The sequence below is a fragment of the Rana temporaria genome, chromosome 6 (assembly GCF_905171775.1).
Source record: "Rana temporaria chromosome 6, aRanTem1.1, whole genome shotgun sequence".
Lineage (NCBI taxonomy): Eukaryota > Metazoa > Chordata > Amphibia > Anura > Ranidae > Rana > Rana temporaria.
Window position 1 is genome coordinate 35918400 of NC_053494.1, and position 72089 is coordinate 35990488.

The following is a 72089-nucleotide window of genomic DNA, read 5'->3' on the forward strand; positions in this document are numbered from 1 at the left end:
TTTCAGGGTCTCTATAACCACTTAAGACCCGGACCAAAATGCAGCTAAAGGACCTTGCTCCTTTTTGCGATTCGGCACTGCGTCTCTTTAACTGACAATTGCGCGGTCGTGCGACGTGGCTCCCAAACAAAATTGGCGTCCTTTTTTCCCCACAAATAGAGCTTTCTTTTGGTGGTATTTGATCACCTCTGCGGTTTTTATTTTTTGGGCTATAAACAAAAATAGAGCGACAATTTTTAAAAAAATGCAATATTGTTAACTTTTTGCTATCATAAATATCCCCCAAAAATATATATAAAAAAATGTTTTCCTCAGTTTAGGCCGATAAGTATTCTTCTACCTATTTTTGGTAAAAAAAATCGCAATAAGTGTTAATCGGTAAAAATTTATAGCGTTTACAAAATAGGGTATAGTTTTATTGTATTTTTATTAATATTTTTTTTTTACTATTAATGGCGGCGATCAGCGATTTTTTTCGTGACTGTGACATTATGGCGGACACTTCGGACAATTTTGACACATTTTTGGGACCATTGTCATTTTCACAGCAAAAAATACATTTAAAATGCATTGTTTATTGTGAAAATGACAATTGCAGTTTGGGAGTTAACCACAGGGGGCGCTGATGGGGTTATGTGTGACCTGAAGTGTGTTTACAACTGTAGGGGGGTGTGGCTGTAGGTGTGACATCATCGATTGTGTCCCCCTATAAAAGGGAAAATATACATTTGATAAACATTTGCTCAAGTGTCATAAGGCATATAAAATCAATAGCATCTTTTCATTCTACAAGTTCTGTGTTTTTGGGTAAATGTGTTTTTTTTTTACTGTCTTTTACTAACTACTGTAAGCTGTAAATATAAAATTGTAAGAAAAAAGGGAAAAATAGCAAAAATCTTCCAGCCACCGTTGCTAAAAACTGGGCCGGGCCTGGCAGTGAAAGGGTTAAAAGGAATGTAAAGTCTTTTAGGTATATGTGTATATCAAATCAGATTGGTATGAATTTTAATTTTAATAATGCGTGTTAGTTGTTTTAAAGAAAAATAAAAAATAAAAATAAAAGACGCTCTTTGGTGGCTAGTCTACAAATATCCAGATTTGATATAGTAACATAAGTATGAAAGAGCACTTATTGAAAAATGTGAATGTTATAAAAAAAATTAAAATAAAACACAATTAATATAAAATAAATAATATTTGCCCAATAAAAATACACCATTTTAAAGCCATAATAATCACCACATTTGAATTGGTCACTGTCATTAAAAATAAATGCACCAGATAGATTCTCCTGCAGTGAATGATTGGTGAATTAAATATTGGGCCAGATTCACAAAGAGTTACGCTGGCGTATCAGTAGATACGCCGACGTAACTCCGAATCTAAGCCCGTCGTGTGTTTAAATGTATTCTCAAACTGAGATACACTTAAACATGCCTAAGATACGACGGCCTGCGCCGTCGTTTCTTTGGGTGCAATATTTACGCTGGCTGCTAGGTGGCGCTTCCATTGCGGTCGGCGTAGAATATGCAAATGAGTCGTTACGCCGATTCACTAACGTACGCTTGCCCGTCGCAGTAAATTTACGCCGTTTCCGTAAGAGATACGCGGCGTAAAGATAAACATGCCCCCTAGGTGGCGTATTCCAATGTTAAGTATGGCCGTCGTTCACGCGTCGCAATTTGAACATTTTACGTCGTTTGCGTAAGTCGTCCGTGAACTGGGCTGGACGCCATTTACGTTCACGTCGAAACCAATGACGTCCTTGCGACGTCATTTAGCGCAATGCACGTCGGGAAATTTTAGGGATGGCGCATGTGCAGTACGTTCGGCGCGGGAACGCGCCTAATTTAAATGATCCACGCCCCCTACCCGGATCATTTGAATTAGGCGGGCTTGCGCCGGGGGATTTACGCTACGCCGCCGCAACTTTACAGGCAAGTGCTTTGTGAATCAAGCACTTGCCCGTAAAACTTGCGGCGGCGTAACGTAAATGTCATACGTTACGCCGCCGCAGTTTTGCGTGGGTCTACGTGAATCTGGCCCATTCACTGCTTTATAAATATTCCCAGATGCTTTCCCTTTAAAAGGCAAGAGATTGGGAATTCTGAATGGGATTTCATATATTTTTATGAATAGTTTCTTCCTCCTGCATTGAACGTTGGTCAGCACCAGGTTCATTTATTTTGCATCACAGTATACTAAGGGAGCATTTTAAATTTTAAACAACTCATATATATTTCATAGGCGGCAAGCTATACGTTTTTATTTACAAATAAGACTGTTCGATGTCGCTTGTTTACTACCTTTGTGTATTATATTTTTCTGTATGTAAGTTTGTTTCTAGGGAGTTGTGCTTTGGTTGAGAGGTATCAGCTGTTTGTGTAATAAAGGCTTTTGCCATTAAAGTGTTTGTAAAACCTTATGCCGCGTACACTCTTCATGGTCGTGAAAAACGGTCGTGTGTAGGCTCCAGAGCATTTTTTTCGACGAAAAAAATGGCCATTAAAAATGTACCTGCTCTATTTTTTCTCGTCGTTTTTCACGTTGTACGCTTTAACGACGAGGGGGGGGGGGATTACAAGCATGCTCAGAAGCAAGTTATGAGAAGGGAAATTTGCATAATCAGCCCAAAAGGTGGGAATGAAACTTCCCCTTTATAGTGCCGTCGTACGTGTTGTACGTCACTGCGCTTTGCTCGGGCATTTTTTTTCACAATCGTGTGTATGCAAGGCAGGCTTGACAAGAATCACTTAGAGAAAACTGTATTTTTTTCCATGACATGAAAAATAGTCGTGTGTACGCGGCTTTATGCCTAGTGCCGTGTTTTCAATTGGCCGGGGAAACCGGCCGTGTGTATGCTACTTAGCAGGAAAACTGCGGTTTAAAAAATGAGAACATGTTCTCTATTTTTCTCGCTGCGAATCGCAGCATTTTTTCCCTGCAGTTTTTCAAGGTTTTCCTGACCAAAGTACTCCTGGCAGTTTTCCTGTCAGGAAAACCGGCCGTGTGTACAGGGGAAACGGGTTTTCCCCTCGGTTTTCCCGGTGGTCTTTTGACCGTCGGGAAAACTGATCGTGTGGACTAGGCATAACAGACCACATTTACCTACAGGTAAGCCTAGATTAAGGCTTACCTTAAGGTACAAGAAATATCTCCTAAACCTATATGGTTTAGGAGATATTTGCAAAAGACATGCACCGATGTTTATGGCGCATGCATGGTAGACAACAGCGCGCAGGGGCACTGAGCGTTCCACTTCTTACGGCGATCATGCCGTTAGTGGCGGCACCCGCACACGCATGCGTGGGAGTGACGTCAACCCGGCTCCGGCCAATCACAGCGCCAGAGCCGCGGTACCCAGAAGTCACTTCGGGAGACATAGCGGCGACGGAGGAGGCGAACGAGGTCGGCTGCAGGGACTTCAAACTCAGGGAAGTACTTCATAATGAGCTAGTATGCTATGCCTTTGTCTTGCAGGATGTATTATTTATTTATTTTTTCTTGGCTTTACTTCCTCTTTAAAGCGTTTTTAAACCGCAGCTGGTTAAAAAAAAAAAAAAAACTGTAAAGCAATTGCATAATGTGCAGAGTTCTTGGGTGCGCTTGGTACATAGTACAGAGTTTAGGGATGCGCCAGTTGCGGGGTGTGCTATGTACGTAGTGCAGAGTTCAGACGTGTGCTACCTGAACCAGAGATGGTAGAACTTCCACCAAGTTCCACCAGTAAAAAAGCCCTGAGTATCACATTATATATCTCTATCTATTTCCACCTACTGTATACAGTCCATCTAACCACCTTGTGAAGCTATTAAGCCCTGTACACACGATCGGTTTGTCCGATGAAAACAGACGGTTAAAAAAAATAGAACATGTTTTAAATTTTTCATATGGATAAAAAACTGATAGAAAAAAATGATCGTCTGTGTGGAAGTCCACGGTCAAAAATCCACCCATGCTCACAATCAAGTCGACTCATGCTCCGAAGCATTGAACTTCATTTTTCTCAGCACGTCATAGTGTTTTTCGTCACCGCGTACAGGGCTTAAAAGGTATAAGTAACTGCCAAAGCATGGGTGCTCAAAGTGTGGCCCTCCAGCTGTTGTGGAACTACGAGTCCCATGGCTGACAGTTACAAGCATGACTCCCAAAGGCATGATGGAACTTGTAGTTCCACAACAGCTGAAGGGCCACAGGTTGAGCCCCCATGTGCTAAAGAATCTGCTATTCACCTACACTTCGGGTCATTCAATTTGATAACAGGTCTAATATCGTTACAGAGCATAACAATCATATGCATGAAACATAGTAATAACACAAAGTCAAGTAACAGAGATAATAAGCAATATAATCGGATCAATCTCCTCTCTACTTGCATGAATTCTATTATTAGCTAGATTCACAAAGAGTTACGCCGGCGTATCAGTAGATACGGCCTCGTACACACGAGGGGACATGTCCGATGAAAACGGTCCGTGGACCGTTTTCATCGGACATGTCTGCTCTGAGATTTCGGTCTGATGGTTGTACACACCATTAAACCGAAATCCGCACGGACAGGATACGCGGTGACGTGGCCGCGACGATGATGCGGCGACGTGCGCGACCCTGGAAGGTCAATGCTTCCATGCATGCGTCGAATCACTTCGACGCATGCGAGGGCTTTCAGCCGAGCGGACATGTCCGGTAAGTCGTACAGACGACCGAACATGTCCGACGGACAGGCTTCCAGCGGACATGTTTCTTAGCATGCTAAGAAACATTCGTCAGCTGGAAACCTGTCCGATCCGCCGGAAAATTGTCCGGTCGGCCGTACACACGACCGAACATGTCTGCTGAAACTGGTCCACGGACCAGTTTCAGCAGACATGTTCGGTCGTGTGTACGAGGCCTAAGCCGTCGTATGTTTAAGTTTATGCTCAAACTGAGATACACTTAAACCTAGCTAAGATATGACGGCCTGCGCCGTCGTATCTTAGCTGTCTAGTTCCGCCGGCCGCTGGGGGCGTGAACGCTGATTTACGCCTAGAATGCGTAAATTAGCAAGATACGCCGATTCACGAACGTACGCTTGCCCGTCGCAGTAAAGATACGCCGTTTACATAAGGCGTTTTCCGGCGTAAAGTTAGTCGAACAAATAGCTGGCCTAGTCAATGTTAAGTATGGCAGTCGTTCCCGCGTCGAAATTTGAAAATTTTACGTCGTTTGCATAAGTAGTCTGTGAATGGGGCTGGACGTAATTTACGTTCACGTCGAAACCAATACGTCCTTGCGGCGTACTTTGGAGCAATGCACACTGGGATATGTCCACGGACGGCACATGCGCCGTTCGTAAAAAACGTCAATCACGTTGGGTCACGAGTAATTTACATAAAACACGCCCCCCTGTTCCTCATTTGAATTAGGTGCGCTTACGCCGGCCCATTCACGCTACGCCGCCGTAACTTAGGAGGCAAGTGCTTTGTGAATACAGCACTTGCCTCTCTGACTTACGGCGGCGTAGCGTATATGCGATACGCTACACCGCCGCAAAAGTAAGCCAGTCTATCTGAATCTGGCTATCTGTATTTTAAATATCTCAGTAGCAAAATTGAGTTGTTCCTGAAAGAAGAGGAATAGATGGGTGAAGGTGTATCTGGGAGCCGGAGATGTGAACAAAGAGGATGGGGGAGAGAGAAGAAAAATAAATAAGAAGAAAAGAGAGAACCAGAAAAGAGTAGAGACAAGGTAAGAAAAGAAGCAAGGCCTGTGCAGGATTATGTGGGCGACCTGTATTGAATCCAAAGGTTCCAAGTACGTTCAAATGTGTTTTGCGCGTTATGCAATATACTTGACATCTTATCGTTGGCCATGACCCAATTCAATTTATGTTTAACTAGTTTCAGAGGGACTGAGGGCTGAAACCAGCATCTAGCAATAGCTATTCTAGCTGACAGCAATATCTTAAAGTGGAACTAAATTGTGTCTGAGCTCCACATACTGAATAAGCTTTTTAATTCATCTTTAATATTCAAAGCAACCTCACTCATCCATTTATGACTCCATTCTTTACTTTGTTAAAAATATAACACCCCCTACTGTAGCTTTTCTAGCCATGGCCATCTTGAGTAAGGGCAGATTATTCATGTAGCATTTAATTCCTTGAATTCACTGGGCCTTGCCCAACTGTCCCTGATTTTAAGGGACTGTCCCTGATTTGGAGCAATGTCCCTCTGTCCCTCATTCCTCCTCATTTGTCCCTCATTTTAGTCTGATCTATATAGTTGTATATAAAATACACTTTTTAGCTATCAAAAGGTGTTTTCCATTGCTAAACATTTCATCTGATTTCTAAATGGCTGCATTTATAAATTCCAAAAGCCAATATAAAGAAACAGTAGTGGTAAAAAAAGCACTTGTAGGTTTAACCAATCTTTGTTTTTTTGCTATAATTCTCCTTTAAGGGGGCGTGGCAAGGGGTGTGTCCTATACCTGCATACTTTTGCTGATAGGTGTTCCTGATTCCCATCTCAAAAAGTTGGGAGGTATGCCTTAGCTCAGGTATGCAGGCAGAAGGGTGTGCTTAGCTGAGAAAACCCATAACAATGCCCATGAAGACTCCTGGGATTTGTGAAATCATTTGTCCTAGGCCAGAAACCGGGATGGAACTAAAGAAATGTTACAAAATGAAAAAAGTTTAAAACAATCAAATGTATTATACCATACCTTTATATCTATTAAAGCGGGGGTTCACCCTAAAAAAAAAAAAAGATTTTGTCTACCATGCCATCCAGCATACTAGCGTGAGCTACAGTATGCCTTTTTTTTTTTTGCGCCGTACTCACAGTTTAATCCATTAGTTAAGTTTCAGACTCCCCGCTGGGAGTAGGCGTTCCTATGAAGAGGGGAACATGATTGACGGCCGGCTATGGCGCGTCACGCTTCCCGAAAAAAGCCGAAATAGGACTTGGCTCTTCACGGCGCCTGCGCATTCAGCTCCTAGTCTGTGTGCAGGCGCCGTATAGCGCCGTGAAGAGCAAGAGTCCGACTCCGGCTATTTTCGGGAAGCGTGACGCGCCATAGCCGGCCGTCAATCATGTTCCCCTCTTCATAGGAACGCCTACTCCCCGCGGGGAGTCTGAAACGAAACTAATGGATTAAACTGTGAGTACGGCGCAAAAAAATAAAATAAAGGCATACTGTAGCTGACGCTAGTATGCTGGACGGCATGGTAGACTTGTTTTTTAGGGTGGACCTCCGCTTTAAAGATGGCAGCATAAGGATTACAATTAGTTAAAGGATGCTCTTATGGCCCTACTACTCCTGTGGGTCACAGGAGTGCTCTTAGCTCTGCACCCCTGTGACCCAAACTTAGCCAACAGTGGGCTATGGTCTGCTGTCAGCTAACGTGACTCAGTCGGACCAGACTCTGCAGGGATCACATCTTTATTGTTGGGTTCCATCCAGATGTCTGGCCAGTGGCTGGCTCAGCCTCTCAGTGGACTGCTGAGAGCCTGAGCAAGCCACTCCAACTCCCTCCACAGGCCTGCACTCCATTTAGCCATGGAGGGGCAGAGCAAAGAACTGGCTCTGCTCACTAAAGGCCGAGAACTGAGCAATCAGTGGTCTTTGATAGCTCAGTTCTAGGTCTTAGAGGCGGAAGGGGACAGATGCAGCATCGGACCGATGCTGCTTCCACCCAGGTGAGTATTATTGTTTGTTTGCATTTTTAAATCACACTTTACTTTTAATGTTGATTGAGAGAGCAAGGGTTAGTATGACTTTTATTTGTAAATGGAATTGAGCTTAAGGCTCAGTTCACACCGCAGTGATGTGGGAACCCTGCGAATCTAGTGCGGGTTCCTGCATTGCATGCAACTCACAGGCAGTTCAATGCAAAGTTAATGACACCCCCATTTCAGTTCGCATATCGCAGTGCCAACTGTCAATTCCGACAGGAATTAGATCGCATGAGTGTTCACACCCATGCAATCCAATTCCGGTGCGGACCAAAAAAAGGGTCTTGTGCGAGTTTGGTCTGAACGCGCACAAGACCCGAGTTTGGTCTGAACAAGCTGTATGGCTGAATTTGCATCGCACAGACACCGCAGCAGTGGGAACCAGCCCTAAAGGTAGAGTTGTCATGTGTCTTATAGACCACAAAAGAAGATATATGCTCAAGCTTCCAATGGTATTTAAATAAAAAAATAAAGCAGAACTAGCTTCTTTTTTTTTCAACTTGGATAAGGTAGGGGGAATTTTAACTACTGTCAAATGTTTCCATCTTCGTCCCTTTGGGGAGGATTTCCCTTCATTTCCTGTCCAATAGCCAAAACAGGAAGGGAGAAGAAATCTCCCCAAAGTGAGATCAATTCCTGGTGGTCACCAAAGCTCAGTGGTGGTGCATCCATAAGGGCGCACGGGCCCCCTCTCTCCAGCCACCCCCTCTGTGACCAATGGATAGATTTATGTATAGCCATAGGCTCTAATAGGCGTCAAAAAAGGCAGTCCACGCAGTTGTTTAATGCCTTGTACACACTACAGGATTTTCCGACAGCAAAAGTCCGATGTGAGCTCTTGGATGTAAATTGCTCCATCGGACTTTTGCTGTCGAAATTTCCGCCAACAAAAGATTAAGAGCTGGTTCTCAAATTTTTCGACGAAAAAAAAATTCCTATCGGAAAATCCGATCGTCCGTAGCAATTCCGACGCGCAGGCTTGAGCAAAAATCCAAGATTTTTCAGACGGAAAATCTGATTGTGTGTATGCAGCATTAGAAAAGGAAATTAATATTCCCTTTCCCAAGTTTGAACCGCCTCTCCGCAAATTAGGTGCTCGGGTCTGTTATCCGTCACGTGAGCACTGTGATTGGATGCCTATCAGGAGGAGAGGACGAAAGGAGACTCATGGAGGACACCGCCCACTGCAGTCACCCGCTGCCTCACCAAGACAGGGTAAGTGCGGGGCAGACGGTGAGCAGGCGGGGGGTTACAGTGGGGGCATTCAATGGGCACAGTGGGAGCATTTGATGGCACAGTTGCTGCATTTGATGGGCACAGTGGTTGCATTTGATGGCACAATGGCTGCATTTGATTGGCACAGTGGCAGCATTTGATAGGCACAGTGGCAGCATTTGATGGGCACAGTGGAAGCATTTGATGGGCACAGTGGTTGCATTTGATGGCACAATGGCTGCATTTGATTGGCACAGTGGCAGCATTTGATAGGCACATTGGTTGCATTTGATGGCACAGTGGCTGTATTTGATTGGCACATGGCAGCATTCGATGGGCACAGTGGGAGCATTTGATGGCACAGTGGCAGCATTTGATGGGCACAGTGGTTGCATTTGATGGCACAATGGCTGCATTTGATTGGCACAGTGGCAGCATTTGATGTGCACAGTGGCAGCATTTGATGGGCACAGTGGTTGCATTTGATGGCACAATGGCTGTATTTGATTGGCACAGTGGCAGCATTTGATTGGCACAGTGGCAGCATTTGATGGGCACAGTGGTTACATTTGATGGCACAGGGGCTGTATTTGATTGGCACAGTGGCAGCATTTGATTGGTACAGTGGCAGCATTTGATGGGCACAGTGGTTGCATTTGATGGCACAGTGGCTGCATTTGATTGGCACAGTGGCAGCATTTGATTGGTACGGTGGCAGTATTTGATGGGCACAGTGGCAGCATTTGATGGGCACAGTGATACTGCAATTGAGTTTTTCAGTTTGTTTGCTCCCTAACAAAAATTTTGAGCACCAGCCGCCACTGCCAAAGCTAGTGACCCTATTAGAAGATTTTCGCTCTGTTATTGTTCTGGTGACCACTCAAAATGTGAGATCATCTTTCACCAGGAAAAATAAAGAGGGTGTTCTAATCCCTCCCCACTCCATCTAACACTGAAAAAAACAATTATATCAGTTATAATGTTTTATATATTTATAATTCTTTTTTCATAGAAAACCTTTGGAAACGTAGAGCGGCATTTTAGGATCAGCCCTTCATGTACATTTATTTGCGTGGCATTTGACGCTGGTAATTTACTTATCCTAGCTGACAGATTTAAATCAATCTTTGTGTACGGAAACCCAAGATTGTGTTGACTCTAACACAGTACGGAATCTGTAAATGAACCAAGGGGGAGATTAAATATTCGGAATCTTAGTCCCACGGCTACAGCAGTCTGCGAAAATACTTCCACTTCGCAGCTTAAAAAGTTAATTTTTCCTGACAATTTAAACAAATGCATTTCCACCAGCTTTTGTTGCTGCTAAACGCTTTCACATTGTGTTTGGGGGCGTGCAAATTGATACGCCATGTCATCCGATGAGACAGGGGAGAATGACTGCTGCATCCAGCTACCTCTCCAGACAGAACTTAGCTTTAACGCTTTTCTGAGCTTGATTTAATGAAAGCTGACACGCGGCAGTCTTTGAGCTTTATCACTGCTAGTAAATCCAGCGGCATGAGGCTGAGGCCTAGTAGAAAGGCCTCATCCTGCCTGTTTACCGTATATGACCTTTGACCTCCTGACTGGTTCACCTTTATCCCTGCTATGAATCTGCTGGTATGCTGGTATTACGTTTGTGGGAGGAAGAACAGCCTTGAGGCTCAGAAACTAGATAAAGTTAGAGATTCATGTTGCATAATTGTCAGATCACTATGTCCTCTGAACATTCAGTTCAGCAAGAATCAAGTACTCAAATCAATTAGGTCCTGTGCTCTTCAAGATGACAGTTCTTGGGCTGTGGTAAATTCCTTGATAATATGTACATATTGCTAAGTACTGCAATAATCCAAAAATGATGCTGATATACAGAGTAATGTGCTTTCTACAGAAGAAGAAGATTTTCTCAATTTGTTTTATAACAATATTAATGCTGAAGTCACAGATAAAGAAACCCTAGAAATGAGATATACCGTATTTATCGGCGTATAACACGCACAGGCGTATAACACACACCCTAACTTTAAGAGGGAATTTTCAGTAAAAAAAAATTAATAGCCCCCTGCGTATAACAGGTTTTCAGGGTAAAAAAGTGAGTGTTATACGCCAATAAATACAGTATATATATATATATATATATATATATACAGTACAGACCATAAAATTATGTGCCATCCTTTCATTTCTAACACATTACCCAGTCTATATCAGTATAGATATCCAGCATGAGATTTGTGCCCGTTGAGATCTGATATGTTTTCAAAGTGTTCCTTTAATTTTTTTGAGCAGTGTATATATATATATATATATATATATATATATATATATACAGTACAGACCAAAAGTTTCGACACACCTTCTCATTTCAAGAGTTTTCTTTATTTTCATGACTATGAAAATTGTAGATTCACACTGAAGGCATCAAAACTATAAATTAACACATGTGGAATTATACATAACAAAAAAGTGTGAAACAACTGAAAATATATTTCATATTCTAGGTTCTTCAAAGTAGCCGTCAATCACGTCGGGTCATGGTTAATTTACATAACACATGCCCACCTCTTCACAATTTGAATTAGGCGGGCTTATGCCGCCCTATTTACGCTTCGCCGCCGCAACTTTCCTTTGAGAATACGGCACTTGCATGTAAAAATTGCGGAGGCGTAATGTAAATAGGATACGTTACGCCCGCCGATAGATAGACAATTCTATCTGAATCCGGGCCTATATGTTTTTTTCTTTATGTTTCACATCACATTGGTTATTGATTACCTAATGTGCCCTCTAGCAATACTTGTGCAATATCTTAAAGGGACATACACTCTGGAACCATCTGAGCTATAGTTGCCTCTCTCAAGTATATGCCATTTGATTACAATATTTTCATATGCTACGTGCTTGACATTTGTTGTTACTTGTATACGGGCTTCCGCCCTTAAATACTGAACTGTTCGTTATACCTTTATTTGCCTAAGGTTAGAAGGTATGTTGTAATACCTCCTTCCTTAAGTAGTCCAATGCATTTCTATATTTAAAGTGATATGATGTAGAGAAACCCCAAACTCCTGTTCTCTGATTGGAGTGACGCCTGGGGTCCCGTACTGGTAATCACTTGCATAAGAGAAATGCATTGGAATCCTTAATGCAATTGTGCTCGTTGATCTTTATTGTAATCTTTCTATGCTAGAGGTTGGAGGCATGTTGTAATACCTCCGCCCTTAGTAACTCATCGCATTCCTATATGTGAGAGAGATGATGTAGTGACCCCCCAAACTCCTGTTCTCTGATTGAAGTGACGCCTGGGGACCAGTACTAAATTCTCACTAACATAGGGAGGTGCATTGAAATCTTTTGCTAACCGCAGTTGTGGTTCACTTCGTTCACCGTAGTTTGTGACACTGTGCAGCCGTGAGCAGCAGAGAGATTACATCATCTCTCTGCTGCCTGCCTTCATGCTTGGACACATCAAGTGAGAATCTGCACTGTGTAGCAGGCAAGTGACACAGCAAGTGACAATCTGCATCTGGTGGCAAGTGACAATCCGCAAATTGAGGCAGGTGATGTGGCAAGTGACACTCTGCACCTTGTAGCAGGCAAGTGACACAGCAAGTGATAATCTGCAACGTATGGCAGGTAATGTGACAATCCAAAACTTGTGGCAGGTGACATGGCAAGGGACAATCCGCAACTTGTAGCAGGTGATGTGGCAAATGACAATCCACACCTTGTAGTAGGCAGGTGATGTAGCAAGTGACAATCCACAACTTGTGGCAGGTGACATGGCAAGTGACAATCTACATCTGGTGGCAGATGGCAAGTGACAATCCCCAATGTGTGGCAGGTGACGTGGCAAGTGACAAGCAGCACCTTGTAGCAGGCAAGTGACACAGCAAGTGACAATCCGCAACTTGTGGCAGTTGACGTGGCAAGTGACAATCAGCATCTGGTGGCAGGTGATGTGGCAAGTAACAATCTGCATCTGGTGGCAAGTGACACACAATGGGCTCCCACTGATTCAGCATTAGGGTGAGTTGAACTACTTTATATTACAATGTAATAATAGAAATGATGCGCTTAAATCATCCTGACTCCATAACAATTATGGTGCCGTGATGATTTAATCGCCAACACCAGCCATTTCCCAGATAAATTTCCTGCAAAAAAAAAAAAACATATTTTCTAGCAGTGCCCCTCCTGAGACTAGACTTTGGATCCACCACTGGTTGATATGTTTTTTTTTGGGGGTGATGTGCAGTGCCATTTGACCTCCAAACATGGCGTGTATTATGGCATCCAAAGACTTCAATTTTGGTCTCATTTGACCAGACGATATTCTCCCAGTATTTCACAAGCTTGTCTAAATGTTGTGCAGCAAAATTTAAACAAGCTTCAACATGCTTATTTATTCAGCAATGGAATCTTGCATGATGAGCGTCCATACAGGCCATGGCGGTTGAATGCATTACTTGTACCTGTAAATTCCAGGTCTTCGTGAAGCTCTCCACAAGTGGCCCTTGGCTCTTGGACAACTCCTCTGATAATTATTTTCACTCCTCTGTCAGAAATATTGCGAGGAGCACCTGGTCGTGGCTGTTTTTTGGTGAAATTATGGCCCCAACAGTGCTCACATTCAGAAGTTTAGGAATCCTTCTGTAACCAATGTCATTAGTATGTTTTGCAACAATAAGGTTGTGAAGGTCTTTAAAAAGCTATTTTCTTTTATCCATCATGAGATATTTCTTGTGTGACATCTTGGTAACAAGACACTTTTTTATAGGCCATCAGTTGACACTGCACCAGCTGATATTAATTTGCACTGACATGGGACAGGATTGCTTTTTAATTACACATAGATTTCAGCTGATGTCGTGGCTTTCCATGCCTTTTGCACCTCCCTTTCTTCATGTGTTCAATACCCTTTCCCTGTGTCATTCCATTTTATTACACACAACTTCATTTCTGAACTTATTTGTTTTGGTTTCTTTATATGTAAAGATTGTATGGGTTGTTACTGACATGTTACCTACAAAAATGGTGATATGTTCAATATTTATTAAATCTGACAATTAGTGCAACACTCCTTATAATTCATTGAATGCAATTGCCATTCAGAGACTTAAAACTTGGCGTACACATATCCCTCAGGATTCCACTTTAGAGTTACAGTGAATGATGCTGAAAATGTTTAACCTCTTCAGCCCCGGGCCTGTTTTTCAGACGCTGGGGCAGATCCACAAAGAGAGTACGCCAGCGTATCTAATGATAGGCCGGCGTACTTTCAAATTTCCCGCGTCGTATATTTGGTTTGAATCCTCAAACCAAGATACAACGGCATCTGGGTTAGATCCGACAGGCGTATGGCTTCGTACGCCTTCGGATCTTAGATGCAATACTTCAGCGTCCGCTGGGTGGAGTTCTCGTCGTTTTCCGCGTCAAGTATGCAAATTAGCTATTTCCGATCCACGAACGTACGCGCGGCCGTCACATTCTCTTACGTCGTCTCTAGTCGGCTTTTTCCGGCGTATAGTTAAAGCTGCTGTTTTGCGGCGTATAGTTAGACTATAGTTAGCACAATGCATGGCGGGAAATTTAGAGACAGCGCAGGTGCAGTTCATTTGGCGCGGGGACGTGCTTCATTTAAATGAAACACGCCCCCTACTCGCCGATTTGAATTAGGCGCCCTTACGCAGCGAGAGATAGACTACGCCGCCGTAACTTACGGCGCAAATTCTTTGAGGATTCGAAGTTTAAAAAAGTAAGTTACAGCGGCGTAGCGTATCTCCCATACGCTGCGCCGGTGCAGATCTCTGTGGATCTGCCCCGAAGTGTTTTTTTGCTAGAAAATTACTTAGAACCACCAAACATAATATTTATTTATTTATATATATATATATATAAGACCAGCGGTCTTACCTTACAAGCGCCCTTTTGGAAAAAAAAACACTTTTTTTAATTAAAAAATAAGACAACAGTAAAGTTAGGCCAATTTGTATTGTGAAAAATAATGTTACGCCGAGTAAATTGATACCCAACATGTTACGCTTCAAAATTGCACCCACTCGTGGAATGACGACAAACTTTTACCCTTAAAAATCTCCATAGGCGATGTTTAAAAAATTCCACAGGTTGCATGTGTTGAGTTACAGAGGAGATCTATGGCTAGAATTATTGCTCTCGCTCTAACGATCACGGCGATACCACACATATGTGGTTTAAACACCGTTTAAATATGTGGGCGCTGCTCGCGTATGCGTTCGCTTCTGCACGCAAGCTCGTTGGGACGAGGCGCTTTAAAACAAAATCTTATTTATTTGACTTGATTTTATTTATTTTGACAGTTTTTAATGTAAACATCCCTTGTAATAGAAAAAAGCATGACAAGTCCTCTTAAATATGAGATCTGGGGTCAAAAACACCTCAGATCTCATATTAAGACTAAAATGCAATAAAAAAAAAAAAAAATTGCCCTCACTCGTATCCATACCCAGCAGGAGAGAGGACCCGACGTCTCCGGTAAGCGCCTGAGGGCACAGGAGAGCGGCGGGAAGGGGGGGCCTCTCCCGCCGCCGATAACGGTGATCTCACGGCGAATCCGCTGCAGAGACCCCAAATATCGTTAACTGGACCGCCGCCTGAAGAGATGGGTACCTCGGTTATGGCAGCAGCTGCTGCCATTACCGAGATATCCGTCTTTAAAGTGCCAACATATATAGTCGTGTGGCGGTCGGTAAGTGGTTAATTGTGTGACAGCCACACAAAACTGATATATATGGAATTTTTAACTCTGGGGTGGGTTTTGTCAGTGGGGGCCCAGTGTAGGATGGTAAAAACAGAAGGCCCCAATGAATTTATTTTGTTTTACCTTTTTGAAAACATGTAATGACTAGGGGGTGACTTATCTATGGGGGAAGATGCTGGCACATTTACCACAGAGATCAGTGGGCAGGTAAACCCAACCCCATCAAACAGGATAAAAAGGATGACTCAGTCAACCTGCTTGGAAAATTGATTTTTTTTGTGCAGTTGCTCAACTCTCCTGGCAAAATTTCCATCTAAACCTACACTATAGCGGCGTTGTAACAAAATTGGTTTAATAGTTTAGAATAAACAGCTTTGATTTAAAAACACCCACTTACAGCAATTTCAAGTGAAACAGCCACAAAATCTGCTACCTTCCCTCTCCTGCATTTAAACAATGTTATTCACTTAATCAGTGACTTCACGTTAAATAGTTTGTGTTTTTTGTCTGTGCTTCTGTTGGCAATCACCTTTCTCGCAGAACTTGGAAATCAATGTACTGCAAATGAGGCAACTGCCAACACTAAGTTAAGCCTCTTTGCAGCATGAGATTAAAATTGGACATGTAATTTAGCTTTATAGCCTTAGCTGGTTATCGTACTCTCTGAAAACTTCTAAATCACATTATAATGAAGACTAGTTAAACATTTAAAGAGACTCTTTTACTTGGGGAAAGGGGGCAAGTGCACGTATAAAATCCAGGTATAAAAAATGTAGGTATGAAGTGCATGTATAAAGTGCAGGTGTAAAGTGCAGGTGGAGTGCATGTGCAGCTCTTCAAGATGGTGGACACGTGATCTGTGAGCTCCGATCCCGCTCTGTGTTCCATAGCCCATGCACAGCTTCATTGGCAAACAGGGGTAAGCTACCATTGATAGTGATTAATTTCCTGATACAACCTCAGGGCTAACCCGTTTCTGCCGTTTGATTCAAATTATAAGGTGAAATATGCAGACCAGACAAAAAATCTACATCTCACCTTTTTCAGTGTCCAACTCAAAGAGGGCCCAGCTGGGCCGGAGCAGCTACTTTTTATTGGCAAATGACATCACAAAACATATGCATTCAGAATCGTTATCTTGTATAATCCACGCCCATTTACCCACCCTCCTGTGATGTCTGTCCTTTGCACAGGCTCACATTTCCAAAATACATGTAATGCACGTGTAAATCCTTTGTCCAAAATGCATATACAGGGATTCCTTGGTCAGCTCTGCAAGGGCCTGCCATATAAGGTATAACAGTTCTTCTTGTCACGGGACATACAATTCCTTTGGTGGGATGAAGACAGAAGGAGTAGAGGATGGAAGTCCATATTTGGAAACAGTAGGGGGAAGGGGAAATGGAGTGGGGGGGATGACACATCTGTTCTTAATAATAGTCCTTTTGTATCTCCATCCAAGTTAAAATAGATTTAAAAAACATATCTGACAAATATTTTTACGGAAAATAAGCAATATTGTGACATATACTTTTCACACATGCATATATAAAAATAAATTAAAATAATATAAGAAGAGAAAACATTTTAGTGGTTCTAATAAAAGAATTAGCCTAATTAAAAAATAGGAATTTTACCCTAATCCATCACACCATGACTCCTTGAGGGCTTTACTAAAATTCAGGCTTAATGTATTTTTTTTTTAATGATGTCCAAAAAAGCATAAAAATGGCTATGGCAGCAAAAGGGTTACATTGCAGTGAAAATCCAGACATTTCGGAAACATTTTAAATTTTAGATTTCAACTCAATGGGGAAGGTGAAATTAAAGCATATCTGTTGCTTAACTAAAAAAAAAAAGTATTTAAAGCCATACACGCAAAAAATAAATCAATCCCAATTGACTTTGCTTTGTCGATTGGGCAACATGAGTCAGGTGGGTGGTGTCATCATTAACAAGGGTGGAGCTAAGATGCCATCTTGTTGAGGTTTGTGGTGGAAAAGCCCCTTTACCCTTTCTGCCATGTGAGTGTATTTAAATTGACTCGCAGTTACAAAAGCACCCAGCTATTGAAAAATAAAACAAAGAAAAGAATGGCGTGGGTCCCTAATAGAGCATGTACCGGTCTGTGACCTCACAAGGGGGGCAGTGCCACCAGATGGTCACATCGCCAGGTGGCCCTACCCTTACCTATTTAAGAACTGTCAGATGGCGGGGGAGGCAGTAGGTGGTCAGCCTTCATGGACGGCTGGAGCGTTTGTTTTTCGGGGTACGGCGGGATTGCGTGATTGACGATGGATCTACATTGGGGGACACAGTTTTTTTTATTATGTACAGAGCAATGGGTGGTGTTTGGTCGATCGGTTCTAAGTCTTAAAGCCAGCGGGGGACAGATGCAGCATCGGATCGATGCTGCATCCACCTAGGTAAGTATGATTCTGAAAAAATAAACAATTCTCATATTTCTTTTTTAATGCAGAAAACACATTAAGGTAAAAAACCTTACGGCTTTAGAACCACTTTAACTACAGTAAAACCTTGGTTTGAGAGTAACTTGGTTTGAGAGCGTTTTGCAAGACAAGCAAAATGTTTTAATAAATTGTGCCTTGATATACAAGCGATGTCTCGATATAAGAGTAGCGCCATGTCACAACTGAGTATAAAAGAGAAGAGAGGAGCCTCTAAGTGTAGCAATATGGTTACATTTAATGAAGGTACAAAATTTTGCAACTTATTGCTACACTTAGAGGTGCCTCTCTTCTCTTTTATACCCTGTAAAAAAAATGCTTTGATATACAAGTGCTTTGGATTACAAGCATGTTTCTGGAATGAATTATGCTCACAAACCAAGGTTTTACTGTACATACATTGAGAGCAAGTATGCCTTGGAGTTAGCCACATTTACAGACACACCCAACTGACTTAAAGGAACACTAAAAGCAAGATTTTTTGGGGGGTAAAATAACAAACATGTTATACTTACCTCCACTGTGCAGTTCGTTTTGCACAGAGTGGCCCTGATTCGTGTCTTCTGGGGTCCCTCGGCGGCTGTCTCTGCTCCTCCTCGCAAAAGCTTTCCACCTTCATGTGAGCTCCCTCGCACGGTGGAAAGCTTTTGCAAGCGCGCTCCCGTGATACTGCAATGGCTACTATCAATCCGTCCAACCTAGCCAATCAACGGCCAGGCTGGGAACCGAACAGGATTACGAGAACGCAAGGAAGCTTTGAACTTCCAGGGCCGCCCATTTTGCCGCGTCATCGGTGCAGCGATGGCGCGGCCATGTCCCCGCGTATTGTTTACGCGCGGATTTCTGTCTGATGGTGTGTACAACCATCAGACAGAAATCTCCGGGCGGACATGTCCGCTGAAAACGGTCCGGCGGACCGTTTTCAGCGGACTGTCCGTCCGTGTGTACGAGGCCTTACAACCCCTTTAAGACAGCTGAAGAAGACCCCCAATATGTGCCTGTATCAAATCCAGCAAAGCAAACATGGCAGTCTCTCAGTCAGTTTATACCTAGCCAAAAGGAAGCTACACATGGGGAGTAAAATAATAATGGAAAAAATATATATACCGTATATATTTTCTATATGTTGAATGTTAGGCTTTTTTTGTGAAAATTTTATTTTAAGAATACGTATACAGTACTGTATATATATACACACACACACACACATTACACTTCCCATGAACGTCTGTACTGAGATCCAGGTGGCATCTCGATCAGTGGTTTCCCGCCATTGTTGAAGATATTGAAGTGCTGCTTAATGTTTAGCTTTAATGTCCTCCATTGGCATTCAGCACTGGGATCTCACACCAACTGCAAGCTCCAGAGAAGCATCATCCTTTGTCTTCAGCATCATTTGTTGTAATTAAATGCTCTGGCAGAGCTGCCAGCTCTGGGCTTCCCGGGAATGTGCACACTTTCTTTCCAACCACGTCCTCTGGGCTTCCTACAATTTAGCGAGCCTCTTGTTGGCCAGTGAGCCAGCGATGAACAGCTGGGGGACGGCACTGGATGCAGATTTGTAATGATTTGATGTGTTCAGTCAGCATGTCCAGGAGGAGGGTGGCATTATACAGGTGTTATTGGCATTCAGTTTTCACTATGCAGGCACTTCTTTACTGGAAGAAAACAGGCAAAGGGAAAAAACAAAGGCCTAAAGAGAATGCCAAGGTCGTATATTAAATTGGAGCTGTTTTGAGTATTTCTTTGTCACCAAACGCCCCTTTTCTGTTCTCTCCACCAAGAAAGCCTGGTGATTGGCAAAAAAACGAAATAAGAAAGTCAGCATCTTATAGGGTAACTCCGCTTTTTTGGGAAAAAATAGCAAATAAAAAAATAATATAGCATATACAATTGCTACACAGCTCAGATTGTAATTATTATTATAAACAGCGAAGGAGACCATGGCTATCATGCTGATGTAAGCAGGAAGCTGTGCGAGGGGTTTATAGGTTGGTTTAAGTCAGCAGACTAGGGAGGGTGGATTAATGTATTTTTTTTTTTTAAATAAAGCTTTCCTTTTGAACTAATCTATTATTAAGATTCATGATTCACATGAATTGACAGGGCACTTTTCAAGATTAGCAAACTGTATTGCCAGTTTGAGTCAAGAATCATCTCTTTACAGAAGTACTTCTGTTGCTCTCAAACTCCCCATGGTGACCCGAAGACTAAAGTCAAATATTACGTACAGTAGCTTGTGCAATTAGATGAATAGCAGACATTTCATGATATTAGAGATTACAGAGCTTCGATTGTATTTAAAGTACAACTGTATATTTAAACTGATTTAACACTCCTCCCATCCACAGAAAAAAAAAATTACAAACATTGAGTGGCCCCAATCCTGGTCTTCTGGGGTCTCTCGGCTGTCTCGGCTCCTCCCTGCAAGTGCTAACCCCCTTCATGGGAAGCTCTCTCCCAAGGCGTTTAGCTTGCGAGTGTGCTCCTGTGATACAGCCGGCGGCTACAGCCACTGACTGTATCACTCGGCCCGCCCCCTGGCACGCCGCGCCATTGGGTGTGATTGACAGCAGCGCAAGCCAATGGCTGCGCTGCTATCAATCTCCAAAGACGAGCCGCCTCAAGCAGGGGGAAACCTTAGCGGGAACAAACCCAGGAGTTTTGTGGCTTAGGTAAGTAAAACGGGGGGCCGCCGAGAGTGCAAGGTGTTTTTTCACCTTAATGCATTGGATGTATTAAGGTGAAAAAACACGAAGCTTTACAACCCCTTTAGGTTCAAAACCACAGCCTAAAGTGTTGTTTACATTCCATCCCACCCACAGATATTTGTCAGATGGGATATAAAAATTGCTGGAGGCCACAGCTACTGAGGAATTAAGGAGGTTAAAGCCCCGTACACACAGGCCAAATGCCAGGCGACATCGGTCTGTTCAATAAAAAACTTCCGACGTTCGACCCGTGTGGGAGGCAGTCGGTCCGACAACACCCATAAAGCTGGATGCACAGCCTGTGTACATGTTAAAAACATTTGAATTGGTTGCTCTTATGTACATCAATTTAACACATGTAGAAACAATCTTTTAAACACATAGAATAAATTATTCATGTTATGCTTCTCTCTTCTTCAACCCCTTCCTGCCAAGCGTATGCCTCGGGTTTAAGGGGTTATACTGGGATGATGCCAGCAGCCGCAGGCGTCATACCGGTAAAGTTTTTTAGAGCCAGTGGTCGGCTTTCCAGGGATAACAACCGATGCGGCTAAAAGCTGCTTGGTTGTTATCCCGGAGGAGCGGGAGGGGACATGCCCCCCTCCTGTCGCCCTCCGCCGCTCTTACCGGGCTATCCATTTCTCCAGGAGACCCGATCCACGATCTACCTCTTCCGGTGTCTAGACAGAGACTGGCATGAAGCCAGAAACGGTGTCTCCTGTATGTAAACACGGAAACAACGTCACTTTCGGTTTACTCAGCTGCCAATGGCACCGGTTTAAAAAAAAAAAAGACATTCATTCAAATTGGTATTCAGAATCGCCGTTTTTGGCTTTCTGAATACTTTGAAGTTCAAAGGAGGGATTTGGGGTCTTTAGTCCATAAAGAGTACCTGTCACCACCTGTAAAAAAATAAAATAACAAAAAAAATAAGGAAAAGAAAACATTTTTAAAGCGCCACCGTCCCCACGGGCTTGCACAGCAAAGAAAACGCATACGGAAGCCGTGCCTGCATATGTAAACAGTGTTCAAATCACACATTGAGGTATCGCCGCGATTGTCAGAGCGAGAGCAACAATTCTAGCACTAGAGCTCCTCTGTATCTCTAACCTGGTAACCGCAAAAAAATATAAAGCATTGCCTATAGAGATTTTTAGGTACCGTAGTTTGTCGCCATTCCACGAATGTGGGCAATTTTAAAGCATGACATGTTTGGTATCTATTTACTCAGCGTAACATCATCTTTCACATTATACAATGTTGGGCTAACTTTACCCTTTAATCTTTTTTTAATTCATGAAAGTGTCTCTTTCCCAAAAAAGTTGAGTTTTTAAAAGACCGCTGCACAAATACCGTGTAACATAAAATATTGCAACAATTTCCATTTTATTCTCTAGATTTTCTGCTAAATATATATATATATATATATATATAATGTTTGTTTGGTTCTAAGTAACTTTTAAACCATTAAGACTACTGTTCCCCTTTAATAACCAAAATATAATGCTAAAATTGCAAATCTGAGCTTTGTTCTGTATAGTGTTATTTTTTATGATTTTTTTTTTCAAGAAAGGGCAATTATTTGTCTTTTGGGGTGTAGTCTACTTTTGACTATGAATAGCTAGGTCACCTGGGTAATCCTGCAAGAAAAATCCATTAGTGCCTTCTTAAGTGGTGTGCATTGCTTAAACCGCATAAAGCTTTTTGCTAAAAAGGGCAGGCTAATGTGAAATTGGACATGAAATGGTGACAGGACCGCTAAACATTTCTCACTGGAGAAGGGAAGAGAGTTTAAGGCAAATACGAGAACATCAAGTCATTACTTTAACAAAAAATGAATATAAAAACATTTCTTTATCATACATTGAGGAACACTGTAGTACTGTAATAGGTCTTGGACATGTGGGCTATACTACACATAAAACAGATTTAGCTGTCCCCTATAGACCTCCAGCTGTCATGCCACATATCTGGAGTCCAGGACCCCTATGGACTGAAGACTGTGGGGTTAGCCTGGAATGGGGCCTTCAGGCACTGTGCTCTGCCTTTTGGGGTTTTCCAGATCCTTGTGTACTGGATTACTTGCATGGTCCTCTCTAGGTCCACAGCAAAGGCTCGATCATTGTTGAAACCCAGTTTCTGTGAAAAATGTGTTCAGATTGTAGCATATTAGCCCAGTATACTTTTGGAAGGGCTAACCACAATTTACTTATCTGGCAGTTTGTGAATTAGTATGGTTCCTGACCTTCACTCACTGAAATCTTCATTCTAGCATTTTTCAGACCCCTGTGTACAGGGCCGGACTTACCATTGGGCTTGACTTGGCTCAAGGGCCCCGCTCAATAGGGGGCCCTGGGAGGAGGAAGCAGGAAGAGCCATGCCGCTGATGATGAAGAGGTAAGAAGTCCGCTTCACCCCCCGCACAACAACTACGATCGGCAGCCACCCCTCAACAACTTTGATCAATCAGCGACCCCCCCTGCTGAACAACTCAGACCGGTGGCAGCCCCCCCGCTCAACAACTTCGAACAGCTTCGACCTCGGCACCCCCCCCCCCCTCCCGCTCAACAACCTCGATCAGCTTTGATCTCGGCACCCCCCCGCTCAACAACTTCGATCAGCTTAGATCTCGGGGCACCCCCAACCCCCCCTCAACAACTTTGACCCCCCCCCCGCTTCTCGGCTCCAGGGGGGCCCTCAATCAACATTTAAGCCCAGGGGGCCCCAACACCCTAAGTCCTGCCCTGCCTGTGTAGTATGTTAGTTAGCTGCTGGGTGTTCCACCAGGCTAGAACCATAGAATAGCCTCAAGACATGTGCATTCGTTTTCGTCCGAATGCATTTTCGTCCGAATTTCTGGGATTTTTGCATTTATTTTAACAAATGATAACGAATGCACAGTGTCCGAAACCTGAAAGATCCGACATAAAAAATGCTTTATTTTTGTTTTGTTGCGATTACAGTGAAAATAGCGATCTGTGTCTATCGAACCTGTGGTTGAATGTGCCTAACATCGTTGCGAGTGGACATTTATGGTCAAATGCTCCACCCATAGGCTATAGAAGAATTCTAATGTTGGTTGACTAGTAATAATAATTAATAAATATAATTATTACTAGTCATACAACATTAGAATTCTGTTAGCTTGTGGGCGGAGCATTCGACTGGAAATGTAAAATTGACCGTCGTACAGTTTAGCACATTTGACAGACACCATAAGCCTTCAATTGACAGATTCAACCTTAATTTATTCCGATTTACAGACAAATACATTTTTTAATGAAACAAAATCAATAAAAAACAATTTTGGGAGTAACTAAATAAATACATTTTTCGAACAAAAACTAAATTCTGAAACAAAATATTTCAGTGTGCATGTCTAGTAGCCTCTCCTGTGGCACAGTCTCTCCAGGCTCATCTAGTGTCGGAGGCCTTCTAGCCCAAACTATGGTGGTAATTACATAGCTCTACCCACATTTTGCTGTATTGTCAGATTTTGTTTTTTGCACGAAATGTGATTTTGGACACTAAGCTTTATTAATCAATCACTGTGCTGACCAATTCTCAATGGGACGGCTTGCACAGGAACGTTTTTGGCTTAATTTCAAGGCTGAATTAAGGCAAAAATTCAGCCTTGATTTGTCCCTGAAATGGAGAACAGGGACACATCGGACCCCTGCTACGAGCCGTATCTGTCGGAGGTGTGAACCCAGCCTCAAGGAACATAACGTCAAACACATTCATGATGTTCTCACCCGTGTAGGGCATTTTGGATTTGCACCTTAAATGCTGAGAATACCCTAAAGATGTGTTTCTTTTACTTACCATTTAAGTGTAGGTGGCTTTATGGTTCTGTCCTTGGCCCAGTAATTTCAGATACCACTGGTGGTTGGAGGGTAGAACTTCCTCAGTCAGAAAGGCCTGTAGATAAGCTGGAACATATCCACTCTTCCTCTAAAGCAGTACCTTGTTGGCGGTCTTAGTATTTATCACATATCTTTGGTAACAATTTCTCAATCTCATTTGCTCCATGCTGTTCTGCTGGGTCATTTATTGGTTGTATATTGGCACTGTTCGATGCTCAAGTTTTCCCTTGAAGATCTAGGCCCGGATTCACGTAGAATTGCGTATCTTTGTGCGGGCGTAACGTATCCTATTTACGTTACGCCTCCGCAACTTTTACAGGCAAGTGCCGTATTCTCAAACGAAAGTTGCGGCGGTGTAGCATAAATAGGCCGGCGTAAGCCCGCCTAATTCAAATGTGGTAGATGTGGGCGTGTGTTATGTAAATTTTATGTGACCCCACGTAAATGACGCTTTTTACGAATGGCGCATGCGCCGTCCGTGAAAGTATCCCAGTGCGCATGCTCCAAATTAACCCGCAAGAAGCCAATGCTTTCGACGTGAACGTAAATGATGCCCAGCCCTATTCGCGAACGACTTACGCAAACGACGTAAAATTTTCAAAATTCGACGCGGGAACGACGTCCATACTTAACATTGGTACGCCTCATCTACGCCTCATATAGCAGGGGTAACTTTACGCCGGGAAAAGCCTAACGTAAACGGCGTGTCTGTACTGCGTCGGCCGGGCGTACATTAGTGAATTGGCGTATCTAGCTGATTTACATATTTCTAGGCGTAAATCAGCGTACACGCCCCTAGCGGCCAGCGTAAATATGCAGTTAAGATACGACGGCGTAAGAGACTTACGCCGGTCGGATCTAATACAAATCTATGCGTAACTGATTCTAAGAATCAGGCGCATAGATACGACGGCTCGGACTGGAGATACGCCGGCGTAACTTGTACATGAATCCGGGCCCTAGTCTACAATTTAGATCGAATACTTTACTGATCTTCTTCTGGTGCTCCTGCACCCAGTGTTAAATTCTTCAAGAATTGCCTGGGCATTTTTCTGAACCTTGACATATGGGATTCCTAGTCCAATAGAAATTCTTTATAAACTACCGGTATATCAACCAACCTACTCCCACACACTTCTCATCACTTTCTGTGCAGGTAAAGGGTGTAAAAGACAGAAAGTGGGGGCAAATGTCCCCAGCAAGGCCACAGACGAAGGTTTGATTATTTTTGTCCGTGTCAAGTTTTGTAGTTTTGGGTGCGACTTCAATAGACATCTGTGTATGTCTTTCAAGTAGCAATAGCGCGATTTCAATGTAGCATCAATGTGAACCAGGGCTTAAAGCATATTTAAGTTTTGCAGTTAAATCTGAGAAAACCCTACTATATGTTTGCTATGGGTTACCATTCAAACATAATACCTAAAAAATGTTTCTTACCTTTTAGATGTTTCTAAAGAGAAGATGTCATGACTGATTCAAAGAATTTCTGGACAGTTTCTTAGGCTGGCCATACACGGTACGAATCGCGGCCGGTTCAGCAGGAACCGGCCAAGATTCAAACTGTTTATGGGCAGGCTGAATGTACCAAGTTAAAGGGACTGTAAAGGTAAAAATGTTTTAAGCTATAATCAATCTCTGTTATATAGAGAGATATAGAAAATTGTTATCACTTCCATTAAAATGATTTAATTACCTGTGTAAATAGTACTGTTTTTCATCCTCCTGCTTTCCTCTATCGTTTCTCACCGCTATTTCCAGGTTTGCGGTGTGCGTGCATTAAAGCGACGTCAAGGCAAGCACGGAACTACATTTCCCATTAGGCTTAGCGGCATAGCGCATGCACAGTGCTGTTTTTTCGCATGATGAGAACGAGCAACGTTCTCGTCCACACGCTGCCTATTGACTGAAGGCAGCAAAGGGGTGGAGTTAAGGCGGGCCAGTAAAGCTTAAACCAATGCACGGGAGGCGGAGTTAAAACATCTAGACACGCCTACTTATCCCCTGCCTCCGTGCCTGTAAAACTTCCACAGCGTCTTCACGCAGGGCTGTAGTTCAAAGGAAGGGAGCGAGCACGATCACTTTCCACCAAGCATAACGGCTCGGATGCTGGTGGAAAGCTGAAGGAAGAGGAACAGGAAGTTACTTTTTTAAACAATGATTAATGACATCTCCCGCTGGGAGAAGACAATTGTTTAGTAGGAGGGATCCCCCTGTCAGCACTATCTGTGTTGATGGGGGAATCATGAAAATGTTGTGGTTGCATGAAAGAAGTTTGCACCGTGTACCAAGCTATCCCCTTAACATACAATGCAGCAGGATGATTTATAAATCTTTTAACCTTTTGTTAAGAGAGAAATTGTTCAAAACTAGTTGAACAACTTGACCTTGTTTAGGCATTCTCATGTTTTTTATTTTTGTTTGTATGGGAAAAAAAGTGGAGAAACAAAAAGCCAAATCTGACACATTCCAAGCAAAACTCCAAATATGGACTGGACAAAATTATTGTCTCTTTCTCCAAAATTTTAAGAAATAATTGCATCCTAATGCCGCATACACACGACCATTTTTCATGACGAGAAAAATGCAATTTTTTTAATTGGTCAATAAAAACGCCCGTGTGTAGGCTCCAGAGCATTTTTCACAATGTGAAAAATGGGCATTAAAAATTTAGAACCTGCTCTATTTTTTCTCGTCGTTTTTCACGTCTTCGTTTTTCATGTTGTGAAAAGCGGTCGCGCGTAGGCTTTAACGACAGGGAAAAAAACGTTTAGAAGCAGATTACGAGAAGGGAAATTTGCATAATCAGCCCAAAGGGTGTCGCCAATCTAATGGAACTTCCCCTTTATAGTGCCGTCGTAACGTGTTGTACGTCACCACGCTTTGTTCGAGCATTTTTTTTTCACGATTGTGAGTATGCAAGGTAGGCTTGACAAGAATCACGTTGTTTTTTCCATGACATTAAAAACGGTCGTGTGTACACGGCATTAGTTTGTGATGCTTCTGTAATTTGTAATTGAACTCACCTGTATCAATTAACAGGTGCTGACAATATAGAAATCACATCAGCAACCAGTTAAAATGGTGAAAAATTAACTCAACCTTTCTGTTCTGTGTCTCTGTGTGCCACACAATCACAGAGAAGAGAAAGAGCAGCAAAGCATTGTCTGAGGATGGACAATCTGAAGGTTACAAGTCCATCTCCAGAGATCTTAACCACTTAAACCCCAGACATTTTGCTGGTCAAAGACCAGGCCACATTTTATGATTCGGCACTGCGTCGTTTTAACTGAAAATTGCGCAGTCGTGTGACTTGACACCCAAACAAAATTGATGTCCTTTTTTTCCCACAAATAGAGCTTTCTTTTGGTGGTATTTGATCACCTCTGTGGTTTTTATATTTTGCGCTATAAACAAAAATAAAGCGAAAATTTTAAAAAGAAAAAGCAATATTTTTAACTTTTTGCTATAATAAATATCCCCAAAAAAAAAACATTCCGCTCAAGCTGTCTTGCATACACACGGACTCACTAAATTCTGACCGTCCAAAACGTTGTGACGTACAACACTATGACGAGTCTAGAAAAATGAAATTCAATGCTTCCAAGCATGCCTCGACTTGTTTCTGAGCATGCATGTTTTTTTCTCCGTACAGACGAACCGAATTTCCGATAGAAATTTCTCTTTCTAATTCCGTCTGACTTTTTTCATCGGAAATTCTGATCGTGTGTACGAGGCATTAGAGGTAAGATCAGAAAAAGGGTTGCCCAAGAAAAGAGTATACTACGTCTTCTCTGGCAGGTGACTGGCTTTTTGATTAATTTAGCAAACTGACAGGAATTCTTTAAATAGTTCTTGCATTATATAAGTAGATGGTTTAATTTTATGAAGTTCCCTGTAATATCACAGAAGCAAAAGGAAGTTTATGAAACCTCTTAGACATTAAGGCAAATGAAAAAACAGTATAAACTAATTTATTTTCTAGTACCTTATTTTTGCATTTCAAGTGAGTGTTTTAAATCCATTTATGGTTCTTGCAAAAAGGAACATGCACATGAATTAATTTGCTTAAGGGCATTTTAGAGTTTAAATGTTGCCTAATTAAATTTTAGAGATTTTTCTTTTTAGTGGTGTATGTTAGGTTATACTCTGAAAGCCTGCAAAATCCCTTTTTATGAACATGGGAAAACCTGTAGCTGATGCTTTGTCCATTTACCATTCTTTGCTGGCAGGCTTTTAGTTACCGATTGTTTCTGTAATTTAATATGCAGAGCAAACTTGCTAATCTGCTGTAGTATTACATTTCAGTATTAAAAAAAGCTGACTTTATTGAGAAAATAAATGGGGGCATCATCCATTACATTTAGAAGTGCATACATTCTCCTTCAGGGGTGGATCCCTGAAGTGGGCAAGACCCATAAAACATATTACCTGATGTCCTTACCCCTGAGGAGGAACTTGATGATATTTTTTCTTATGCGAAAAAGTTATAGGTAATCCTTTGTGCAGTTTTTATTTTTTCCAATAGAGAAAATATTTTTTCCAGTGGTGTTTTTAATATATATATATATATATATATATATATATATATATATACTGTATATATATATATATATATATATATATATATATATATATATATATATATATATATATACAGTATATATATATATATATATATATATATATACATACATATATATATATATATATATATATATATATATATATATATATATATATATATATATATATATATATATATATATATATATATACATATATATATATTAGGGCTGTGCAAATTAACTTAATTAACTCTAATAGGCGTCCAAAAAGGTGAACAGTGGGCGCCATGCTGGGCGCTCGCTGTTCACTCAGCATTGTGTTAGGAAAACAAATATTCATTTGCTTTCCTAACACTGAACCGCCTCTCAGCCAATCAGGTGCTCAGGTCTGTTACCTGTCACCTGATTGGCTGAAATGAAAGGCGTTATTATTGGACGAGAACGCCTTGGAAGAGATGACGGGAGAAGACATTGAAGTGGTGGAGGAAAGCACCGTGACCCGCTGCCCCACAAAGACAAGGTAAGTGCCGGGCGGGGGATGCACACTGGCAGCATTTGATGGGCAAAGTAGCAGCAATTGATGGGCACAGTTGCGGCAATTGATGGGGACAGTGTCAGCAATTGATGGGCACACTGGCAGCAATTGATGGGCACAGTAGTGGCAACTGATGAGCACACTGGCAGCAATTGATGGGCACAGCAGCGGCAATTGATGGGTACAGTGTCAGCAATTGATGGGCACAGTATCAACAATTGATGGGCACACTGTCAACAATTGATGGGCACATTAGTGGCAATTGATGAGCACACTGGCAGCAACTGATGGGCACAGTAGTGGCAATTTATGGGTACAGTTGCTGCGTTTGATGGGCACAGTGGCTGCATTTGATGGCACAGTGGCAGAAATTGATGGCACAGTGGCTACGTTTGATGGGCACAGTGGCTGCATTTGATGGGCACAGTGGCTGTGTTTTGATGGGCACAGTGGCTGCATTCAATGGCACAGTGGCTGTGTTTGATGGGCACAGTGGCTGCATTTGAAGGCACAGTGGCGGCAATTGATGGGCAAAGTAGCTATGTTTGATGGGCACAGTGGCTGCAATTGATGTTTTTTTTTTCAGTTTGTTTGCGCCCCCCCCCCCAAAAAAAAAAGAGCACCAGCCGCCACTGATACACTCTATCGTTTATCCCTTGTGACATTTGGAGAGTTGGGTTGAAGACTGATTACAGAACTACTTAGAGAATACTGAATGTATTGAACAAGGTATCTCTAGCTAGCAGTTGTAACCGCACTGCAGGTAATATAATTTCATTATTTGCCTGATGCAGGAATGTATTACTTACGAAGGAAGCTGCAAGAGTTCTGATGTTCCAGACAGTTACAGAACAGGAATATAAAAATATATTAGAAATATACATTATCTTCCTGAAAGTCCTAGAAAGATAGAATCTTCTCTCCATCGCTATCTCTTCTTCTATTACCAGCACAAGCAAGAAATGTAGGGTGATGCTAAAGCTATAGCAGAACGCCTCGACAAAAGGCTGCCTCTTTTTCAATTCATTCCATTACGGGATTGCACCATGGGAGAACGAAGACGGAAGGCAAAAAAGAAGTTGAGAAATGATATTGCTTTTCTGTCATAGAGCAACAGATTAAGAAGCTTGTTAAAAATTCATCTAACAGAGGCGAGGTAGATGGGGCATAGCCAAATGAATATTTATAAAGTACGTACAGCTTTTCAGTGTCACACATTTAAAAAGCAGAGAAGCAACATGCAGAGGTGTCGGAGGCAAATGGGACAATGGATTGGAGTTTGTGATTTGGAAGTAGCAGATTCCCTTGTTAGAGACTGGAGATAAGAAAGGACCAAACTGCAGCAACTTCAGGCCAGATTCACAGAAAAAGTACGCCGGAGTATCTGCTGATACTCCGGCGTACTTTCAAATTTGCCGCGTCGTATCTTTATTTGGAATTCTCAAACAAAGATACAACGGCATTTGGCTAAGATCCGACAGGCGTACGGCTTTGTACACCTTCGGATCTTAGGATGCAATACTTTGGCGCCCGCTGGGTGGAGTTTGCGTCGTTTTCCGCGTCGGGTATGCTAATTAGCTGTTTACGGCGATCCACGAAGGTACGCGCGTTCGTCGCATTCTCTTACGTCGCCGCTAGTCGGCTTTTCCCGTCGCAAAGTTACGGCTGCTATTTAGGTGGTGTAGAAATAGACTGCAAGTTTACAGGCAGGTGCTTTGTGAATCAAGCACTTACGCTGAAAACTTGCAGCGGAGTAACGTAAAGGACATACGTTACGCCGCCACAAATGTATGTGAATCTGGCCCTTCATTTTTTGTGCCTGGTTTAGCAGACTGGAAATTCCACTGACCAGATCCACATTGCTGCTGTCGGTAAAACCTTGCCGTCTGGTTCCAGCTTTTATCACCAGGGTTCTCCAAATTTTCTAAACAAAGGGCTGGATGCTCTAGCCACAGCGCAGTGCCCGGAAGTGATGGGTGAAACGCCCACACTTCCTGGCCATGGGGTGGCGTGCTTTCCACTCGGCACAACAGGAGAATCTGGGTCCATAAACCATGTATATTGGATTGCATTTACCCGTCCGGCAAGATCGTGCACCTCCCTCCTCCTACTGATCTATAGGGAGAGGGGTAGGGAGGTAAGATCTTGCCTTGCTTTTGGGGAGACCCATATCCATTGGAATCCCAGTATGAGATTTGGCCCAGTATGAGATTTGGCTCACTAAAGGGGGAACATATACTTTCACCAAACCCATATAAATGAAGTCTTTGATGATAGCTGACAATTATCCATTTATTTATTAATTGAATTTTGAATGTATTTATATTTATTATCATCCAATTTTATATATATATATATATATCTTTTATTTATTCAAGTATTTACTGATTAAATCAAATTTGATGTACTGGGTGGAGTTACTTCACGCAGATGGACGTGACCTATCTGGGTAGGTGTCACCCGGGGTGTGGCTACATGGATGCATTTAGGGACTAACTAGGAGAGACAAACCATTGACCGTCTAAGCTCTGAGGAAAAGGGTATTTCCCTTATGATAAAGGGAAGGAGTGTTCTGTCATTCAGCAGGGATAACCCAAAACCGTTCTAACTGATGAGACTGCTAAACAGGAACACAGTACACAGGAAGGTATCAACTCATTATATTTCTGGCAGGGTCAACTTAATACCAAAATGCTTTCAATGGCATTGTTAACAGAGCAAAGGGGAGTAAAATAAGCAAAAGTTAATTGTTAGGGTTTACATACAACTTTATTTAAATTTAAAATAATACATTTTAGGAGATGGCCTACCTTGGGGAAATAGAGAAGCCTCCTCTATAATTAAACTCTAGATCATACTTTTTGTTATTGACTTGTATGTAAAATGTTTAAATCTCTCTTATGTTTTTATTTTTGCCCACCATTAGGCCAAGATCACATATTGAACATTTTTGATATAAAAGCAAGGGGTCAGTAAACCCAACCAGGGTAATTTCAGGTATTTACAGAAAACTTATAACAAACAGGTCACCAACTCACCATGAGGTGGAGTACCTCAACAATTAGCCATGCAATACTGTAGACAACAGGAAGTCACAGATCGACCACATACCAAGTAGTTGTAAATGAGGACCAACTGCAGTCTAACCGCTTGAATTTGCTTTATTGGTTTACAAATATTAGGAAAAATTTACCAAAAGGCCATAAATCCTCCAAGCACCAGAATTAAATATATTGATATTCTATGTTTTTGTGTGTACATGCTCCCATTCCAGCGCTCCTTATTGTATAGACCAGTCATAGGTAGGGGCAGTGACTTTTGTTTGTTGTATTTATGTCATTGTGGTCAGGCAGCACACTGGCACCTTTGCTTCCATGTGCTGAGTGTGCAGTGTGCCCCTACCCCTTTAATGAAGGCTGGGCTACCTCCAGTCACCTGCCCCTTATCTATCCATCAGCAGTCATGTGCTCCTACTGAGGAGACATAAAATGCAATGTTATAGTTAGGACTGCAGTATACAGAGAGCCTTGACGGGGCCTGCAGCTTACACATGCATTTGTAAATGCGTGCAACTAAACCTCTGTTTTTAACGCACACAGTTAGACAGGTGAAGTTGGTTGGTTGCTGATTTGTCGGTAAATTGAGCCTGGATATTCTGGGCCAGATTCACATAGAAATGTGTTACGCTGCGGCGGCGTAACGTATCCCATTTACATTACACCGCCGCAAGTTTACAGCGTAAGTGCTTGATTCACAAAGCACTTACCTGTAAAATTGCGGCGGCGTAACGTAAATCCGCCCGGCGCAAGCCCGCCTAATTCAAATGGGGCGGGGACCATTTAAATTAGGCACGTTCCCGCGCCGAATGTACTGCGCATGCTCCGTCCCTAAAATTATCCACGTGCATTGCGCTAAATGACGTCGCAAGGACGTCATTGGTTTCGACGTTAACGTAAATGGCGTCCAGCGCCATTCACGGACGACTTACGCAAACGACGTGAAATTTAAAAATTCGACGCGGGAACGATGGCCATACTTAACATTGGTTAGACCACCTAGAGGGCATGCTTAGTTTTATGCGACAGATCTCTACGGAAACGACGTAAATTTAGATCGACGGGCAAAGCGGACATTCGTGAATCGGCGTAACTAGTCATTTGCATATTCTACGCCGACCACAATGGAATCGCCACCTAGCGGCCGGCCTAGAATTGCAGCCTAAGATCCGACGGTGTAACACAGTTACACCTGTCGGATCTTAGGGCTATCTATGCGTAACCTGATTCTATGAATCAGGCGCATAGATACGAAAATGGTATCTCAGAGATACGACGGCGTATCAGGAGATACGCCGTTGTATCTCTTTTGTAAATCTGGCCCTCTATGTTTTTGTAACTATCAAAAGTAGAGATGCTCCGAGTAATTCTAGAACAGTACGCACCTCATCCCATAAGCAATTGGGAAAAATAGAGGAGTAAAGTGGGATTGTAATGGTGCTAAGACAGTATATTGAACAGAAAAAAATTATTATATCATTTTTTTATTAAGATGACATACACAAATAGATTGTACAAACAAAGGGTTAAAAAAAATAATAATATTGAAGCAGACTTTAAAGTTTATGGGTCGCTGGTGTTCCCAAAATTGTATGAGGTAGTGGTCACAGAAGATTGTCCCATCCCTACATGTTTCGCCCTTAAGGCTTCCTCAGGGGATTAGACTGGGACCATCGATCCACAAACCAGCTCTGACATAGAAATATAAAGACAAAGTGTAAGCACATTAAAATATCTTTGATCTTTTAATGTACTTACACTTTGTCTTTATATTTCTATGTCAGAGCTCTATTTTTACCAAGTATTCACCACTCAATACTCTGCCCTTCCAGCACTCACTGGAAAGGGGTTGGCACAGCTGGTTTAGGCTCTCAGCGGCACTTTGAGTGCAGGAGCCAGCTATCATTAAGGCATCTGGGTGGTACCTAACAAAATGGTTGAGAACCTTCCAGAGCCTAAAGTAGCTCTGTGACTCTAGCTGATAGTCCACTATAAGCTGACTTTTGGGTCACAGGAGAGCAAAGTGTGCTCCTATGACCTACAAGAGAAGTATGACCAAAAAAAGCTTTGGCCATACTTCTCTTTTAAGTATTCAATAGATCAGTGAGTTCTCAGCAGAACAATATGGATTCAAGAGCTCTTCTTCACAGACCATTCAAACTTCTTTAATTTCTTCACATAAATTATAGCAAATGCAATCCATTTTAATACAAAACTAACTTCAATGCAAAGTAATGTTTCTGAGTATTCATAAGGCTGAAAGTGGTTATCATTTTCTTGAGATGTACCATATGGCTTTCAAGTACAATGGCGTTGCCAAAACAGAGAGCACTCAATACATGGCCACTCTCTGTTCCTATCCCATATGGTGCTGTCAGTTACGATACCGCTACCATTGTAAGATGTAGTGAACAGCTACTTAATATCTGATGATATAATCCAGGAGGGCCATATGGAGCTGTCAGAAGCAATGTTACCCCCAGGGCAGGAAGTGCTGTTCATATTACACAAAGGGGCTATTAATATGTTAAACCAACCCTTGAATATCCTTATGCATTACAATAAATGATGATGAGATGATGACAATACATCCCTATTATTGCTTCTTTTCAGCAGAATGTGCTGCTCTATTTAATGCTATTAGTTGGAGAAACTCTTATTGAATTCAAAAGCATCTTTCAAATAGATTTATGAAGACACTGTACATATTGCAGTACAGGGGTGCAAATTAATTCTTACATTCCTCAGCCAAGTTAAGTTGGTTCTAGACACAAGCTGTCCCCAGTGACTGACTTTACCAGCAAAGAGCTAAGATAGCCTATTGTTAAAAAGACTGGAAGTGTCGGGGCTTTGTCTGTTAGCAAGTTGTGACATTTGGCTATTCCAGGAGGACTTAGAATGCTGCTGCAAGTGTCTACAGGCATCTTTAAGTGTCTGCACTTTTACCTGCCACTGTTTCCCCCCTTCCCAACAGAGTCTCTTCAAAATGTAACAAATGCCCTCTCAGTATTCTTGAGACAACATGCACCTTATGTCAGAGATAAACCTTATTTAGGTTTTGTGCTGCCCTAGGCCTGACTAATCTCTTGCATCCCCTAATTTAAATATGACACACCCCTTCATGTCAAGGCCACACCCATTTCTGTTTAAGACCCGCCCTGACATTTTCGAGTGGGGACACTAGATCTTAGGATTGGGGGGGGGCATTGGATTCCCTTAATTTGCATAGATTTCCTCTCACTTCCTGTTTGGCTATTGGGCAGGAAGTGAAGGGAAATCTCTGCAAAAGGACAGGGATGGTAAAAAATAAACTATCAAAAAAAAGCGTTGCCTATAGTTCTACTTTAAGCACAAATTTCTGATGATTTTATGGAGAGGATTAAGAAGATATAACCATGCCGATGGTGCAGCAGATATAGCACAGTGAGGAAGGTTTCTGGTCCAGGATGATAGGACAGTCAAAATTAGAAGCAGCTTGCGTTATACTAACAGTGTAGAGCAAGCCGGCGGGGACTCTTTCTGTGCTGCCCCCCTGAAAAGTTCTGCCTAGGCCTGGGCCTTGTTGGCCTAGGCCAGGATACAGCATTGTCTACAGGTGGGCGGGAGAGATTTTTTTTTAAATATAGCTTTAATATGATGTTGCAAGGTTGGACTCTGAGATAGCAAACTACGTACTAGACTGTGGGAATAACCAAAAATATACTATGTAATCAAAAATCAACTCTCTCCATCTGTTCTCAAAAAATTTATAGTAACAGCATTTTTTAAAGTGTTCTTTAACCACTTAACCCCCGGACCTTTAGGCAGCTAAATGCCCAGGCCATGTTTTGCGATTCGGCACTGCGTCTCTTTAACTGACAATTGCGTGGTCATGCGACGTGGCTCCCAAACAAAATTGACGTCCTTTTTTTCCCACAAATAGAGCTTTCTTTTGGTGGTATTTGATCACCTCTGCGGTTTTTTTTGCGCTATAAACAAAAATAGAGCGACAATTTTGAAAAAAATGCAATATTTTTTACTTTTTGCTATAATAAATATCCCCCAAAAACATATAAAAATAAATTATTTTTCCTCAGTTTAGGCCGATACGTATTCTTCTACATATTTTTGGTATTATTGTGAAAATGACAGTTGCAGTTTGGGAGTTAACCACAGGGGGCGCTGAAGGAGTTCAGCTTCACCTAGTGAGGGGGGGTGTGGCTGTAGGTCTGACATCATCGATCGTGTCTCCCTATAAAAGGATCGATGCAGCCGCCACAGTGAAGCACGGGGAAGCCGTGTTTACATACGGTTCTCCCCGTTCTTCAGCTCCGGGGAGCGATCGCGAGGGGGCGGCTAGAAACGAATAGCCGCACCCTCATCCCGGATCGCTCCCTGAGGCTTACCGACCGCTGCATGTACCGGGGGGGTCCCGATCGGACCCCCGACCCGCGGCAAGGCAGCGACGTGCGGGCACGTCGTTCTGCCTGCCCGTGCCATTTTGCTGACGTATAATTACATGCGGCGGTCGTTAAGCGGTTAAGTGATCAGTCCAGCACACCAGACATGCAGGCTCGTATCTCCATGGCTTGGAGAATGCAATGGTACATGGCCCAACGAGATGGAACTAGCTCATATGCCTTGAATTACTGATGAGTAGTTCAAGTGTAGCCTTGTACACACGCACGGTTTTCTCGGCAAGAAACAGCGAGAAAACTGCTGGCAGAGCTTTCTTGCCGAGTATACCGAGCGTGTGTACGAGGCTTTCAGGTTTTTCGTCAAGAAAACTGCCCAGAATCTAGACGAGAAAAATAGAGAACCTGATCTCTATTTTCTTAACCCAAGTGAAGGTTAGTATTGTTAATCCATGGTAAGATAGAGGTTGATGGTTCAAAAAATGGTGGTTGACAGCTCGATGCATTTCGTGGGTTCATAACCGCTCATCAGGAGCATAAACCATGGAAACTGTCTAGAAACAAAAAATAAATAAAAAATTCCAGATAGTCTCCAAAAAAAATTTTGAGTAAAGGAAATGTCCTTATTTCTTCAGAGAAATCCTCACTTCCTGTTCTTCTGTCTATAACTCCACACAGTAATGCAAGGCTTACTCCCTGGTGTGGAGTTACGTGCTTGCCCCCCCCCTGGACTACAGGAGAGTCAGGACGCTTTCTACGTTGCAGATAGAGAAAGGAGCTGTGTGTTAGTAGGGGGCCTTACTCTCCTGTAGTCCAAGGGAGGGGGCGAGCACGACACTCCACACCGGGGAGAAAGCCTCACATTACTGTGTGGAGTTACAGACAGAAGAACAGGAAGTGAGGATTTCTCAGAAGAAATAAGGACATTTAGCCCTGGTTCACACTGGGTACGATTTGGAACGATTTGAGATGCGATTTGACATGTCAAATCGCATCTCAAATCGGCGGCAATTGTCGGCAATGGCACTGTCCTAATCAGTGCGACGCCGCATCTGCGATTTCAAAAAGTAGTTCCTGTACTACTTTTTGCGATTTCGGGCCGCGATTTACATTAAATTGCGGCTGAAATTGCGGCAAAATCGCGGCAAAATCGCAGCCGCGATTTTGAATTCGCAGCAGTGTGAACCTAGGCTTAAAAGCAAAATGGAAGGATGAGGTAAGTGAAGGAGGACTGCACTAAGGTAAAGGAAGCTATTTAGGGGAAACAAAATTGTACCTTTACAACCCCTTTAAGGCCAGTTATAGGTTGGGGCAGTTGCCGTTTGTTTGTAATGCTATGTGATGTGGCTATGCAAATTTAAAAACTGGAGAGACAGTAAAACAAATCCTTTGACGGGTAAAATAGCTCCTTTATCTGTAGTTTACCTGTGTATTTACTGTTTGCCTGGAGTTGAGCTTCAAAGACATTTATCTGATGACCTATTTTTCTTATTTTGTGTAGCGTAAGAACCAGATGCTTTTACTTATCAATTTTACAATTCTTTTTGACCCAGAATACAGTTCATTATCCTCAACATTTATTTTAATTACTCTATAAACCTACCCTGGAGATTCTCTGTGCCACCCATGTGGAATCATCAGTACAGAGAATCACTCAGCGTCCCAGGCGTCTTTATGATGGAAATCCGATGATGACAGATGCTTCTTTTGATTGTTACTCTTCCATCACAATTTTTTTCTTGCAAGCATTTGAAAAGGCTACCCGAATCACCAAGACACTTCAAAGCAAGTATGTTCAGAAAACAAGTACAATCTGGAAGTTTATTGAAATTATAATGAAATTCGTTTATAATTTAGAAGTAATTAAGGTGCTCTGAGATTATAAAATATTCTCAGTATAGGCAAAATACAGCTGTGATAGAGAGTGGAATGTCATATTCATTGCCCTTAAATGTGGAAGTTTAAATGTGAAAGATGAATAAGTAATATGAAAGTACACCTGTGGCTCAGAACTGAATATAATGGAATAAAAGAGGAGGTTAGGGGAGATAAATGCTGTGATTGGTTCTTACAACGATGAAGAATTTAGTATATTTTAGAAGTGCCATGCTTAAAGTGATTGTAAATCCTTCTATATACCCACTGAAGTAACTAGCCTCAGGTGATACACAGAGATGAAACAATTACATACGTTTTAATTGTTTATCTCTTCTTTTCAGCCTTTTAACCACTTAAGACCCGAACCAATATGCAGGTTAAGGACCTTGCCCCTTTTTGCGATTCGGTACTGCGTCACTTTAACTGACAACTGCGCGGTCGTGCGACGTGTTTTACAAACAAAATTGGCGCCCTTTTTTTCCCACAAATAGAGCTTTCTTTTGGTGGTATTTGATCACCTCTGCGGTTTATATTTTTTGCGCTATAAACAATTTTGAAAAAAAATCTATATTTTTTACTTTTTGCTATAATAAATATCCCCAAAAAAGATATAAAAAAAATGTTTTCCCTCAGTTTAGGCCGATACGTATTCTACTACCTATTTTTGGTAAAAAAAATCACAATAAGCGTTTAACGATTGGTTTGCGCAAGATTTATAGTGTTTACAAAATAGGGGATAGTTTTATGACATTTTTATTAATCATTTTTGTTTTACTACTAATGGCAGCAATCAGCGATTTTTTTCATGACTGCGAAATTATGGCAGACACATCGGACAATTTTGACACATTTTTGGGACCATTGTAATTTTCACAGCAAAAAGTGCTATAAAAATGCATCATAATGCAGTCACAAGAATCCCAAATTTCAATGCCACCAAAAACAAAACAAAAAAAACTGATTATTGATTCAAACGAAACAAATCCACAGAAAAATATGTGACACTCACGTATTAAGTGAAAACACATATAAAAAGTCCAAAATGTGAGATCTAAAACATAAATGTCCAAAAAGAAGTGAAGAAAGGCGAGCACATCCTCCAACAATGAACAACTAGGAATAAAGGTATCTTAAAGAGAACTGGAAGATCCTCCACCAGGTAACATCATGCAGACTTACTATATAGCCATAACCTTCCTATTAAAGAAAGATCAAAATGCTCATCAATCAAATCACATCATAGGAATCTTCTCTAGGGAAGTCATGAGAAGGTTAGATGTACTCCAATCATCACGAAAAATGCCTTTAAAAAAAAAAAAAAAACACCTCAATTACACATCCATCCATATGTTTCATACAGGGGATACAAGTAGAAAGCTTCACATAGTGTAAATCAGTAAAACAAATTCTTAATTAAAGACAGTATGGCACTCACATTTAAAAAGTCACAATAGCACTTGTAAACATTCTCCGGCCAGAAAAAATGATTTTACTCTGACTTCCGATTACAAGATGAGGTCACATTAGGCTCCACCCTATGCGTTTCGTCACACCTGGAGTTTTCCAGGGCACAGATGCCATGCTAGGTCATCACGGTTTATATAGATAAGGAATAACCAAGACTCACTTAGGATCACATTGTATTCAGTCTATATTTTTTAACCAAGCCTTATACTGAATTGGCCCTTTATTAATAACCAAGCCTCAATGCCAAAAAATAAGCCGAGCCTCAACATGAGTGAAAATAAATGCTTATAGCAATGTTATAAAAGGAAGTGAATTTCCCATTAGAATTGCAAAACTTAAACTAGAAAAAAATAATGCTTGAGTACAAATACTTGACATACTGTATCTTCAATCATACAAATTAGGCCTATTAGGCAGGGTTCTCTTAGCATAAAGTTCACTCAAAGAACACCTTTTTTTTAAATCCTAACTAAAACACAGTGACCCCGACCTTTGACACCTTTTTTTTTTAAGCAGCGATTTCCTTTACATCTCAAGCTCAGTACAGTATGTGTTTTATTTCTTCTCCTGGGGAGTATAGGCTTCTCTATAGAGCAGGAATATGTATTGGACTTTGTTTGTCCTTGTTGTTATCTCAAAGGTTGAGGAACGTCAACCTCAGTCTGTCATATTGTATGTTCCTGTATTGTTTCTATTGTATGCTCTGCAACCTTCACCGATTGCACAGAGATGTGGAATATATTCAGGTTTTAATAATAAAAAAAAAAAGTAATAACAATAATATTAATAGCTACAACACCCCACACTTACAAGACAAAGAAGCATAGAACATATGCTAATTGCTTTGACTATAGGTGATAATTTTGGTGAGAGATGGAAAACCCAATATTCTACATAGCATAAATTGAAGGCAGGTAAGGGAACAGTTTGCTAGCCTTATAAAGTCAGTTATAGGGCCAAAGGATTTACATAATCATATCAGTCAACATAATTGGAGCTTTAAGGTGAGCCTAAATTTAAAAAGGTGAAAATTTGTTATCTTATAGGGAATATTAACCGCTTGCCGACTGCCGCACATACTTATACGTCGACAGAATGGAACGGCTGGGCAAATGGGCGTATATATACTGGTACATTGTACTCCTACCATTTCATAAAGAAAGTGTAAAAAATTGTAAAAAAAACACACAGACACAGTTGGAATAAGTCCTTCATTAAAAATAACAATAACTTGCATATAAGCCTTTAAAATTAGCACTTTAGATTTTTCATGTTCGAGTCCCATAGACTTTAACCGTGTTCTGATGTTCGAACAAATTTATTGCCTGTTCGCATGTTCTGATGCGAACTGAACTGGGGGGTGTTCGGCTCATCCCTAATCCTGACCACACTTGCGTTCCACCTATTCAGACCTCGGCTTGCCATACAGACTTTGTTATATCTTCCATCTGCCTGATATCCTGTTGCCAACCTCTGCCTGCATCTTGGCCCTTCTCTGCCTGCTGTTTATGCTTATACCTGATCCACCGTTGCTAACCTGGCATGTCTGACCTTGCATCCAGTTATCTGTCTGTCCTGCTCTGCATAGTGCCTGGTAACGCTGGTTCTACATATGCTGTGTGCCTGCATCTACTGTTCCTGTTGCCATCCGCTGCTTCACCCATCCAGCCCAGCTCAGGTGTTGCACATGCCACGCTCTTCTGCAAACAACGGCCACTCTTGCAGGCACTCTTACCTCATCGCACTCTCGCAGCCACTGTCGCAAACACCAGTGGCCCTTAAGCCAGAGCTGTACAAGAGGTCTCCCTCTACACCAGTGTTTCTCAACTCCAGTCCTCAAGGCGCACCAACAGGTCATGTTTTCAGGATTTCCCTCAGATGAAATGGCTGTGGTAATTTCTAAGGCAGTGAAACTGATTAAATTCCCTGTGCAAAATAATGGAAAGCCTGAAAACATGACCTGTTGGGGCGCCTTGAGGACTGGAGTTGAGAAACACTGCTCTACACGTCAGGCTCTGCCACAAGGTATGTGACAACTGGTGATGTCATAGGAGTAAACAGCAACAAATTGCAAGTAGGATAGAAAAGATCTAATGGCAGCGATTTGCATAGTATGTGTTGATTATTAAAATTAGTAAAATTGACCCTTGAGAGTTTCCTACCACTTTAAATATCAAAAAACTTGCCAGTGCATAAATCCTGAGTCCTGAGGCTGGAAAACGAATATACTAACAACAGATTACATTTTTATTAGAGAGGGCTAATCACACTACTAGTGTTAGAGTTGGGATTAACGTGAGTGTATGGCCCCGTACACACGATAGAATCTATCCGCAGATAAATCCCAGCAAATGGGTTTCTGCGGATAGATTCTATGGTGTGTACACGCCAGCGGATCTGTTTCCGCGGAGAAATCTCCTCTGGGATGGATTCCAGCAGATCGAATATTTGTTGTGCTGCACAACATATCCATCTGCTGGAATCCATTCCAACGGATGGATCCGCTCGTCTGTACAGACTTACCGGATCCATCCGTCCAAAGGGATTCCCCGCACGCGTCGTAATGATTTGACGCATGCGTGGAATTCCTTATATGACAGCGTCGCGCCCGTCGCCGCGTCATAATCGCGGCGACGGCGCGACACGTCATCGGCAGAGGATTTCCGCGCGGATTTCAATGGGATGGTGTGTACACTCCATCCCATCGAAATCAGCGGATTTCTTTGAGAGGATTTATCCGTGGAAACGGTCCGCTGGACCGTATCTGCGGATAAATCCTCTCGTGTGTATGGGGCCTTCGTGTTATTATCAGTAATTTCTCTGTGCTCTGCCCCTCCAGCGCTCACTGGAGTGCCTGACTGTGGGTACAGCAGGCTCAGGCTCTCAGCATCGTATTTAGGAGCCGAGCCAGCTTACGATCAGACATCTGAGTGAATCCTGACATTAATAAGAGAGCCTGTATCAGCTCTGATGTCCTTTAGCTTCCCATCGCTGATTCTGATTCACAGGAGAGCACAATAAGTGCAATCTTGTTACCCAGATAAGAAAGATGGCCAAAAAAAACTTTGACCATACTTCTCTTTCAAGGCATTTTCTGTTCTTGCTAAAAAATAAGAAAACTAATGTAGCTACCACATCTAAGGACTGGCAATCTGTAATATATAACATTTTTATATTTGGGTTCAGTTACCCTCTAACCCAACCCTTTTGTTTATAGTCAAAGTCATGTCAGGCCTCTCATGGTGGTCACATAGATTTGTTGCTAGAGAAAGCTTGAGAAAGCCATTAATAATCAGTGCTGATGATGAATGACTGTTAGCAAACAAAGTCATTCATAATTGTAACTGAATGGCCCGTGGGACCCAGAGGCTCTTGCAGGGTGTGGGGTACTCCTGTTTCAGCTTCACCGATAACTTTTGTGTCTAAAGTCATCCTATGTCCACTAGGGGCATAGGATGACTGAGAAATGATATCTTGAAATACATGAGATGGGGCAGTAATGATAATTCACAATGTATTCCAGGATATCTTGAAATATTACAGGTTGTTGATTCTAAACCCAACCGGTCAATAGAAAGAGCGACTCATTCAATGTGGGAACACCGACTGTTAAGGTGTTAATGTTGTCTGCTACTGTCGTGTAAATAACTCTTAGGCCCCATACACACGATAGAATTTATCCGCGAATACGGTCCAGCGGGCCGTTTCCGCGGATAAATCCTCTCGAGGATTTTGGCGGATTTTCATGCGATGGAGTGTACACACCATCGCATTGAAATCCGCTGGCGATGATGTGTCGCGCCGTCGCCGCGATTATGACGCGGCGACGTGCGCGACGCTGTCATATAAGGAATTCCACGCATGCGTCTAATCATTGCGACGCATGCGGGGGATCCCTTCGGACGGATGGATCCGGTGAGTCTATACAGACCAGCGGATCCATCCGTTGGGATGGACTCCAGCAGATGGATATGTTCTGCATGTCAGCGAATATTCGATCTGCTGGAATCCATCCCAGGGGAGATATATCCGCGGAAACAGATCCGCTGGCGTGTACACACCATAGGATCTATCCGCTGAAACCCATTTGCTGGGATTTATCTGCGGATGGATTCTATGGTGTGTACGGGGCCTTAGTCTGGCTTCTAAAAGACCTTTCTTTGTGTTATGCTAATTGACACTGTATTGTGTGAATTGCTATTGATGATAGATGTGTATTGTATAGCAGGTGAAAGAAGCCGGAGTCATGATGTCTGACTTGTCAGTTGTAGTAGCTAATTAGCTCATGTGGATTGTGTCAGACCTGGTGCCAGAAAGTCTGACTAAAAGATGTGTATTGGGCTCATTGTATAATGTTGTGGGTGGAGTTCAGTCATTGTTCCTTGGGGTTTCTAACTGTATAAAAGCCTGAGTTTCCCATTAAAGGTTCTATTCGTTTGAACCTCAAACAGAGCTGTGTCTCGTTTTTGGGGTTCGTCTGCTGGATTGTGGAATGTCGATAAGCTGTCGTGGGTTGGTGGAATGGAATATCGTAAACAGCGTTAACCCCTGACTGTTACAATAATCATGTTAGAGCTAGCGTGATTATCACATGGTTTTGTTTATTAATAATGCCGTCTCATGCAGCAATGGGGTCTGGTATGACACCAAGGTGTCATAGTTAGGAGTTTTTCACAAGAACAGCTAAATTAGAGGTTCATTTTATAGAAATTCTGCAAAAAGTGAAATCAGTCATTGCAAAAATCATGTTGGGCCAAACTGGTCACTAATCTCTAATTGTATTAGAAAAGATATAGTAAGGTATATTATATTTACTTTTTTTTTTTCATTATTTCTTTAGTTGCTTGTTGGTTTCTGGACAAAATGATGACATTCCTGGAGTCCTGTTACTGATCATATCACCAGGTGAAAACTGAGGGAAAAGGCCCTAATGAAAGAAAATTAATAACAAAGCACACCAATACTCATTGGAACTTTGAGACAGCAACCAAACATTAAATATTTTTGTAGAATATACATTTCTTATACATGGTTAAAAGTAGTTAACATGGGGTATCCTAAAATATGTGGTTCCATTATGATACAGTGCATTGAAAAAGTATTCATACCTCCTTGAAATTTTCCACGTTTTGTTATGTTACTTGTTTTATTGGGATTTTATGTGGTAGACCAACACAAAGTGGCACATAATTGTGAAGTAGATAGAAATTAATAAATGGTTTTCAATTTTTTTTTACAAATAAAAAGTGTGGCATGCATTTGTATTCAGCCCCCCCCCCAAGTCAATACTTTGTAGAACAACCTTTTGCTGCAAGTCTTTTTGGGGATGTCTTTACCAGCTTTGCACATCTAGAGAGTGCCATTTTTGCCATTCTTCTTTGCGAAAGGCAAAGATTTGGTCCTGATTCATCCCTGAAACAGAGAACAGGGACGCACAGTAATCCGCGGCTGGTTTAGGTGTGAATTAAGCCTTAGTCTTGAAGTTTGGCTCTAGAATGGAAGTGTCCCCTAAAAATGTCCTCCAGTTCCGGTTCCTACAAGGAATGCATTTGGGCTGAGAAGATCCACAATTCAGTTTTATTTTTAAGTATCTATACTGACTATTGAGGTGATCTCATTGAGGAATAGCAGTTGGCACAGCTTAAAGCCTAGTTCACTGAAAAGACACAAGGAGAGAGGCACCTATGGGTGTAGATATAAGACAAGTTTAATAGCACTTAGTACAGGCAACTTACATTTGAGAAGTCATAGGTAGGCTTGAATAAGTCCCAGCATAGGGGTGATCTGGTCATCCGTGTGTCAATCCGTTCCTGCGAGGAGAGATGTGTTGCTCGATACAACACCGCTGGTATTAGGAAGCATGTTGGGGTGGAGACCACTCAGAATGAGGCTTGAGGCATAGTTGGTTTGCAGAGAAGGAGGGATGACGTCATTGGAAAGCATTGCGTTTCTTGAGCATACGTGCTGCAGATGACACTTCGGCCATGCTCCTTTTTAAAGCTGACATGTGGAACTAAAGAGCTGCAATATAAAGTGTGCAGGGGGAGGGGCCAGTATAATAAATACATAGTGATTGGTGGCACACCAAGGCAATGGCTCAATGGCTGATTCAAAACCATCTAATAGCAAAATAATACCAGACCGGGGACAAAGGGTTTATGATATTTGAAAAATAGCACTTTTTCAGAAAAATGGGTTAAAAAGCAAGGTTAAAAAGAAATGATGTATAATCACAAACACACATAACACAATAAACAAATTGTGTTTATACATCATTGCTTTTTAACCTTGCTTTTTAACCCATTTTTCTTAAAAAGTGCTATTTTTCAAATATCATAAACCCTTTGTCAGGGGTCAAGTCCTGGGGGAAAAAAGTGTGGGAACTCCCACCCAAGATCCACTCCCCCACCAAAAAAATGTTACGCTCATATGCATAATTACTAAACCGCTTGCTTAGAAAGTGAGTGAGTGAGTGAGAAACTTATTTAGCGCAACACATGCTAACTAAATCGCCTCTGGGCAAGTTCTTTCTAAATATCGCGATAACTCACGGCAGACCTCCGCAATGTCTCCTGGGAACAATGACAAAAGCTCCCAGGAGACATTGCGGCATCGAGGAAGTGACGGAATACCCGCACACTACCCGATGAATCCATATACAAGAAGCGGCCAGTAACATAAAGGATTACTAAGGTCCGCCTGCCCCTAACAGTGACTCGAGCTGGGCATCGCTGCTTAGTGAAGGATTGGCTCAGGCTGCTCTAGGCCCGCAAAGGGAACTGAGTTCCTGCTGTGAAAAAAGTGCAGGAATTCCGTTCCCACGCATTCCCGCAGGACTTGAGCCCTGCCCTTTGTCCCTTTTTAGGTCATGCCCCTTTAAAAAATGGCTGCAGCACACACGGGCCAAATGTCGACTGGTTTCTATTAAACCAGCTGATACCACTCAACATTTGCCCCATGTGTATTGATCTTTAGTCTTGAAGTCAGGCTCTAGAAAGAAAGCACCTCTGCAAGTCTTCCTCCGGTTCCAGGTCCCACCAGGAATGGTCTGAGAAGGTTCTCAATTAAGTTTTAGCTTTTTATTGGATCTGGCTTATCCTGGTATTATGGCTAAGCTCAACCAACACCCATCTCATAATCAATACTGTATAAGTATCTTTACTGACTAAGTAGGTGATCTTATTGGGGAATGACAGTTGGCACTTCTTAGTCCTGAAGTCATACTCTAGAATAAAAGTGTCCCCTAAAAGCCTTCTTCCAGTTCTGGTTTCTACCAGGAATATATTTTGGTCTAGAAGGTTCTCTGCTCCCATTTAGCATTGCAGGGAGCCATTTCCACCCCCTTCATGACATAAAGAGATAAAAGTTTGAAACTGTGTTTTTATTTGTAAGCTGGAGTAGACTTTTGGGTAGGAATGCTAAAAGTCCTATATTTATCAAGATAACCATGCCTTTTGCCCCTAATTATGGAGCCAAAGGTTGGCAACTGGCAGTCTAGCAGATGGTCTTGATACAATTCCTCTTTCTGTTCCTCCTGGTTTCTTTGTCATGGCTATATAGCTGCCTGCTCTGCCTCTCATCGTCGTACATTCAGGCTGACAATGGCAGTGAATACTGAGAGAGATCTGGCAGCTGCAGAAAGAAGAGCAGGTATTTATACACCAGCAATGACACCTCCTAGGATCAAAGTAACAGTAGATCACTGGAGAGCGGCCCTGTAAAGACAGCTCTGTGGTCACTGGAGCCACTGCCGTTAGAGAAACAGAGAGATGTCTGCACTCAAATCCAAAGGGCTTACATATGTATAACACAAGGTGCTAAAGAAGCGTGGCCACACATTAACACTGATAACTGCACCCTTACAGTGCACATTAGGGTGTATATTGCTATACACCCTTACATTGGGCCAGATTCACAGAATAAGTACGCCGGAGTATCTACTTTCAAATTTGCCGCGTTGTATCTTAATTTGTAATTCACAAACAAGCTACGTACGCCTTCGGATCTTGGGATGCAATACTTCGCCCACCGCTGGGTGGAGACCGCGTCGTTTTCCGCATCGGGTATGCAAATTAGCTGATTACGGCGATCCACGAAGGTACGCGCGTTCGTCGCATTCTCTTACGTCGTTTTTTCCCGTCGTAAAGTTAAGTGTGCTATTTAGATGATGTAAAATTACACCACCCATGTTAAAGTATGGCCGTCGTTCCCGCGTCAAATTAAATGTTTTTTTTGCGTATGACGTCCGGGAATATGTTATGCACGTCGCCGTTCAAAAAACAAGTCGGGGCGCTGTAATTTTGCACAAAGCACGACGGGAAATTTCCAAACGGAGCATGCGCAGAACGTTCAGCGCGGGAACGCGCCTAATTTAAATGGTACACGCCCCATTTGAATTAGGCGGGCTTGCGCCGGACGGCTTTACGCTACGCCGCCGAAAGTTTACACCCAAGTGCTTTGTGAATCAAGCACTTACGCTGGAAACTTGCGGCGGCGTAACGTAAACGGGATATGATACGCCGCCGCAAATCTACATGAATCTGGTCCATATTTCTCAGAAACGTTTGCATAAAGTCAAGGATTCTTGGTTTGCATATATTGCTATATTTGTTTAAAGTGATTGTAAAGGAAAAATGTAATAACAAAAAACAAAAACATGACATACTTACCTTCTCTGTGCAATGGTTCTGCACAGATCAGCCCAATCCTGCTCTTCTGGGGTGACCCTGCTGGTGCTCTGGTCCTCTCCTCCTCACTGAGTGCCCCTATAGCAAGCCACTGACTGTGGGAACAATTGTGCATGCTCGCTCCCGAGCTGGTTCTTTGCGTCCATAAGACACAGAGAGCTCGGCTGACGCCACCCACTCCCGCTTCACAGGTTAATTTTTGGTAATGTATTTATTTATATTTTTACCATTTTATTTTAAAAAAAATACCATTTTTTTTTTATTTATTATTATTTACACCTTATTTTGAAGCCACCTTAGTGGGCTTTGGTTAAATATCAGGGGTCTAAACAGACCTCTAAAGTTTCACATTTAAGGCAGAGACAGGAGATTAAGGACACAGCCCTCAATCTCTATCTCTGCAGCCTCAGCTGCACAGAATGAATGGACATTACAGCTTTGTACAGAGCTTCCCATTTCCCATTCCCCTAAATACTTAATGGGATGTCCCATAGCAATGCTAAAATTTGAGGGGAGGGAGACACAGATCAGAATAAGACCGCCATCAAGCCAGACGATCTATACTTATGCCTGCAGCACACTACGCCCGAAGGCAAGATCTTTGTAACCTCTCACATCTACCTGGTAGAATTTAGTAAATGTATGGACCGAAGACCAAGTAGCAGCCTTGCAGATCTGAGCCATGGAGGCCTGGTGATACACTGCCCATGAAGCACCAACTGCTCTAGTCAAGTGTGCTTTCACCTGAAAAGGAGGGATCTTCTTTTCTAAACCATAGGCCTGAATAATGATTTGTCGAATCCATCTTGCAATAGTGGATTTTGATGCTGCCTGGCCCTTCTTTGGGCCTTGTGACAGAATGAATAGACAATCAGTCTTCTTTATCTGAGCCGTAGCTTGCAGATAAACCTTTAGCGCTCTAACAACATCTAGAGAGTTTAACTCTCTTCCTCCGCAGACTGCGGATCTGGAAAAAAAGACGGTAGGACTATATCTTGATTCAGATGAAAACCTGAAACCACCTTAGGTAAGAACAGAGTCCATAATCGCATCAATCGCAAAGCACAAGGCCTTAGGAAGATCCTCATAAACCTCAATCTCCTCTGTAGGGAGGAGGTTAAACATCTGCTTCATTTGTTCCTTGAGGAACTGACATATACCAATGGCTGCAACTGCAGGTTGTACTACAGCCATGGAAGAGGAGGCTTTTAATAGGGACTACAGCTTTTTATTAGTTGGAGCCTTAAAACCTTGCGCATTGTCTATAGGACAGGTCAGGTTTTTGTTTGCAGAAGAAATAGCTGCATCAATAGCAGGTACCCCCCATTTCTTAGTGAAACCTTCCTCCATAGGATAAAGGAGGGAAAACTGCCTAGGAGGAGAAAATTGTTTATCTGGGTGAACCCGGTCATCATATATTAGTTAATCCAGCAAGGGATGAACTGGAAAGGCGCATGCGACAATATTATCAATCCTTCCTTCTAAGCCATCTAAAGCAACTTTTAAAGGAGAAGCTGCAAAACCAGACAGTGTCTCATCCTGTGAGGCTGCTATAAGGCTGACAGAGGGGGATGGTAAACTGCAGGCAAGCTCATAATCCTTAGCCGTACGCAGCGATTTTCTGGTGCCCCTTTTACTAGCCCTTGACCCTCTTCTCAGGGACATACTCCTTACTGCAAAGCAAAGGTACTATCCACAAATACAAATGCAATCACTGTTGTGATATAGTCTGACAATACACAAAATATCAGCTGCACAACCTGATGTCGAGTAGGAGTCTTAAGTTTGCCTGGTTCAATCCACAGGGATGCTTACAGCCCAAAGCTCTGTGTCCATGCCACTTACAGAAGGCTCTGGCGTGCTGGGCTTTTGAACCAACCTCTTGGGCCTGCTCACAGGTGTCCTGCGTTGCGCACGGATCACTAGCAACCACTTGGCCCTCCCCCTATCCATGTCTCATTCACACAGCAAAAAGCGCGCTCCCACTGTCATGGCGGCGCCCAGGAGACGAAGAAGATGGGGGGATGATTATGGACCCCTGTATGCGTATTGTGGCAGAGCCTGCAGCGGAAGGAGGTGAGTGTTGTTAAATTTGACCGACTTCACTGAGCATGTATCCTGGATGTCTATGTAAGAAAACACCAGGTTTGCACTTACTCCCTCCAGTGGTGAGAACCAGAAAAGACCTCCTACTCAAAGAAGATAATACACAAATGAAATTATCATCTTCTTACCTTATCCACGCTGCAGGAAATCTCATAAAAGTAGTTCCAGCTTTTACCCATCACGGCGGGCAAGTTGTGCCAACCTTCAGGTTTATCAACGGTTTTATTAGAGAAAACCCTCATACCTGGACCTGTAGAAGACTCTACCAGAATTTTTTTGTGCCACAGATGTATTAGTACACCAAAGTCTGGATCCCAGAGCCCAGACCTCCGCAGAGAGACATTACAGGCAAACCTTGTTTCTTCTTTACACGAGGACCGGGTACCAACCATCTTAGGCCTTTAATATTAGCCCAAGGAATGGATCCGGTTATAGCTCCTAGGTCTCCGCAGCCAGACCATCAAAAGAGCATTTTTCTTCTTAGCACATGTTGAACGTGACCAACCACCTTAAACACTGGCAAAAAAATGGAGGTACTCTCCATTTGGGAAGGGTTATATAGGGGAGGAACTCAATTTTAATTGGGTTTGCCAGTGTCCAATCACCTGTGGTGACTACATAACCCATTAAGTAATTGAGGCTCTGTGTCCCGTGATTTATGATCAAGAAATAGCAAATACTTACTTATACCATACTTTAATGGACATATAGTCATATAGGCATATAAACTAGTAAAAGAGAGATGTTTTTATTCCAATTAAAATAGCTTTCATATATATAATACACAGACTGAAGAATGGGTTCACTCACCATTGGTCTGTGACCTATAGCCTGCTTCATATGAGCCACAAGGGAAAAGATGTACAAACATATTGAGTTTTTAAAACTTATTTTTTTTTCCTTTTTCATTTAGGAAGCTGGGTCTCTTTAACAAAGCAGTGTCTCTAACAAAGCAGTACCTATAACATGGCACCAGTTCTAACATGTCAGCCTTTCTTTTATAGGCATCTCCCATATAGTATTTAGTTATCACAATGTGCTGCTTTCATCATTTTCTACCTCCAGATGTCCAGTGTTGTTCGCTGTATGTACTCCTTAATATATAAAAGAAATGTATCTCTGGGAAAACACAGGAAAATGAAAGATCAGCATACATCCAATCACACCAGTTACTATATCAGGCTTCTCTGCAAGGCAGGTTGTTGCAGTTCCCACCCAGCAGTGTAAGGAAAAATAAAATGATTCTATTTCTAGATCTGCAAATCCTAAGCCATGTGGCAGGCTTTTATTTTTATAAGATAAATACTTGACACTCAGATCCGCGATGGTCAACTGACTTTGAGAAACCATTATTTCATGTTGCCAGAGCCATCTGCTGCAAAGCACCACGTGCTATCCAGCTTACCACCACAAAACTGTGCTGCTGCTGCGACTGCTGACAAAGTGGCTGTCTTGTACCTCTCTGTCCTGTATTTACAATCTGCTTATGTTAAGTAAGGATTGAGGCTGGCGCTGCCATCTGTGAAGATCCAGTGTCCATAGCTGTTGCAAAGCTCTTATCCTGAATATGTGTCACACAAACAGCTTAGCTATGAAAATTCAATTTTTTTTGTTTGTTTTTTTGCAAAATTTACTTTTTTCTTCTGCTCTAGGGACACAAAGGCACATACAGTATCTCACAAAAGTGAGTACACCCCTCACATTTTTGTAAATATGTTATTACATCTTTTCATGTGGTAACACTGAAGAAATGACACTTTGCTACAATGTAAAGTAGTGAGTGTACAGCTTGTATAACAGTGTAAATTTGTTGCTCTCTCTAAATAACTCAACACACAGCCATTAATGTCTCAACCGCTGGCAACACAAGTGAGTACACCCCTAAGTGAAAATGTCCAAATTGGGCCCAATTAGCCATTTCCCCTCCTCGGTGTCATGTGACTCATTAGTGTTACAAGGTCTCAGGTGTGAATGGGGAGCGGGCGTGTTAAATTTTGTGTTATCGCTCTCTCTCTCTCTCATACTGGTCACTGGAAGTTCAACATAGCACCTCATGGCAAAGAACTCTCTTGAGGATCTGAAAAAAAGAATTGTTGCTGTATATAATGATGGCCAAGGCTATAAGAAGATTGCCACAAATACAAATAAGGTGTCCACTACCCTCACCTATAACTGGCCATTGCAGCTGGAAAATAGAATAAGTGTATTAAGTCAAGGCAAGGTAACAAAATGCACAAACCAATAACTGGGCACCAATTACATCAGAATACATTAGGATAATTAATTTGAATACTTGCCTTAAGTATGACTTTTAGCTTAGACCACATTAAAGCTAAACTAGCATTTCACTGAATTATTAATGAACCATATAAACAGTAATGTATATAATGGCAGTGAAGGAAGTCTCATAGTAACTCTGTAGTAAGCAACTCAATGAAAGTGTCCTGGAGTGCACTCTGCAGTTGTACCTGATGACTAGTGTAAAATGTTAAGCTGGCTGACGCTGGGGCCCTTCTGTAAGGTGGCGCACATGCAGCTGCCAGTTTATGAGTATGCAAGGGATGGCTGATGGGTTGCTAAGTAAAAAGCAGTTTCTATTGCATTTAATGTGACCGTGTTGGGATAAACATAGATGGTTCAGCTCAGTCCCCCTTGCAAAGACTCCTGTGGCCCCTGGTCTCTGTACACCCCCAGCCAAGGCTACATGTCTATATGGCTTGGCATCCTCCTGCAAAAGGCCCAGATCTCTCCAGAATTGCCTGGGAAAAGTCCTCTCTCTCCTCCTCTGTTGTGAAAGGAATACTGGGTAGGGTAGTCCACAGCTCCACCAACCTCCCTTCACTTGCATTGTACTGTGGCCCTTTAAGGACTGCATTTCCCAGAATCCATGGCGGACACTGCATAACAAGCCCTCTTGCAGCTGATTATCTCAGATCCTCTGCTACCAGGAGGGGGGAAGGGGAGGTGCAAGCAGCTGCTCACACAACAGGGAAGTGAGGGGTTAAGAGGAACACAGCCTGCTCTGCTCACAAAGCACGGAAGCAAGGTGTGAGAGGAACACAGTCTGCTATACTCACACACAGGGAAGTGAAGGGTGAGAGGAACACAGCCTGCTGTGCTCACAGAGCAGGATAGTGAGGGGTGAGAGCTGGCTGCTGCATAACACACCGAAGTCTTAGCTCTGTTACTGCTCACAGCAGGGGTGGAGTAAGAGAGAGCTGCACACAGCCGGCAGAGCACCCGGTTATGTGCCTCTTATTAACCCAAGTCAGGCTCCAGCAACCCAGCAATAGATGGGTTCTAATTATTCTGTTGCTCTAACGAGTTCTGTTGATGACCATGAGGTCGGAGGCATAAATTGTAGTCCTATGTGTCTTTTTGCTTTGCAGCTTTAAGGTCATGTTTTATTGTTACTTATTCTCACTTTAAGCTTTTATTGATTTCAAGCAGTGAGGTAGAAAAGATTTCTTGACCCTGTCACATGAGAAATTATCGTTAGTGCAGTCCTCCTTCACTTATCTCATCCTTCGATTTTGCTTTTAAATATCCTTATTTCTTCTGAGAAATCCTCACTTCCTTTTCTTCTGTCTGTAACTCCCCACAGTAATGCGAGGCTTTCTCTCTGGTGTGGAGTGTCATGCTCGCCCCCTCGCTTGAGAGGGGAGGGGGCGAGCAGGAGAGTCAGGACACCCACTAACACACAGCTCCTTTCTCTATCTGCAACGTAGAGAGCGTCTTGACTCTCCTGCTCGCCCCCTCAAGGGAGGGGGTGAGCATGACACTCCACACCAGGGAGAAAGTCTTGCATTACTGTGTGGAGTTACAGACAGAAGAACAGGAAGTGAGCATTTCTCAGAAGAAATAAAGATATTTAAAAGCAAAATCGAAGGATGAGGTAAGTGAAGGAGGACTGCACTAAGGTAAAGGAAGCTATTTAGGAAAACATTTTTTTACCTTTACAACCCCTTTAACCTGATTTACATGACATTAGGAAGGAGGAATAAGGGCAAGAAAGTGTCCATGTACTTAAAAAGCAATGTGACCTGTACTAGAGTCCTCAGTGAATTCAGCACCCCAGTACATTGCTGTAATGGCTTTTGCTAATGTGACCCATAACCCAGGCAACATGGTGTTTGTATATTTAAACTAAAAAGCAGGCTGCCTGTAGCTGCTCTGCATTGTGTGTTGTCGGCAAAATCTTCATAAATTTTCACTGTAGACTTTGTTGATTTTGACTTGTTGTAAATAATACAAACGATATCAGTCCTTACAGCTGGGAGCCACAAGGTAAATTGGTAGCACAAATAAGCAGACCGAAGCAGTCCAAGTCCTTACAGCTGGGGACCATAAGGTCAATTTGTAGCACATGTAAACAAACTGAAACAGTCCACACATCCACGGCTGAGGACCATGAATAGACTGTGGCACAGGGGTTAGAGGCTACTCACAGATCCCAGAGTAGAACAAGTCCATAGTCCCTGTCTGTAGCTGAGTAGTCCAGTTGCCAGTTCAGGCATGCTTTAAAGGCAAACAACCCCCTGAAGTTCACAGATCAGTTCCCTCTTGGGGAAAAGATAGTCTGATCAGGGCTCCAGCCAATTTACCACCTCTCTGACCACCCAATGGGAACATCCCCCAAGGGATTGGCCAAAGCATGGCAAATATTCAGCCTATGCATTAGAATTTCTTAGGCTCTGGAAGATTCTTCACAGAGGTAGAGGTAACAATAAAATCCCCAGGTTGAGTGAGCTATGAACAGAATTGGGCAATCCATCTCAGCTCCTCTGATTGCAGAGCAAGTCAACAACTAAATTTGTCTATCTTAGGTGGGTGCTACATAATTTATTTGATCCCATATTTACAACATATGATAATTAAAAGCTCCATGAGTCCCTCCAGTTCTCCCTTTAATGATTTTAGCCAGTTCAAACCAAAATGTGGAGGAAGCTGATCGTTTGATCATACAAATGATTACCAAAAGCCCTGTCAGGTATTTATTATATAATTTAAGTTAATTATTATTTATACTACCCTAGTATCTGCGGAAACAGGTTTCACTCTGAAATACCTGAGACCCTTCCTGCAGTTATTTACCATATTATTTAAGGCAAATGTATTATAGTAAATACATATCCATTTGACCTACATATACAAATAGTTCTATTAGCATACGGTTTGGGTGTTGTAATGCTACAGTTTGTACTTGCCCTTTGAATAGAATTAGCAGAGGAAGAGTTTGTGATCCTATCAGTCCTATTGCAAAGTGTGTCCTAGTGTAAATGCAAGCTTTTACCAAATTATTGTCTGGGTATACAGTATACATATACAGTAAATACAGTACATACATATATACATATTCTATGTGAGAACTTGCATCAAATGGTAGAACTTTTAAGTACACCGCCACTCAGTTTTCTTTTTTTTAAGGGCTTTTCTTGCCCATTTTTGTTACAGGAAAGTTCCAGAAAAACACAAAACATGAGTTTCCCTAACAGGGGTATTCAGCATTCCTTTTCCATCATAAAACAAATGACATTCAGCCCTTCTGGCTTTGACTTACAACACTGCCACTCTGACCTTACACTCCAGGCCTTTGTCTGTCTTCTACAGACTCTGTTCGCTCACCAAATCTGTCCACACAAGTAGCAGCCCCTTGCTGCTGTGGCTCCTACCTGTAATCGGCGCTCTCTCGTCTCCGTATTGCGTTCCACAGTGGAGCGCATGCAGCGACCGCGCAATGACGTCATCGCCCGGCGCTACGTGCGTTCCAGCGTGGAACGCGGAAGTGCGAGTCGAATCAGTGCTTTATGCACTACACATGTCTCCCTCCTATAAACAGGACAGCGTCAATAGTACATGCTGTCCTATAATTGTCGGCCATAGCCGGACCATGCTACATACCTGGATCCATGCTACCTCTTAGATATCCACTGCCTCCATCCACGCTGCAAATCTTACTGCTGTAGCTGGGGACACCCTAAGATATCCTGAACCAGGAGACCCTCCATGACAGATACCCATTGCTGCTACAAGACTCTGCTTACTCTCATTAACCGGTTCACATATAGCTTTACTAAGTACTGTATTTGAATCTGCCTCTACTTATACTACTATGCTGCTTGGCATTACTTGTTGTGCTTTCAAGTAACAGTTGTGGAATATCTTAAAAGCCACGTACAATCTCAGATCATTTAAGCTAAAATTACCTCTCTCAAGTAATTGCTAATTGCATACAGTATTTTCATATGCTACGTGCTTGACATTTGTTGTTAATTGTCTATGGGCTTACACCCTAAAATACTGAACATGTTCTCTGTACCTTTTCAACACTAGGGGTTGAAGGCATGTTGTAATACCTCCACCCTTAGTAGCTCAACGCATTCTTATATGTGAAAGAGATGATGTAGTGAACCCCCAAACTCCTGTTCTCTGATTGGAGTGACGCCTGAGGTCCAGTACTGATATTCACATCGCATAGAGAACTGCATTGAAATCTTTCCTAACCTGCAGTTGTGGTTCACTCTCGTTCATGGTAGTTTGTGACACCACCTCTCTCCTGAGTGGAGCTTTCCTCACTCCTGGGCAATGACTTCTTGTCTGCTGAGGTGGAGCCCAGAACCATGGTTAGGTCTTTACAAAAAGACCTGCATACAGTGTGCTGGCTGTTCAAAAACGCTGGACCCAGGACTGGAGATTTCATCCTACCCGCATCTCCAAACTCTAGGTCTCAAGAAACTGATTTTCCTCAACAACACGGAAACTGAAAAGCCAGTTTTCTCTGAATAACACAATCCCCCTGGAGAACTTCAACTTGCCTGATTGAGAATCCTGGGCTATAGCCTCTGTTCACACCATGTGAGGGCACAGAACTGCCACAACTAATATCATAAACAGTTACAATGCATCTCTTAGGGGTCTGTTTATAATAATTTTGCAGAAATTTGAAATTTGAAATTAATGTCCTTTGCAGATGTTGTAATATGTGCTAAATGTTACTTTTTGGGGTGAATGTAACATTTATTCTGTGAATCCTGTTTGTTCCAGTGCTATCAAATCAAATGTATTTAGAATTTGTTTATGAACATGTTATTCTATGGATTTCTCTGTCAAATTTAAGCAGTACCGAATGCAACATTTTTAAGAACATTAAATTCTAAGAGAAAATAGCCTAAGAAAATTGCTTTAGAAGAAAAATACCACAAGACTTTTTGATCCTAAGATAAAATAGTCTACTATCATTTAATCAGAAGAGAAATACCCTAAGAACATATGATTTCACCCCATTCGCACAACCGCCACGCCACGTCTTTATATATTGTGAAAAGAAATCCCTTAAACTAATGAGTGATTGCTGGTTGATTCACACACAACAAATGTATGAATAGCTATGCAAATTTTTCATAAGCAAACCCCTTCTGTTTGATTTTTCTTTAACCTTGACACTGTAGAAATTCTTGGTGGTTACTGCAGAGTTTAAAAGATGATAAAGTGTTCAGTTTGACCTATTGGTTGTTTCTCTTATCCTCAGGACTCACTATCACATTGAAGAAGACTTTGTCCCAGTTTCCTATGCTTCCAATAATCCATCACACCTCATCTCTCCCCAAATTCTTCTGTAAATAGAATTGTTTTTATCCTGCCTGCCACAATGGTTGTGTGCCCTTCCTCACACTTTCATCCATCATTTACAACCAGTGACTTTAAAACGGTAATTTCCTGTACTTACTATTTCAAGGAAAACTCTTCTTTACAAAAAATGGTATAAGAAAGAGATCTGCTACATAAGCCATTTTAAAAATTGCTATTAAAAGGCCCCTAAATTTGAATGTATTCATGCAGTTTTTGCAATTACTTTTATTCTCTAAAGCCGTAAAAAAAAAAATCCAATGTCAGTTTCATGTAATATAGAAAACTAGAGGCATTCTGTACATCATTTGTGCAACATAGTTTGCTACTTGATGACTGGTTGATCTAAAGTGCATGTGAACCCTCATCAGGGCAGCCATCACACAGCTTTATGTAGGGCCCCTCTGCAGCAGAGGACAGGGGGGCCCTCCTCTCTCCTGCCTTGAGATAAACAGGGGGGAGTTGTGTTAACGAAAAGTGTTATCTCTTCTTTTCTCTCTCCTGCCACGAGATGATAAGCGGGACGGGGGGGGGGGAGTGTTGGTGCTGACGAACAAAACCAAGTCAAGTCAAGTCTTCTCTTCTCTCTCCTGCCACAAGGTGCTAAAGTCAGACGAAAAAAAAAAACAGGGGAGGCCCCTGCCGCAAGTTGCTAAAGGTGGGGGGTCAGACGGAAAAATTTAAATAAAAATAAATAAAATGGGGGGCACCCGGGCCCCTGGGGGCCATCGGGCCCCTTACAGGTATAATGCCTGTCCCCCCTGATGGTGGCCCTGACCCTCACCTTGTAAAACAACCCATTCAGTTTCAGTTAATGACTGTGTTTTTTCAACGTAAAGTGATGATCATTAGTGCCTGCTTGGTATAATTAGTTAATCATACACTTGTGACTCTAATTCTACAAAATCCCTGACTTTGTGCAAGTGTACAAATACAGTAGGTAGATTCAGAAAGAGTTAGGCCGGCTTATCAGTAGATAAGCCGACCTAACTCCGAATCTACGCTGCCGTATGTTTAAGTGTATGCTCAAACAGAGATACGCTTAAACATATCTAAGATAGGCCGGCTTGCGCCGTCCTATCTTAGATTGCAATTTTTCGGAAAGGCCGATAGGTAGCGCTTCCATTGCGGCCGGCGTAGATTATGTAAATGAGCTTGTACGCCGATTCACGAACGTACGCCCGGCCGCCGCAGTCGAATTACGTCGTTTCCGTAAGGCCTTAGGCGGCCTAAAGTTATTCCACCTATGAGGTGGAATAACAATGTTAAAGTATGGCTGCCGTTCCCGCCGCGAGGTTCGAATTTTTTACGTTGTTTGCGCAAGTCGTCCGCGAATCGGGAGTTACGTCGTTTACGTCCATGTTGAAATCAATAGGCCCGTACGGCGTACTTAGCCACAATGCGCACTGGGAAATATAGGCGCCCGGCGCATGCGCGGTAGCAAAAAACGTCAAAAAACGTGAGGTCAAGCCTCATTACCATACAACACGCCCCCTCCAACCAATTTGAATTAGGCGCCCTTACGCCCGCCGCGATTACACTACGCTGCCCTAAGTAAGGAGGTAAGTGCTTTGAGAATCATGTACTTGCCTCTCTTACTTAAGGCGGCGTAGTGTAAACACGCTAGGCTACGCCGTCTTAACATTGCACGGCCGTACCTGAATCTACCTAAAAGTGTGCAAGTGTAAGAATTGATGCTGGTTTGAAGCCAAAGGGTAGTCACACAAAATATTGATTTGATTTAGATTTTTCTTCTGTTTGCTCACTTTGCATTTTAATTGATAAAAATGTATAATTAACACATACATTTTTGAAAGCATTCTCACTTTACAGCATTTCTTCACACCTGCCGAAAACTTTTGAACAGTGCTGTATATTAAGCAGTGAGTAAACATGATGTCCTTGATGTTTTGAAAGCAGAAGAAATGGGCATTTCAGTTTGTTTTGTATAGGGCTGCATAGCTGCAGACAGGTCAGGGTACCCATGTTGACCCGTGTCCACAGCCAAAAGCGCCTACAATGGGCAGGTAAACATCAGAACTGGACCACAGAGCAATGGCAGAAGGTGGCCTGGTCTGAGGAATCACATTTTCTTTTATGTCATGTGGATGGCTGTGTGTGTGCGTGTGCCGCTTACCTTATGGCAGAGGCAGTGTGATGTTTTGGTCAATGTTCTGCTGGAAAACCTTGGGTCCTGCCATTCATGTGGATGTTACTTGACACATATCACCTACCTAAATATTGTTGCTAAACTACTTAATGGAATTCCCTGATGGCAGTGGGCTCTCAGCTGGATAATGTACCCTGCCACACTGCAAATAGATTCAACAACAGCTTGAGGAACACAACAAGGACTTAAAGGTGTTCACTGGCCTCCAAACTCTCAGGTCTCAATCCAATGGAGCATCTGTGGGACATGGTTTTAAAACAAGTCGGATCCCTGGAGGCCCCACCTCGCAACTTACAGGACTTAAAGGATCTGCTGGTGAAAGCTTGATGCCAGATACCACAGCGTACCTTCAGAGGTCTATTGGCATCCAGGCCTTAACGGGTCAGGGCTGTTTTAGTGGCAAAAGGGGGATCTACTCAATATTATGTGGGAGGTCATAAAGTCATGGATGATCAGTGTATTTATGCTGTGTATATATATATATATATATATATATATATATATATATACAGTACAGTATCTCACAAAAGTGAGTACACCCCATCACATTTTTGAAAATATTTTATTATATCTTTTCGTGTGACAACACTGAATTAATTACACTTTACTACAATGTAAAGTAGTGAGTGTACAGCTTGTATAAGGCCTCGTACACACGACCAGTTTCCTCGGCAGAATTCAGCTTCCGACCGAGTTTCTGGCTGAATTCTGCCGAGGAAACTGGTCGTGTGTACACTTTCGGCCGAGGAAGCCGACGAGGAGCTCGGCGAGGAAATAGAGAACATGTTCTCTATTTCCTCGTTGTTCAATGGGAGCTCTCGCCCCGCCGAGCTCCTCGGCGGCTTCAGGGCTGAACTGGCCGAGGAACTCGATGTGTTTGGCACGTCGAGTTCCTCGGCCGTGTGTACGAGGCTTCACAGTGTATATTTGCTGTCCCCTCAAAATAACTCAAAGCGGAGATTCACCCTAAAAACATGTATATACCACTCCATCCAGCATACTGCCGACATGTACAGTATGCTGTTTTTTTTTCGCTGTACATACCGCCGTATAGCTATTTCCCCCCCCCCCCCGGCTTCCGGGTAGTGGATCCCGCGGGAGTGGGCGTTCCTATTCAGAGACTAAGTGATTGACGTGATGACAAAAGCTTCCCCCGGCGCATAATGCTCGTCACCAGTTTCCGAAAGAAGCCAAATGTTGGTGCGCAGATGCCGTATAGCGCCGTATAGAGCCGACTCGCAGTTCGGCTTCTTTCGGAAACTGGTGATGCGCTTATGCACCGGGCAGAAGCTTTTGTCATCACGTCAATCACTTAGTCTCTGAATAGGAACGCCCACTCCCGCGGGATCCACTACCCGGAAGCCGGGGGGAAAATAGCTATACGGCGGTATGTACAGCAAAAACAAAAAGAAAAAACAGCATACTGTACATGTCGGCAGTATGCTGGATGGAAGAGTATATACATGTTTTTAGGGTGAACCTCCGCTTTAACACAACCATTAATGTCTAAACCGCTGGCAACAAAACTGAGTACACCCCTAAGTGAAAATGTCCAAATTGGGTCCAAATAGCTATTTTCCCTGCCAGTGTCATGTGACTCATTAGTGTTACAAGGTCTCAGGAGTGAATATGGAGCAGGTGTGTTAAATTATCACTCTCACTCTCTCATACTGGTCACTGGAAGTTCAACATGGTACCTCATGGCAAATAACTCTCTGAGGATCTGACTCACAACTTTACATTGTAACAAATGTCATTTCTTCAGTGTTGTCACATGGAAAGATATAATAAAAATGTGACAAAGTATTTGCCCCGTTCAGATTTTCATTTGCTTATTTGTCACACTTAAATGACCCAGATCATCATACTAATTTTATTCTTACACAAAGATAACCAGAGTAAATACAAAATGCCGTTTTTAAATGATGGTTTTATTTATTAAGGCAAAAAAGCTGTCCAAACCTGCCTGGCTTTATGTGAAAAAGTAATTGCCCCCTAAACCTAATAACTGGTTGTGCCACCCTTGGCAGCAACAACTGCAGTCAAGCATTTGCTATAACTGGCAATGAGTCTTTCACATTGCTGTGGAACAATTTTGGCCCACTCCTCTTTGCAGAATTGTTTTAATTCAGCCACATTGGAGGGCTTTTCAGCATGAATGGTCTGTGTAACGTCATGATACAGCATCTCATTTGGATTTAAGTCCAGGCATTGATTAGGCCTCTCCAAAACCTACATTTTTTTCTTTGTTTGAACCATATGGAGGTGGACTTGCTGTTGTGTTTCGGATCATTGTCCTGCTGCATAATCCAAGTGCTTTTGATTTTGAGGTCACAAACTGGCTGGATATTCTCCTTTAGGATTTTCTGGTAGAGCTCAGAATTCATGGTTCCATCAATTATGGTAAGTCGCCCAGGTCCTGAAGCGGTCCTGAAGCTTTAAAGCAGCCCCAGACCATCACACTACCACCACCATGTCATCACGTTGGTATGGTGTTGTTGTTATGAAATGTTGTATTCGTTTTATGCCAGAGGTAACGGGACGCAACCCTTCCAAAAATACATTTTTTTGTCTCATCAGTCCACAGAATATTTGCCTAAAAGTCTTGGTGATAATCAAGATATTTTTGGCAAATGTAAGATAAGCATTTGTGCTCTTTTTGGTCAGCAGTGGCTTTGGCCTTGGAACTCTCCCATGGAGGCCATTTTTGCCCAGTCTCTTTCTTATTGTTGAATCATGAACACTGACATTACCTGAGGCAAGTGAGGCCTGCAGTTCTTTAGATGTTGTTCTGGGTTCTTTTATCACCTCCTGGATGAGTCGTCGTCATGCTCTTGGAGGAATTAGGCCGGCCACTCCTGGGAAGGTTCACCACTGTTTCAAGTTATCTCCATTTGTGGATAATGTCTCTCCCTGTTGTTCACTGGAGTTCCAGTTCTTCCATTTTTTTTTTAGATTATAAGGTGATCCTCTTCAGGGGGATCGTTGACTCTAAGAGACATATAAAATTATTTCAAATATTCAAAACATATGATCATACATCACAGTGCAAATATGGCTTGGCGATATAGGTACCGCTTAAAAAAGGAGTAGACAGTTGCATGGCCAGGCGTGTCAGGAAACCGTGGAGCAGTCTGGAGGATCGTGCGGTCACCCGCCACCTCCCCCCCCCCCCACACACAGGGGGAAGGAGCCCAACCCTGTGGGCTTACAAGAAGCTACACCAGCAACGCCTGCCAGAGGGCAGGAGAGGACAGGAGAAGCAACACCTGCAACAAGTTCCCAAATTAATGACCGTATATAAAATAAAGAAGTAGGGTAAATTAGCTCTTGGCTGTATTGCAAGAGTGCTAAATGGAAATGATATATATTGAATATATGGACTAGCTGCGATCTTGTCTATTAATGTGTAGGCATCAGGTGTCCTAGGATTACAATAGTATGATATGTCAATGTAAATTAGGTGATAATGATACTTGAATCATGAGTGAAAGAGTGACGCCTCGTACACACGACCGAGGAACTCGACGGGCGAAACACAACGTTTTCCTCGTCGAGTTCCTTGTTAGGCTGTCGAGGAACTCGACAAGGCAAGTTTCTCCATTCCGGTCGAGGAAATAGAGAACTTGCTCTCTTTTTGGCTCGTCGAGTTTCTCAACAGTTTCCTCAATGAAAATGTACACACGACCGGTTTCCTCTGCAAAAAATATCTCCCAGCAAGTTTCTTGCTGGTTTTTGCCGAGAAACTCAGTCGTGTGTACGAGGCCTGAGGAATGAATGAACTGCAGATAGGGAATTGTGGTGTGGGCGTCAGTCAAGTAATAAAAAATCGCACAAACTGCAAGGTAATAAATAAATAAAGAGATACCCGTAAGGGGCTGGAAGTTGGTGAAAAGTGTTGCTAATGTGGATGTGTTACAGTGAATGAATGAAATGCATATAGACATGTAATGAAATATGTGAGGGAATGGTGGGAATTATGTATGGATGTGAAAGGAGATCAGCAGTGTGCTGAGGCTAGTGAAAGGTGTGAAATGAGGATGATTCAAGAATGATTATAAATAGTAAATCTAATATTGTGGTTTACCTTATACAGGTGGTTAATCACAGTTCATTCATAATTCAGCATGGGAGGGGGCAATTACTTTTCACATAGGGCCAGGCAGGTTTGAACAGCTCAGGAGGACTTACTCAGTTTATCTTTGTGTAATATTAACATTTGTTTTATCATCTGAATTATTTAAGTGTGAGAAATATGCAAAAAAAAAAGGGGGGCAAAGACTTTTTCACACAACTGTATATATTCCCTTTAATAGCACCAGGAACTTTCACACTGTGGAGGAGATTTACTAAAAGTGGTGCGCACAGAATCTGGTGCAGCTGTTCATAGTAACCAATCATCTTCTAACTTCAGTTTGTTCAATTAAGCTTGGACAATAAGGCCTCATCCACACGAGGCGGACGCCTGCTCCTGCCAGCTCAGCGGGAGATCAGTCCGCAGATCTCCGCTGAGCCGAAGGATGACAAGCTCCTCTCTGCTCACTGAGCAGGGAGGGGCTTGTCGGGCACCACTGTCTCCTATGGTGCGATCTGATGAAAACGGACAGCATGTCCGTTTTCATCAGATCTTACCCGATCCGATCCGCCATGGACGGATGGGGACATGTCCCCATACGTCTGTTTTTAGCGGATCGAATAGGGTCGGATGTCAGCCGACATGTCTCCGCTGACATCCGACGCTCCATAGGGATGCATGGAGCGGCCGTTCAGGTCCGCCGTCAAAACTGACAGGCGGACCCGAACGGTCCGTCCGTGTGAATGAGGCCTTAAACCTGGAAGCTGATTGGTTACTATACACAGCTGCACCAGATTCTGTGTGCACCAGTTTTAGTAAATCTCCCTCTGTGCGTCTTATACTTTATGTAGTCTGGCTTGTGTCTTTTAAGAGCAAATCCAAGAGAGTGAGAACACAACTCCTGGCGGTAACAAGCCTTGCTAGACCGTCTCTGATAAATGGCATGTTTCTGTAAACAATGGATGTGCTGTAATGGACAGTAGAAGGTTAATCACTTTCGCTCCATCTTTGCTCACTGGTATCCTGTATGGAGCAGTAATAATAACAATTTAAAACAAATATGGTAATTTTGCCACCTTAAGAGCCCTTCGTGTTGCCTTTTATCTTCTGCAAAGCATCGGATAATGCAGGCTGACACATTACTCATAATGAAATCTCCTTATTTTGAATTCCTTTTCACACAACTTGGCGAGAGAGGTTTAAAAATTAATTTTCTATTGGCATACTGGCTGCGTGTTGAGAAGCTGAGACGTCTTATAAGGTCCTGCTGAGACTGCCGGGCATGAATAAGCAATTAGCGGCAGATCTGGTGCAACTAAAAGAAGCATCTGAGTGTGAAATACAAAATGCTGAAGATTCTGGTGAGTTTAGATTTCAGGAGAGGAGACCAGGTTAACTCTTGCAGGTATACTATCATTTAAACTGTGCACCTGGCAGTTATGTTTTAAAATTAGTTTGCTTTAAAAAAAGATGGCCTTCTCAAAGGGAGTTATTGACCAGAATGGGTGCCACCAATTCAAAGTCAGAAGGTACCGTACATACTCGAGTATAAGCCAACCCGAATATAAGCCGAGGCACCTAATTTTACCACAAAAAAATGGGAAAACGTATTGACTCGAGTATAAGCCTAGGGTGTCCATCTGTATGCCTCACTGTGTCCATGTGCATGCCTCACTATGTCCATGCCTCACTGTGCCCATGCCTCACTGTGTCCATGCCTCACTGTGTCCATGACTAAACTGACGTTTAACATGGGAGTCCATAGAAGGGGTTCCCGGGTTTGAAAAATCGGTGCTCCCCAGCTGTAAGTCCCCCTGACAACAAACTTTGCACACTTGTAGAGGAGAAATGGGGCTACATGTGTGTCAAGTTCTGGGTCCAGGGGACCTACGACCGGTCGGTACTGAGTCCCCAAATTCACCAGACAAATGACCCTTTAACATTGGAGTCTATGGAAGAAGTGCCCGGCTTTGAAAAATCGGTGCTCCCCAGCCATAGGTCCCCCAGACAACAAACTTTGCACACTTGTAGAGAAAGAGTGGGGCTACATGTGTGCCAAGTTGTACCGGGTCCCCAAAGTCCGGGAGATCAGGTGCAAAAAGGTGACTCGAGTACAAGCCAAGGGGGGCATTTTCAGCACAAAAAAATGTGCTGAAAAACTCGGCTTATACTCAAGTATATACGGTATATCTGAAGTGATTGGGTACATTTATAATCCCAACATCCCCAAAGATATTAAACCATAATCGCCAAAAAATTGGGATTTTTTAGGCATTATTATGATATTAAAGATATATGTATTTAAAGCCTGTTCAATGCTGCAGGTGGCTTTTCGCCAAATCATTATGAATTCTGTGCAAAAAGTGAACCTTTCTCCAACAGCTTATGTGTTTTAATCTATTTGGCTCTGTATCTGCTTTCTGGGAATCTCTTGATTGAGGATTTGGAGAAGATGCCAGATTCCCCCATTTGCCATCTAAGTAATATTTGTGGAAGGAATGTCTGTTTATGTTTGCTTTGGACTTGTACCTTGAAAAATAAATTATAACAGTGCATGTTCAAATAATATTTGTGTGCATCAAAGATTAAAATGTATTTCTAGACAAAACATTTAGTTTAGAATAGCGGGAAAATATTGGACACTTATGCCCCATACACACGACCAGTTTTCCCATCTGGAAAGCCATGACAGCTTTTGGCCGGGAAACCTGGCCGTGTGTATGCTCCATGGCAGTTTTCCCAACGGGAATCCCGGCGGGAAAAATTAGAACATGATTTATTTTTTCCTGCCGAGATTCCCGGCGATTTTTAAGCCGGCAGTTTTTCTGTGGGGAAAGCCTGAAGTGGAGCATACACATGGCCGGGTTTCCCGACCAAAGCTCTTATGGCAGGTTTCCTGCCAGGAAAACCGGCCGTGTGTAGGGGGAAAAAGCTACCGAGCAGGTTCTCGGTTTTCCCCTTGGTTTTCCCGGCAGACTTTTTACCGCCGGGAAAACATGTGTAAAACATGGATCATGTGTACGGGGCATTAGGCATTGATTTACTAAGGGCTCTTTCACACGGAGCGGATCCATATTGATCCGCCCCGTGTGTGTCCGTCTGCTCAGCGGGGATCATCCATAAATCCCCGCTGAGCTTTCGGCGGACAGGGCGGTCCCTGCATACTGTGCAGAGACCGCCCTGTCTTTCCTCCGCTCTCCCCTATGGGGAATCGGATGAATACGTACCGTGTGTCTGTATTCATCCGATCCGTTCCACCAGACGGAAGAAAAATAGGGTTTTCTTCCGTCTGAAAAAGCGGATCTTTGCGGGGGCGGATCTTTATGGACGTTAGCGGATGCTCATCCGCTAACGTCCACAATCCCATAGGGATGCATTGTGAGTCCGTAAGTGGACTTGTAAAAAACGGACCGTTCGTCCGCCCATGTGAAAGGGCCCTTAAACTGAAGAGTGTAGGACTTTTGTCCAAAGGGCGTTGGCTGTGAACTTGTGTTGCATACAAATGGCAAAGAATTGTCGGCCAACAAACAGAAAACGACATGGTTTTTCAGCTCTTTAGCTTCTGTACACACGATCGGATAATCCGACAGCACTCATTTGTTGTCGGAAAATTTTAAAGCATGCAATCTACATTTGTTGTCGGAAAATCCGACAACAAATCCGACAACAATTGTCCGATGGAGCACACAAACAGTTGGATATTCCGGAAAAAGACTGCTATCACACAATTCCCGTCTGAAAATGTGATCGTGTGCACAGGCCTTTACACTGCCTGCATGAAGCACCAGCCGCATAAACAAATAACCGATTCATGATGTACAGATCTTAGCACCCATGTGAGTAAGGCCTTAGAGGGAAATCCATTCACTTTGGGAGATTTTCTTTCATTGTCAGTTGCCAAATCCAACAAAAAGTTTTGGCTATACACTTTAAGGACTTGTTCACACTAGTGTTGAGGTGACTATTCAGAGGGCATTAAAACATGGTTGCAGGGCTGTTGCAGGCCCTATTCACGTAAACAGGTTGCAAAAGTGTCAGGGGTATCATCCCTGCTGCAGCCATGGCATATATACACCCTTGGCTGCTGCCTTGCAGCTAAAGGGGGTAGCAGTAAAGGAAAGGCAAAAGTGTGCCTTTAGCACCCCCCTCCCCCCCCCAATGGCTAGTGTGAACGAGCTCTAACACAGAATATGGGCAGACAACTGATGACGAGTCTGGATGTTCTTATTTATTATATTATATCTACTATAGTTGTTGACAGGGTCTTGGCACATGTCAAGAGTTGGCCTTGGTGGAACTCTCCTAGGAAGATACATTTGGTAAAGAACACGCACCTATGCACACATTTTAATACACTTTCCTTCAATGTGTCATACCCAAAACTTCCATTTTCTATATATACTGTATATTTTATAATACACGTCAATGTATCCTTCCATCCATCCATTCTATACTGTACATCCATTTACATGCTCAAGCTACATCTGATTTATAGAAACCAGAGAAATTATGAATGTGAGTCAACCAATAAGACACTACCTTTCATTTTAGTGCTGCGGCAATACAGATTTAAACATAATAGTTTGATTGGTTGCTATGGTTATCAATAGCAAAGAGGTTACCCAATACCAGATCAGTAGCAAATTGGTCCAGTATGTACACTGGTAACAAGAAGTTTGCCACAAATGTTTGATTTGCTGTACCAGGTGAACCAATCCTATCGGTGAACTGGTAAAGGGGGTCTTTTGAAATCCGCATAGCAGGTCTAATTTTTATCTACTGTTGTATAAAACGCAGGTCTCTCCAGGTTTCTGCAAGTGGACAGGACAGAGAGAGGGAACACATATTATATTTATGACATGTCACTTTGTATCATCATGATTTATGTGTCCTTATTTGCGATCGCACAAGTCCCAATCAGGGAAGCTACATCAGGATGACACGGGTCGCATGCTGCTAAATTATTACCCCAACTCATAAATTGGCTCAGTGGATGATTGGGGCATTCCTGCTTCTCTATATCGCAGGTGGTAGGGGGTCCTTGCTCTCAAATAGAGGGTGGAAAATGGAAATAGACTAGTAAGGGATCCAAAGGTAAGGCATCCTATTTCCAGTTTACTCAATGCTAGTGATCCGTGAAGCAAACAGCGGCTTTGGAATCGCCAGGGCTCTGATGGAGTGGATTTGCTCATCACGAGTCAATCATGCAGTTATACTCTGTTATGGAATGTTGCTGTCATTCATTATAGCACATCAAGACAACAACAGCAGAACATAATGTATAGCAAATCCACAGAATAGGGAAGAGGTTAAGAACAGGTTAACTAGAGCGTTACATGGGTGAATGCTCCCATTTTGCTGCATCAGACCTTGAACTGATGGTATTAGTTGAGCATGTTTTTCTTTTACCAAGTGCATTGAATAGTGTATTTAACTCTATCTTTCTATTATTCCTTTATTCACTTGTCAACCCCTGGGGTAGTGATCAATACGGTGTCCGCTCCAGTGTATTGCCCTTCTGTGTGACCTGCCAGCCGTGTTGCAGGGAAGGGCTGAGGCAGGCAGTAACCACTGAATTTCTTATCACACGTTATTTCCTTTACTAAGAGGAATTTGCAAAAATAACTCAATAAATCATGAGAGGAGAGGGAAGCAACAGAGTTATCACCCAGATCAGCCATCCCTGGTGCTTCTAATTACTGCAAGCTGCTCCTATATGTGGCCGTCTGGAGGGATGCAAGCAGATATGGCAAAGGGCTTTGAGGGCTATATGTCTAATGCCAAGGAAATGTTAAAGGTACACTTTAGACAGATCTAAAAATGAAGCCCTCTTAATTAAAGGCTTCTGTTATCCAGCCAGGCATAAGTGCAGTACACCAGGCCACCTTGCTGCTAGTGCTTAAAGCTCAATTGAAGTCACAGAAGGTGATATTTAGTGAGATAAAAATGTTATGCTAACTGCATCTATTCATGGGGTTACCTGCACTTTCCTATTATAGAAGTTGTTTTGTGGGTGTATACAGTATATATATATATATATATATATATATATATATATATATATATATATATATACAGTACAGACCAAAAGTTTGGACACACCTTCTCATTCAAAGAGTTTTCTTTATTTTCATGACTATGCAAATTCTAGATTCACACTGAAGGCATCAAAACTATGAATTAACACACGTGGAATTGTACATAACAAAAAAGTGTGAAACAACTGAAAATATATTTCATATTCTAGGTTACAGCGATTTGAATCCTTGGCACGATTCGACACATCCTGTCTTACACATACACCACAAGCTTCTGCAGCTTGGCCTTCCCATTGAGGCACCTGCCACAAGCATCCAGTCACTACTTGTACCACTTATTCGTACATTCGTTCTCACTTGCAACTCATGCAATGCTTCGGTTCACAGTCTCGACACAAGTCGGCATGTTCTTTTCTCATTTTACAAACATACATTCCCGATAAACAACTAGCATGGTCTAGGGTTCCTGCTCACACACATTCTGATTTCTCTGCTTTCTTGTTTTTTATTATTTTTATTATTATACAGGATTTATATAGTGCCAACAGTTTGCACAGTGCTTTACAACAGTAGGGTACAGTACAGTACAGTACAATTAAAATACAATTCAATACAGTAAGAATCAGAGGGCCCTGCTTGTTAGAGCTTAAAATCTAGAAGGGAGGGTCAAGTGACACGAAAGGGTAATAACTGTGGGGGATGAGCTGATGAAGAAAATAAAAGAATAGTCGTTAGGTGGAGGCAGGGTAGGCTTCTCCGAAGAGAAAAGTTT